This window comes from Paramisgurnus dabryanus, chromosome 5 (assembly GCF_030506205.2).
Source record: "Paramisgurnus dabryanus chromosome 5, PD_genome_1.1, whole genome shotgun sequence".
Lineage (NCBI taxonomy): Eukaryota > Metazoa > Chordata > Actinopteri > Cypriniformes > Cobitidae > Paramisgurnus > Paramisgurnus dabryanus.
This window is the reverse complement of record NC_133341.1, coordinates 17,480,032-17,552,120: the sequence shown is the minus strand read 5'-3', so window position 1 is coordinate 17,552,120 and position 72,089 is coordinate 17,480,032. Positions and strand designations below refer to the sequence as shown.

Genomic DNA, 72,089 nt, shown 5'->3' with positions numbered 1-72,089 from the left:
TGAGCCGGATGAATCAGATGGATCGGATGAATCAGATGGATCGGATGAATCAGATGGGTCGGATGAATCAAGCAGATCAAATGAGTCCAGGGGTTCGGGTTCAGGGCCTTGAGAAACACAGGGGACAAACGAGCAGCAGGCAGACCAGACGCACCACAGGGCTATGGCAAATTCAGAAATAACAGAGTCCATGAGACATACCTCTGTGGTCGTCGGTTCAGGCAGGGTGGCCATCTGGACGTCAGGTGCTGGGTGGGTAGTAGCCCTCATGAGTGCAGGTGTGGTGGTGACGATGGCTCTCTGTAATTCAGGTGCAGGGATAACAGTAGCTCTCTCCAAAACAGGTGCAAGTGCAGAGACAGGCAGGATGGCGGCCATTTTGGGAACAGGCAGGATGGCAGCCATTTTAGGGACAGGCAGGATGGCAGCCATTTTAGGGACAGGCAGGATGGCGGCCATCTTGGGAACAGGCAGGGTGGCAGCCATTTTAGAAGCAGGCATGGTGGCGGCCATTTTGTGAACAGGCATGACTTGTACAGGTGTGGGTAGAACAGGCATGACATTAACAGGTTTGGGCAGAAAGGGCAAAACATGGCTAGGTGTGTGGTGAATATTCCCTGGTTCATCATCCACCACACCCACAGTGAAGGGGGAACCACACAACAGCAACGCAAAGTCAATATATGTCTCCAGAGACCAGGCAGACATATCACGTGGCATACATAAGCGCAACCATTCATCCAATGCATTGTAGAAAATTGGTTTTAAAGCGTCCTCATCATAATGTACTTGATTACTTAAATCCAAAAAGTCACTTACATATTCCTCAATGGGCCGGTGGTTCTGACGGAGTGCAAGTAGTGCAAAAACAGGTTTCATGTTGCTGGCGGGAAGTTACTGACCTTCGCTGGATTCCGGGTTATGGCTGATTATTCTGTAACGGATTGCTTTAATGAAAGCGAAGAGAAGGGGAATCCATATGCAAAAGGTGTTTATTGTAAAATCCCAATAAGGGCCAGCAAACAAATCCAAAGGTAAATCCAAATCAAAATCCAAAGACAGGCACAATATCAGGGCTGGCGGCAATCAGGCATTAAATCCAAAACACAGGCAGAAGTCAAAGACACAGGCAGATCCAGGTAACAGATAAACAGATTAAACAAAACAGATTAAACAGAACAGAATACAGGCAGGATAAACAGACAGGATATGGCGATGTAATAATCAGCCGGGAACAGGTGAACAGGAAGTGACTTATATACAAAACAGACAGGAAGTGTCAACTGAAACATGGCATGATGAATATCAAAATAAAAGTCAGAACAGAGCAGAGTATCAAAATAAAAGTCCAAAATACAAAAATACACAGAATACAACCAGAACACATAACAAAACCATTACATGACTCTTTTAAAGTGTTAGCATTTGACACTATACATAGTTAAAAATCTAACTATAAATTTACACTAATCAGTGTTAAATATTTTTTATTTGTTAAAAATTAACTCCCTCGGTGTAATTTGTTAACTCCAATGTAGTGATATATTTTTTTAATACTATGGTGTTAATATGGTAAATAAAAAGACAGAAACATATTACGGTACTTTTGGGACAAAAAACTTTATTTTTAAACAGTTTTTTTAATGTAACAATACAGCAGTATAATTTATCATTATCATTTCTTTTTTTTAAATGTCATCTGATCAACATTTATTTATGACAGAAAAATTGTCCTCAGTGTATCATGCATTTAAGTGTTCATTAAATTAACATATTAACATCCGAGACAACTAAAAAGCACATTCCCAATGTATAACAAAAGTACAGATATTTATAAACACAGTTTATGGGATGCTTAAGTTCATACAAACAAGTTTGACTTCATTTCAATCCAAAATCCATGTTGGTTTTCACATAATAACAGCAGAATATGATGAACCAGTAGCTGAAAGGAGGTGATATGATCCTCGGTCAGATCTTCAGACTGGATATTGAACTTTTCTGTTAATAAAAAAAAAGGGAAAAATTCATTATTAAAAAACAATATCTAAGTATAACACCGCAGAAACTAATATTTACAAAATACATTACAGAATTTACACACAGAACACCTTACAAAATACTTTGAAAATGGTTATACATTTATATTTTGCACAAAATACTCACTTTGTTATAAAATTGCTCTTCGTCTGAAGAAATTTTCATGTAGGCCTATTTCGGTGCTCCTCCAAAGTCCCCAAAGCAAATCTCCTGCACAAATTAACGGATTTAAAAATATATATTTTAAACTAAAACAGCATATAAAGCAAAAAAAAAACACAAAAACTCCCAAAAACATTATACGAGTATGAATTGCTCCATCTGAGGCTAAGACCTAAACTCAACTGCTGCATTCATATAATGAAAATAACACATGACTCTTAATGTTAAACTTGATACTAACAGCAATATAAAACATAACACCCAGGGCCGGAGTGGGGCCACTTTTCAGCCCGAGAGTTTCAGGCCCAAGACCGGCCCACTTTTTCCATAGTGTTATTCCAAATTAGCACTTTTTTCAAATTGGATAAATAAAGCAACAGTTCAGCTCTTACTATAGTTTTTATTAATATCATGGTTCAACAAATAAGGTAAAAGTTAAATAATATTTCACTTAAGATAAGAATGTAACAAAAATATTCCTCTACACTCTAAAAAAGGCTGGGTTACTTTTTACCCATAATGGGTAAATATTGGACAGAACACATGCTGGGTTAAAAATTACCCCATGCTGGGTTAAAAATAACCCAATGTTAGGTTGTTATGCAACCATGGATTATAATAACCCAACAGGTGGGTTAAAACAACCCAGCATTGGGTCAATTTTAACCCAGCAGCGTGTTCTGTCCAATATATAAAATATATAAATAACCCAGCTCTTTTTATAGTGTATTCGACAAGGAAAGGTTGATAAATTATTAGCATTGCTTATGCTATGAGGCCGATGATTAATGCAAATAGAAATATAAAAGTCCTAATTAAAAAAGAAAACAATTTGACAAAAATATTGAATACAATATTGGTTAAATAGCATAACAAGTGATTTATAAGCTTTTTTAGGCTGGTCATTTTTGACTGGGAAAACAAAAGGTGTTATAGGGTTCTGAACATAACCTGAGGGTTAAATAACTTTAATTCATATTGTTTCATCATGGCCTCCTCATTTTCAGCGGGGGACTGCTCAGAAGCTGCTTGCATAATATTTGCAAAGTCTATGAATCGCCATGTATACACAAAAGGGTAATATTTTAACAAAAACATTTTTTGGCTTGTAAATAGTTTGACAACGCTATTAGCCGAATAATTACGTTGCTAATGCTAATCATTACTAGGCTTATTTCTCTTTAAGTTACCTGTTGTCACATTTGTTTGTCCTCTTGAAAATAAATCTGTAAGTTTGGCACATTTGGCAGCATCCTCCTCCAATGGATTTTTTCTTCAACCTGTTTTTTACGCCCTCTTCCTCTCAGACGCGTAATGTTACGGTAGGGCCGGCCCAGCCTACCGGAGAAAAGTTTTCTTGGACGTGCTATGGACCGAACCAACTCTATGGGAGGGGAGGGGAAAACTCCTTCACATGGTACAACCCATGCAGAGGCATCCAATTTGAAAAAAGTGCTAATTTGGAATAACACTATGGAAAAAGTGGGCCGGTCTTGGGCCTGAAACTCTCGGGCTGAAAAGTGGCCCCACTCCGGCCCTGGGTGTTATGTTTTATATTGCTGTTAGTATCAAGTTTAACATTAAGAGTCATGTGTTATTTTCATTATATGAATGCAGCAGTTGAGTTTAGGTCTTAGCCTCAGATGGAGCAATTCATACTCGTATAATGTTGCAGTGTCAATGCGAAACGTGTGAAGTCTCATTTAAGAGAATATAGACTCACTAACGTGACAAAAAAAAAAAACTCGACCGGCCCAAAAGTGAAGCGGCCCACCGGGAATTCTCCCGGTTCTCCCGATTACCCACCCCGGGCCTGATAACACCTCACAACTCTCAAATGTAATTGATCAAAATTGTATTTATTGAACATTTACTTACCATTTACAGTGAAAGAGATGACCTTCTGCTTGAACTGCATCATCCAAAAACACGGTTCAGTGTGTGCCGTAAAGAGGGGGAGGTCTTCTCTATTTAACACTCTAGGAGTTACCAAACATCACTAACAAAACACTGTAGGAGTTGATTTTTAAAACAAGTGGTAACACTCTGTTTTGACACCAACTCTTTATTTTTATAGAGTTAAATAAAATAGTTTTAACTCAATCCAGTGTTAAATTAACTCCAAATTCTTTATATTTCCATTAACACCGTAATTTTAACTCTGCTAAATTTGCTGTGTATATACATTTTGGGAAATTAATTAAAGGGGACACTTCACAAGACTTTTTAAAGATGTAAAATAAATCTTTGGTGTCCCCATAGTACGGGTGTAGGCAAGTTCGGTCCTACAGAGCCGCAGTCCTGCAGAGTTTAGTTCCAACCCTAATCAAACACACCTGAAAAAGCTAATCAATGTCTTTAGGAATTAGAAATCAGGTTAGATTATCAGTGCTTAGGCTAAAATATGCAGGACTGCGGCTCTCTAGGACCGAACTTGCCTACCCCTGCCATAGTACGTACACTCTAAAAAACGTACACCTTTAAGTTAACTCCTCTTAGCCACTCCTGTTACATTTCTTGCTGACATCAGAGGTATTCAGGCCAATCACAACGTACAGATAGCTGGCCAATCATGGACCCAGTGCTTTTCAAATCCATGTGTTTCAGGAAGAGAGTGAAATCGGGAGCTACAAAAATGTACAGTATGTGGAAAATAATGTGTTTTTTAACCATAAACCATGCAAACACATTATATTATACCAAATACACAAAATAACTTGTTTTTTAGCAATGAAATAGGTGCTCTTTAAAACAACCCGTCATTGGGTCAATTTTAACCCAGTGGTGTGTTCTGTCGAATATTTACACATTATAGGTCAAAAATAACCCAGCCATTTTTAGATTGTATGAACGTTTTAGCTCAAAATACCATAAAGATGATCTATTATAATATGTTAAAATTGCCACTTTGTAGTTTTTTTGGGTGTGTCCTTTAAAATGCAAATGAGCTGATTTCTGCACTAAATGGCAGTGCCGTGAATGGATAGTGCAGATTAAGGGGTGGTATTATTCCCTTTTGGCATCACAAGGGGAGACAGATTTCAATAAGCTATTTTTCATGCTTGCAGAGAATGGTTTACCAAAACTAACATGTTTTCCAGGTCGATAGAAGCACTAAAGACCCAGTTATAGCACTTAAACACAAAAAGTCAGATTTTCATGATATGTTCCCTTTTAAAAAATCTTGGATGAAAACAACAAGATGGGCAGTTTGTATGTCAGAAAGAAATGTTCAAGAAATGTTCCTTAGCTGTCATGGGGCATTACCCTTCAAAATGTCATGTATATATTTGGTACCAATATGTACTGTAGCTCTGAGGTACTCATTTAAACTCTTTAGGTGCAAAGGTATACTTTTTTAAGTGTACCGCCTGAGTGACAACAAAGTACCATTTCTGACCATTTTTTTAAAGTGTAGTTTACTACACTCAAAAATGCTGTGTTATTTTTAATGCAGTTTTGGGTCAAAAAGGAACAAACTCAGCCATTGGGTTAAATTAACTGAGTTGATTATTATAAAAATATTAGATTTGACCCAACAATGGTTTAGAACAACCTAATATTTTGGGTTAAATTACATCCCAAATTGCTGGGTTTGTTTCTTTGTGACCCTAAGCTGGTTTGAAAATACCTCAGCATTTTGTACACTGTATCTCCTTCAATATAATCTTTAGAAACTCGCCCACTGGATGGTATATTATTTGTGGAATTATTTTCATATGTATACTAAATATTTTATAGGTTTAAGGTTATGGGATCGTTGCAATATTGCTGGTGTTCTCCATCCTTCAGTTCATCATTTCCATCTGCATCTCGACTTTTGCTGACAAAATCACAAATAATACAAACCCTGTTGTCATGAATAATTCAAGAACAATGTTAAGATCTTTGCTTGCGCTGATCAATTAAATGTTTGTGTTCAATTGGAGAAGTCATATACATCTGAGATGGTATGGGTGTGAGTAAATTATGAGAGAATTTTCATTTTCCAGTGAACATTTTTTTAATGTTACCTCAAAGTATCTGTGATATAGACAAAATTCAGTCATATACAAAATGCACATCAATAGTAATACAGCAAAGTTGTAATGTTCATACTATACCTGTCATGATCCTGCCAATCTTTCATAGTAGTTCATGGTTGTTCATGGTCATGGTGCAGGATCGTGGCGGTACCCATGTTTTGTGTGGCAGCACATGGCCTTTTGTTTGGGTAGTGTGCTGCTGTGTCTCGATCATATCCCCGCCTCCTAGTCTCCTCGTTAATAATTAATTATTGGTTAACTCCCCTCACCTGTCCTTCCCTCGTGGTCTTGTTTAGTTTTCTTATTTAAGGCCCCAGTGTGTTCTGTCCTGTGCTGGATCGTTTTGTATGTTTTGTACTGTTGCTGTTTGTAGCAATCCAGTCTGCTTAGTCAAAGTTTCTAGTCAAGTCTGTTAGTCTGTGTCATTGTCTTAGTCAAGTTAGTCTAGTCTGTAGTGTCATTGGTTCCTGTGATGTTGTTTTCCTCCACGTGGGCCTTTGTTTTCTGTTCAATAAACCCTGTTTGAGTTCACCGTTACCTTGCACTTGTGTCCCGTTCTCTGTAAATCATGATAATACCTTAATATTATTGAAAACCTAATTAAACGTCATATATGATTTTTTATAAGGAGGTAAAGGTTTTGTTCGGTAGTTATTGACCAAAGTCCAATGTTTTGTATTTTCTTTTTTTGACCACAGTTTTAAATGAACTGGAGTTATACAATGTTTATTTTGTATAGACAACAATTTAATGACTGACATTTTTAATGTTATTATTTTATTTACAAATAATGTTGTATTAAACCTAATACTACATAATAAACACAAAAAAGTATTTTTGTAATGGTTTTTCATCTCTCAGTTGTCTTTCATTTCAAGAATACATTACTTTTTGTATTTCAGAATGCATATTGGTATTAAAAAGTTATGCTTCTTTTAAATATTGTTTGTTCACCAAAACAAGTTTGTCAAGATTTCCTCCCTACGGCATAATTTGAACAATTTTATAACAAGTTTTTAATAAGACTGTATTTGTTATCTTTGTTAACCTAAGACTGTATTAGGTTAATGCTAACAAGAATGCATCTACAGCATTGATTATTTTTATTTTGTTAATTTAACCCTTTACTAATATACTTTCAAAATCAAATGTTTTAACTTAAGCTGTAACATTAGTTAATGCACAAAACAGTAATATGAACTTTGTATTACCATAACATTAACAAAGATGAATAAATGCTAAAAACTATATTGCTACTGTATTGTTAGTTCTAGCTATGCATTTAATGTTAACAAACACAATTGTCTCAACAGATCCACATGTTTTTGAACAAAAAAATATTTGCCTTGTTGCTGTCAGATAGTACAAAAATAATTTAAATACGCTTCACATGGATGGATTAAAGGTCTGATTCAAGCAAATGCCCTTTGTGTCAGGCCTTCCTCTCACTCTATAGTTCTATCATATCCATCTAACAGTAATAGGCAGGCATGGTACTGGTGGGCATGCCCCCAAAGGAAGTTATGTGCCCCCCCCCATTGTGATTTTGACAAATACAAAATTATCACCATACAAAGGCACATTGAATACCGGTTTTATTGATGAGTTTTGTGTTTTCTATAGAGTTGAGAAATGCTTAACTGTGGGTAAAATGCTGTACTTTGCACGCTCAATCACAGTGGAGGAAGGGCGGGACAGATACCATACCAACCAATCAGCACATCGTAATTGTACAAACTCATGTCTGTGTCCAATGATTGAAAATTACTGTAATACAAAGTTTTATATTCTGTCTACGAGTGTCCATTTCTGTACCAGACATGAGACATCCCTGGACTAACCTAATTATTTGTTGCATAAACAAATTTTATAACTTTTAATAACAGGAAACTGCATGTGGCACACCCGCTTCACTGGCAACTAAATCAAGGAGAGGGCAAATCAGCATGTTCATTGTTTGTGCGTGTGTGTGGTTTGTGCTACCCACAAAAGCACAACAACAGCCATTAAATAGAAAAAAGGCAACCACAGATATGTTTAATTGTATGTCACCTACTTGAGCGATCAGAAACAGGCATTCTGCTGTTGTCAAAATACCCTGTCACATATAATATATAAATAGCCCTTTTATAGCATTTGATTCTTATTTATAAAATGTATTCCTAATTATATTTATTGCTAAGGCAAATTAGAATTAGCATTTGCTCTCTGTGATAAAGCCTTTACAAAAGCTCTAGGTTTATCTGCAGTTGAACAGTTATATATAAAGCAAACAGCAACTTTGCCTTATTGCCTTATTAATGAAAGTGTGAAAATATTTATTTATGTACAAACTGAAAGAAAAAGACGCAAGAGACAAGGTAAATCAACATAAATGTAACACATTTAATAATATATGTTTTTCTAAACAAGTAATGATCATATAAACTTAAAGACTTTACAGTATACAGTGGACCATTTGTTCGGGAGAGCCATGTTTTTTATTTAAGTAATGGAACAAATCTCTCTTGAGGTCTACAAAAACAGCAATGCAAAAAGTTTTCTGGTTTCATATATTCTTGCATATAGCCTGTGCAAAATGCATAAGCATATAGACTATCATCACTCTTGATGGTCATAATTAGTCCCACTTTGTGGCCAATCTGTCATCTGTATGTAGAGCACTTTGAATGAGAGGAAACACATCAACAGAAACTTCCTGTAAAGTACATTTGCAATTGCCAAGCTCCTTCTTAGTGGTTCTTCGCATCATAAAGATACACTATAACAACAAACAGGCAACATAAATCTCATTTAATTTCAGGTAAAATGTTTTATGCATCAATTAACATTTTGTTTTGTCAAGTTTAATGCTTTATTTAAAAGAAATATTAAAAAGGAAAATACATTTCCCAGTAATTACTGTTTTCAAACATGTTTTAGGCTAATAAGCTAATTATATCAGCTCTTTATGAGTTGTTGTGTACTGCTGAATTTAAAATATTAATTTATTTTTAAATGTGAACAATGATGTTTTCATGGTTGCAGAACTGCAGCACAAGTACTCGCTTAAAATGTTTCTTCTGTTGATTCATGTCTGCTCTGACTCTGTCTTGTTGAAGATTTACAGGAAGATTTGATGAGACTTTTTTCTTATTGTATCATTACAGGTGAAATCCTAAACCTTTGCTAAAATGTCCAGCCAGGTGATCACAGCTGACAATGCTAAAATTGTCATCCAAATAAATCCACAGGTGGCTGAAGGACAAGATAAGAGTAAAACTTATGACAATACACCCCTCAAAAGGTTTCTTAAAGTACAACCAAAGTCATTGGGGGTAATGTATTTTTTTAGCGAAAGCTGTTGAACGCTACGTCTTGAACAATTAGTGGAACTATAAATATGTACAGATGTGTCCACATATAAACTTTAATTTTAAATATACAGTTTGATAATATATTACCATATCAGCTACCAGTATGTGATGTTTATTATAATAAAAAAAAACTAAAGACATATATCTGCTCTCTATAGATTGTGCAGATTATGATTGGAGTGGTAACCTTCTTGGTTGGTATTGTGCTCACCACTGAATTCCGCTATTCTATAATACCTGTCAGTGGTGGTATAACCTACTGGGGATCACTCATTGTAAGTTCAATCCTGTTAATTTGCATTATTGCTTCTGTCTTTAATACTCTCATTATAAGTAGCATTATTAATGTTTAGTATTTCTTCTTGTTCATTCTCAGTACATCATTGCTGGTTCTCTATCTGTTGCTGCGGAAAATAAACCCAATCCCTGTCTGGTGTGTAGTTAAAACATTTTAACTTTACTTTTGTGAGCTCTTGCTGATGTATTTACACATTATTGTTCAACTCTTTGTTTGTCTAACTGGAAGTGGACATGTTTAAATCAACACCAGAAAAGGCAACCACAAAATTTTCCATGGTTTTTGCAACATGTGCAGCCAATGAGTTTAACACTTATCACTTCTTAATGCAAGGAGATATGTATCCTTTTTAAAGGGCCATTTCACCAGTAGAAACATTAATCTTTATTGAAAGTGGGTCAGATTTGTAGTCGAAATGTAACATAAATTTAGAATTTTGTGCCTTTTTGCCAGAGAAAAGACAGAACGTGACTTTAGGGCGCATTTGTATGGAAAACTACAACTCCCACAATGCACCACAATGCACAGATCTGCAAGCCACTCCCATTAATCGGAACGCCGCTCAGATATTGTGTACATAAATGCCACATCAGTATAACAAAGAAAATAGAAACACTCACTTTGTAGTCAGATGTCCGTTTATCCCTGCAGGTTTTGGTTGTAGCTTCCAGTTTTGGATCCTAAAATATGTATCCAGAACGACGATGTCCATATACGGTACGAAGCATGAGTAAGAGCACGCTTCATTCAGTTTCTGATTTATTTTTGAAAGTGCTTGGCCAAACTCTTCTTCCCTAAGAAGAAAATGCCGCATCCTGCACACAAACGCGTCCACTGCACAATATGTATACTCCACAGACACACGCTGGCTTAGCGCTTGTGCTCATAAGCTGAAAAATGTCTGTGAAATAAACATGCCCAAACAAGCGCAAAGTACCTCTCTTTCCCGGGACCATTCACCAAACAAACGTCCATATCCTGATCTGATGCAGAAATGTTATACAGAAAGCACACAGCGAGAGTACAGCCACTACTAGTCCGTCCAAGCTCGAGCCAGTCTGGGTTTCTCTACAGCTGGCCCTCCCAATCAGAAATAAAAAAATACTACTCTGTATAGTTTGACATGGATACTACTTTATGTGGTGTATTTTATCTATAGCATGTTATGTTAAAAACAGTAAAATTATAAGTAAGCCTGATAACTATTTAAAAACTATTATAAAGCAGTTGAATGTTGCATTACATTATGGTTCTAATGAGAAAAATATTCCCGAGCAGCATTCAGCCATGATCACTTTGAGAACTTTTCTTGCAAGGAAGTGGAAAACGTATTTTGAATAACACCACCACGTTATAAATATGTGCTGCGCGCTTTCCTCTCAATAACATAAACACACAACAAATATGACAGCTGGGTAAAAAATAGAAAGATAGCATCTGATCACAGTGATGTTGTTTAGCTCTCTAACTCAGCACTATAAGTCACGCCACGTTTATTGCTACACTTTATGCAATATAGCCTATTGCTTTTAAGCAACAAATAGCCTATCATAACAACCTATAAGCCTACTGTGTAATTGAGACATTAATTTAAGAAATGCATTAAAAGCAGAAAGACATAGGCTATGGAAATATATAGTGGGTTCACTTCAAACCACACCACAGACGTTCTTGGTTTGCTTCTTATTTATTAAATCGAGGCAATTGTTTGATTAAACATTGATTAATATTAAGATACAATTTATACAAAACGGAATTCACTTTAAAGAAAGTCTTTCTACAAAACAAACCTATGCAGGGCTGAGGGCTTGCAAAATCGCTAGCCTGACGTCCCGGGGCTATGGCGAATTCCTGTCGGGCTACAAAAATGTATCTGCGCCCTGCCAGTCGGGCGGAGGAAAAAATATTGTAATGTGTTTGCATTCTCTCAGATTTAGTTAGGTAATTATATTGTATGTAATTCGGCGTCATCTTGTTAGTCATTACTATCCTCACTGACAAGTGAAACTGCCAGGAAATGAAGTGAAAGCATAATTAAACCCATTATTCCTTTCGTGTTCATGCCTGATATGCCCGCTCCTCGGCTCCGCTCTTCTTGCTCTTGACTTGTGCTCATCAAAAATTGAATTAAAAGTTTATTTATTTGTCATCTCGTTTAACCTCAGAGTCTAACATTATTCTAGCAATTCCCTTTTTCTTTCTTTATTTAGTAAGTTAAATTAAATATGTGAGAACGAAAATATATTTTTAGTGATTTGCATGAAGAGAATATGATATTAGAAGCTTCATTTTAAGCATTTAGTAGCCTAATTTATTTAAACACTATAATAGGCTATTTAAAAAAGTATTAGGTTTTTTGTGTTCATTTATATTTCTTGTCACTGTGTGCAGGTTCTTTTTTTGTAGGCTATGACAGCCCAATAACTTTTTTTTTTTTTACCAAAAAGGCATAATTAATGTCACGTTGCATTACAATTTAAAGTATCAATAATGTCAAAAATGTGACGTGCAGTTCGGGTGTGTGTGTATGCTGTTTCAATTAGTGTTCTCACCAATATGCTTGTGATTCCTGAAGTTTTGACAAATTTTATAGACTTGTTATAGTTTCTTATTCAAAAGTGACACCCATAGATTCTGGCCCACCCGGACTTAATCCATGCCCACCCATATGTCACGTTCTGCATCCGCCACTGCTTGGCCCTGTCCCAAATGGCACACTCCGGACTTGTGGACCTCCTCAGAGTCCAAACTTTGATGACATCATGTAGTGCAGACCTTAGGGACCCTTGACGAGACTCCAAGAGGGCGCACCAGAGTCGTATTTTGGAACAGACTTGAGCATCACCCGGAAATAGGAAGAGAAGTTGCCCATCAGTGTGAACTCCTCCCTTCCGTCATCCGATTGGTCTGATTGCTCTTTTGAAAGGACTTCTGGGTTGGCAGAGTGCGCGAAGCCTGCATCAAGGTTTCAAAGGGGGTGCTGATGAGCACACTTCTGAGGATAAAAGTGACAAATGGGACACCCTACAGACTCGCACACTAAGTGAGCACACGCAATTTAAGGCCACAAGACCGAAAGTCCACATAAAGTGTGCCATTTGGGACAGGGCCTTTGTAGTCTTACACCCTCGAAAAAGATCTTTCAGTGACGCAAAATGGCGATTTTTACATCATTGAAAGAAGGAAGTGCTACAATGAAATCTTTATCTCTCCTGTCTCAGGGGAAACTGAGGAAATGATGCACGACCATTCAAAAACATGACTGGGGTTCTATTGATACAAAGCTTAATGCAAATTGGTGAAGTGTCCCTTTAAATCAAGATCTGGCTCATTTTGCAGAGTTAAAAATCTTTACAGCAGTGTACAGCTTAAATTTTCTTGTAAGTCCCTTAAATGCATTTCTCTCTTTAGGTGAAAGCCTCACATGGAATGAATGTCACCAGTGCTGTAACGGCAGGGATAGCCATTATTTTGATGTCCCTACTCCTTTTTTTTATGAGCTATGGTTACGGTTTTAGACTTGAGGTAACCATATTGCTGTTAATGTTTTGCTGCAACACTGTAAATAGAAAAGTTTAGTAAACTTAAACAAATAAAGAAACTAGGTGCAAAGCTTGAGTTTATTCAACTTTAGTGGTTGAAGATGCTCTGACTCAGTCGTCTAGCCATCACAATTTGGCCCTTATCAAAGTCGCTCACATCCTTACGCTTGCCCATTTTTCCAAGTGTTTGTCCTCAATGTTGATGTGTTAGAAGCAGGAAAAATGGTCAACCGGGAGGCTGGGGGGGGGGGGGGTGGTCAAACAAACTTAAAATCAAACTTTTACTGTAGTAATACAGGAGTGTAAATAGCCATTTATCAGATGATGAATATCATTACTTCGCTAAAATGCTGAAAATGTTAAAGTTGAAGTCAACTATTAAAGCATGAAATTACTACCCAGTCTCACGTATATGCGTATAAATAGCACAAAGTGTAAAAATCTTGCAAAACATACGCCAAATTCCACTGTGGCGTGCATATGATACGCCAGTCCTTCCCATTCACTTAAACGGTGCATCTTTTTTTTTCGTTTTATTTATTGGTTTCTTAATTTTTTTCTGTTTTTTAAACCATTTTCGCTTGGGTTTAGGGTTAGATTTTAGATTCCCTTAATGAGGTTATTTAATATACATGTTTCCCCATGTTTTTGTCCATATTTAAGCCATGGTCGCTTGGAGTTGGGGTTAGAGTTGGGGTTTGGGTTAGGATGTCATTTTATATAAAAAAGTAGTTCTTCTAACCCTAAACCCAAGTAAAAATGGTAAAAAATAGCAAAAAAATTGAGAAAACAATAAATAAAACGACAAGAAAAGATGTACTGTTTAAGTGAATGGGAAGGACTGGCGTATCATATGCACGCCAAAGTGGAATTTGGTGTATGTATTGCACGCTTTTTACACTTTGTGCTATTTATATGCAAATCCGTGAGACTGGGCTGGAAATAAATGTACTATGAATCTGTAAATTTGTGTATAATGTGGGTTTATTAGTATTAAATTAATCAAGGTAACCATTCACACTCACACACATGCAAGCACGCACATTCTGGTTTCCATGTTTTTTGGGGACATTCCATAGACATAATGCATTTTATTCTGTACAAACTGTATATTCTATTCCCCTTACCTGCCCCATTCCCTAACCCCAACCATCACAGGAAACGGTCTGATACCTTAGATTTTCAAGAAACATCATTCTGTTTGATTTATTAGCTTGTTTCCTCATGGGGACATCAAAATGTCCCCACAAGGTCACAAAAATACTGGTATTCCTATCTTTGTGGGGACAATTGGTCCCCCCAACGTGATAATTACCCGGCCGCACGCACACACACACACACTCACACACACACACACAGTTAAGTTACTTAATCACAGACCAGAACTTTTTGCGAACGAAGTTGACCAAGCCACGGAAAATACCGGATTATCTGAGCATCATGTTCACGCAAAGCCAGCTCAAATGCGCTCTATCACACAGCAAACAACGCAATTATGAGACTCTGAGAACGATCAAATCACATTAGGTCAAAGACATAAAAAACAATATTGATTCACTTACAACATAAGTGGGAAGGTTTGGGGCACACAGTCCTGCGCCCTAGCGCGGATCCAAAACCAGCCAATTAGAGCTTAGCCTCAGGTCACAAGTTTTACCCTTTTTACTGCCCTACATACACACTCATTTAGGGTGCGCCCCAGACACACAAACATGACACACACACAACAAACTGATTTTTGATTTTTTTTTTGAACAAATTATAACATGACTAACAGTGAAATAGTACAACTAAATGATTTTATTTTGTATTAATTTGCACTATATATTCAACTTTTTGGTAGCACGTTAAAGTAGTTTTCTTCTCTGGCCAGCTTTGGGGGTGGCGCCCCAGCGCCCCCTATTGACCCGCCGAACTGCTGAGGAGCCTTGAGCAAGGATACATAAATGTATCCTAAATGAAAGCGTTTTATCGTTTAAACCTGACAAATATATAGATTTTCACCCGCTTTACATTGTCATGTCTTTAAACACGCATAAATGTTGGTATTACAAGATTTTCTTGCTTAAACACATTTCTTGAAACTATTCCTTATATTTTCAAAGCAGTAAACAAAAATCCATAACGTTTCACCCAATTCTCCAAACATCCTGTTTTCAGGTCTCAATGAAGCTCTACACTTAAAACCATTCACTCTCACTAAAACAAAAACAACTTTTCGCTCAGACATCACATGCAAGCTTTCAAAAACGCACACACTACAACATAGTATTACACACTGGTGCAATAAAATCAAAACAATATATCCAAAACTTGAAACATTGCAGTGGCAAAAGAAGCCAAAAATGTACTTTGTACACTATTTATTTGAACAAGTATACAGACATCATTTACTCCATGCCAATAGTACTACATATACTCTAGCACAAGCAAAACATGAATAGGGTGCTTGAGTGTCATGGTTGCGTTGTTATTTATGTGCGTCATACAAATTAGCTACCTTGTAAAATATGTATACATTCTTACATTAGATATGTATACATTAACACATGGTTAAAATAGCCACGTGAGAGAAGTTAAAACACTTACAGTTTTTCTGAATTGCTAAAACACATTTTTTGAAACCATCACTCATTTTCTCAAAACCTTAAACACAAATCCCAATTTTAAACAAAATTCACAGAACCCCTGACTCTTCTAGCAAAATCAAACAATTCCTTCAAAACCATTTCACTTGTACTCAAAATCAAACTAAGCTTTCAAATCATACACACATAAGTCTATAATATAAAACACTACAAGCATCCATTAGACACTACCTTAAAAAATGGAAAACACAACATCCAGGAGATCTGTTTACAGAAAAATACATGTTTATTGTACATAACAACACACTTGACAAATACTGTTAAAAATCTCTATTACTGTAATCACACAAGTTTAGTTCAGTGAATATAGCGAATACTTTACTGTAAGTACTGCAAGTAATAGTAAGTTTTCAATATTACTGTAAGCAGCACTTGTATTTTGTAAAAAGTCAGCAATCCAAGTGCAAATTTTGCCAATTGCATCGTCTCTGGTGTCCTTTTCTTCCTCAAACTCTTCATCTTTCTCTCAGACTGTTTCCAATCCACACAATTGGTAAAAAATACCATTAGATAAAAGTGTGTAGAATTTTGAGTTGTTGTGTTTACTCGATGATAACGGTGTTTTAGTTGTGTTCAACTTTTGCCTGCCTATGTTTAGCATTTATAAAACAAGTGCATTGCAGTGTGAAATGTGTGTTTTAGTGAGAAGTTTGTGTTTAGAATTTTGCAAAAAGAGTGCATAATTTGACAAATGGGTTTAGGCCACTATGAATTTGGTTCAGAGATTGGGGTTTAGTGTTTTAGCAAATCAGAAAAACTGTAAATATCACTTATTACCCATCTTTTGAAATATGTACAAGTTCCAATGAGATTTTGTTGAGCTATACTGTGTTTGCAAAAAATTGAATCTACCTTAGGACAGCAGAGGTCCTGTTCCTGGAGATACACTTCTGCATACATTAGTTCCAACTCTGCTTCAACACACCTGCCTCTAATTCTAAGTAGCTATGAAAAGCTTTATTAGCAGCTTCAGGTGTTTTTTAATATGGTTGGAGCTAAACTCTGCACTGCATTAGATCCAGGAACAGGGTTGGTGACCACTATATCAATATATTTGTCAGTGAAACAATAGGCTTGTTTCCATACACCAGGGCTTTTCATTTCTGGCACTGAATGGCCATTTCTGCTGAGTTTAGTTCCAACCCTAATTTAACACACCTTCCTATCATTTTCAAATAATTCTTTGATAAGCTTCTTCAGGTGTGTTGGTTTAGGGTTGGAGCTTAATGCTTCAGGACAGCGGCCCCTCAGGACTGGAAATGAATAGATATGTCATACACCCATGTTTACTGTATATGCACATTTTGGGATAATTCATAAAAAACCAGGATGAAAACGGCAAGATTCGCCGTTTGTAGTTTACTAGTCTCCTTAAATATAATGTTTAAAAACTCACCCACTGGATGGGATGTTAGGAACAATTTTCTTATGTTATACTGGATATTTTGTAGGTTTTAGCTCATGGGATCGTCGCAGTTATGCTGGTTTTCTCCATCCTTCAGTTCATCATCTCAATCTGCATCTGCAAAACCTGTTCCTGTGATGCAAACCCACTCGTGATCAGTAATACAATAGACCTGGTACATAATTTATTTGTGGTGATGATATGACTACAGTATAAGAAGGGTTTGATCATAACAAGCAAAAGTTTAATAAAATTGGACATTTCTCTTTTCAGATGGTTTTAGAGAAAGAAGCGTCCCCACTTAACATGCCACAACCACCAAGGAGAAATTAGCAGAATGCAAAGAAAATACTTAAGGTATTAAGATGGAGGACAGAGGCCTTTTGTAATAAAAAAAATTATGTGGTTTTTATTAATAAAATGAAAGTGCTAATACTGATTTTGTGGACTAATTATCGTAACACGTCTTGTCACTCCACAGAGACCATATGACACATTTTGTCATAGGGATTCCGTGGTCCAAAAGTTGTCTATGACTTTTGTGTGTTTCTGTCAGGACATACTACAGTAAATGTGTGGATTAAAGGTGCACAATACAAAAGGTAGTTTAAATACACTTTCTTAAAATACTAAGGAACATACAGGAAAACAGAAGAAAATAACTCGCACATGTCACAGGTCGGGGCGGACCCGAGATAGCTAAAGGGTCACGCCCCTTCCTAGTTCCCACCTCGAGGAGGTTCCCAAAGTCACCCCAATGACCAAACCAACACAATATTAAAATTTAACAACTTTTATTAAATATTAAAAGGTAAAGGGGGAGTGGGGAAGGGGCAATTTAAAATGTCTCTCTTTCTCTCTTCCTTCTGGTTTCATAACTGGATTCCACGAGACGCAGGGGGGGTAAGTTAGCATTCATAGAAGTGCGTGACTCACAGACTGGGGCTTTCTGGTATCTCCACAGGTTCACTGAGGATGGGGTAAGTGGTCATCACATAGCATATATTATTCACAACTTGGGGCTTGAGATCGTTTGGCATAGGGTTGCTAAAAGCAGAGGTAAGTTTGCATTCATAGAAGTGCGTAACTCACAGACTGGGCTTTCTGGTTTCTCCACAGATTCACTGAGGACAGAGGTAAAGGATCATCACATAGCATACAGTACTCACAACTTGGGGTTTAAGACCGTTCTGCACAGGGTTGCTAAGAGCAGAGGTAAGTTTGCATTCATAGAAGTGCGTAACTCACAGACTGGGCTTTCTGGTTTCTCCACAGGTTCACTGAGGACGAAGGTAAGTGGTCATTTAATAACACACATTACTCACAACTTAGGGCTCTGGATCGTTCCACACAGGATTTCTAGGAGCAGAGGTCAGTTAGCATTCATAGAAGTGCGTGACTCACAGACTGGGGCTTTCTGGTTTCTCCACAGGTTCACTGATATTACAGGTAAGTAAATCCTCTCCACTGCGCTTGTCAGTTCGACGTGTTGTCATTTCCACACGGAGCCTCTGGGATGAAACAGTCTCTATCTCCGAGAGAAAGCACAGCAATACACTGCAAGCTTCAGTGAAAATACACAAATTGAAAATCGGGGCTCACCCACAGCATCACACACACACACACTCGTTGTGAGGTAAGGACATAGGCAGCTAATCCCAGGTTCCTCCTGCGGCTCGTCGGCCGAAATTTTCCAACACAAGGGAAAGGTGGAAACGATTACTTCTGGATTCGTTCTTCATATACAGTAGACGTCCATCAGCTCACCCACGCTTATTCCTCCGGTGGGGCCGGAACTATAAATAGGCACTCCAAACACGCACAATAATTTCACCTCTGCAACGGATGTACAATATCCAGCTGTTCTCACATGCCAACTCGTCTCATGTTGCTTTCTTCACCCAGTTATCCTCACATAAATTCCTCCTCACGGTAAACATTCACCTCTTCCTGTTTCCTTCTTCCCCAAGGGAAATAGATCATCGCTCCCCAGCCTAAAACACAGCCAACCGTACACCAACACCGGCACCACAGAGAAGCACTCCAGTGCAGTGTTCCTTTAATTCTCACGCTCCGTCCTTTTCGCCTCCCTTGGCTGCCGCACTCTTTCCTTCCGCTATAAGCGCTTTGTGGATCGACGGCGCCCTCCGGCTCCTCCAAGGACGGAGCGTGTGATCGAGTCTGCCCTAGGCAAAAAGGAACTCGTGCCTGCAACACCCCTTCGGGCTTCTTCGGGCCTCTTTTTATGTGCGTTGTCTCTATTCCCTCCTCCAATCATGAATTCCCAGCTTGATTCGTCACACCTGTTGCTCGTTTGTCCATAATCTGAGAGCTAGGAAGACCAGGAAATAACATTGTGTTTATACACAGAGGTCTGGCAGGAAACCATCTTCAAGTGGAACCAATCTCCTCTGCTTTTGGTTCCGCTCCATTATAGTCACCCTGTGACACACACATCTAACCCAAAAAGCAACCATAAATGAAACAAGGACAGACAAAGAATTAAGAGTGTATATACAAGAGGCTTAACAAGACACACGTGAACATAATGGGTTGCTAAAGAAAAAGGTTAGGACAAATAATGATAATTGTCAACTCAAATAAACAAGAAACACAAGGAAACAGTTAAACAGAACACGAAACAATGGGCCCTATTTTAACGATCTGAAACGCAAGTGCGAAGCGCAACGCGCAAGTGAGTTTGTGGGCGGATCTTGGGCGCTGTTGCTATTTTCCCGGCGTGAAAAATAACTCATGCGCCGGGCGCAAATCAATAAGGGGTTGGTCTGAAGTAGGTTCATTATTCATAGGTGTGGTTTGGGCGTAACGTCAAATAAACCAATCAGAACGCTATCCAACATTCCCTTTAAACGCAAGGGCGCAAGTTCCATGGCGGGTTGCTATTATTATAACGGATTTACCAGGCACACGCCAGGAGCGGTTCACAGCCGAGGAGACCGACGTTCTTGTAAATCCCAAGTTTGCCAGCATAAATCGGGCACGCCGTGTAACGGGAGGTGGATCTGCCTACACATGACCTGACGCCAGCAGAGGACATCGCTGCATCCACCCTCACCCCTGAAAGGGTTTGGGGGCTTTGAAATCGGACCCAAGAAACGCAAGCAAGGTCCAACCCCAAAGTACTCTTACAAATCAAGTTCATATACATTAAGGTTTCTTATGAAAACATTTTAACTATTATTTACATAAAATAAACGTAATACAGCCACACAACAAAGTTATGAAAATATTTTTCTCGTTATTTGCATGAGAATAAATAAAAACTATCACCACAATGCTCACCACTATGATTCCCCTTATCTCGTGTATTAATATTTTTAAGTGTAGCAATTTATGATTTGCAAAAATAACTGTTGCATCTGTGTAGATTAGATGCAAAGTGTATGCGCGTTGTGCACGCTATACATTATGGTCAAGCATGCGCCCTTAAAATAGCATAATGAACCACGCGCAACGCGCCACTGACTTTAGACTAGTTTTTTTTGGTTAGTAGCGCAATTGTTTTTTGAAACTGCAAAATAGCATAAGAGATGGTTTGCGCCGCAACACGCCTCCTTTTTGCGCTGAACCGCCCAGGGAGCGCAAGTTCATTCCCTAGTTTGCTGACGTGCATCTGTGGAGGGAAAAACCCCGCTGTGCGCCGGCGCAAAATACGAATGATACATGCGTCACTGACAAAGTCAATTGCGCTGGGTGCAAGATAGAGCCCTAAATGTGAGTTTTAACAGGAGACATCCATGAACCAATGAGATTCTAATAAAAACTTTAACTCTTTCCCTGCCACTGTTTTTAAAAAGAAGTTGCCAGCCAGCATTTTTCGTGCCTTTCAGAAAATGTTATTCTTAAAATATAAACATACAATATATCAAATCAAAAGAACAGACCCTCTGCTCTCCCCCCAAAAAAAATCATAATACATTTATTAGTTCTCTTTTTATCAACTCTCAAATATGGGTAGGTTTCTTCAAAAACACCAAATTTTGAGCAAAAAGCTGAGATAATTCCACTTTTGTGAAGAACTTTTGATGGAGATCAGATTCAGAGCGATCCTCAAAACATACACGGACATACATCTGTTTGTCTAAGTGAGTGAGAGAGAGCATTGAATTTTTTTTGCGCTCTCTTACACATTGACTTACGTGCAAACTCACGTGAGAAGTACACTATCTACAGTATGTGCAACCATGAGGCTAAAGGCCACAACTGGCAGTGTCTGTCACAAGTATCTTGATACACCGGACAGCTTTCACACACCAGCTAGCCTATGTTTCATGTTTCATATGTCAACGGAAGTGTAATGTAAATGTGTGTGTGTTTCAATGTATTTCGCCTTATTTGGCCTCCCATACTTTAATAATGGATGTTTGTGCTTTTTGGAGCTTTGCCATGTTGGCTCCAATAAAAGAAGATAACATGATGGCATTTTATTATAAAATAATTTATTTGTGTTCATTTCAAGAAGTCATATACATCTGAGGTGGCATAGGATTTAGCAAATTATGAGAAAATTTTCATTTTTCAGTAAATCATATCTTTAATGTTACATCAGACTATCTGTGAGAATAAATGACAATGTATTTGAGAATATTAACAGTAAATGTAGATGTTATGATTATTTTCAATATAGTTTTTTCATCAAAACAATAGTGTATCCAGATTTTCTTCCTATGTCATTTTCCGCTTTGAACAACAGCATGGTTAGATTATAGCTTTTGTAAATTTTTGTAAGCACATTATCATATTGTGTTACATAAAATGTTTTAAACACTTTATAATAAGGTAATATACCTAAAATCAAAAGTTGTATCTGTGTACATTAGTTAATGCACAGTAAAGTAACATGAATTGTATTACAATTAACTAACATTAACAAACATAAATAAATGCTGAATACTACATTGCTACTGTACTTGTTAGTTAATGTTCACTTATACTTTTTAACTTAACAAACACAATTTTATTTTGAGGCAATGTTTTATGAATGCATACTGACTGAATTCGAATCATATAACATGATTTGATTATTATTGCATATTGACAGGGAAAGACCTAATGCAATAACATTTAGCAATTTAGCAAACAATTGATTATTTAAAATTGTAAGTTATTTCATCTATTGTCTTTTTTATTCCAATTGTTGCTGACATATTTTAACAATTAAATTGCAAGAACCATTTCTTTTCTACAGGTATTATATTAGCCCATATCAGCAAAAAGCACCTGCTCACACTGCTTGTTTCATTTTGACAGAAATCCCCCATTTCTCTTCGCTCCCAACAATGCTAATTTAATTTGCCCTTTTTTATTTGTTTCCTCTGATACATTAGTTTGCTCTATAACTGTTTCCTGATCCACAAATCCACTGAGCAATTCTAGCATCATGGATACCGTATTACATTTTTTATCAGAAAAAAAATTTCAGCAATTCTGAAAGTTGCACTTAATTACCTATGGCAAACAATCTATATGTTTTTTTTTTTTTTAAAAGGAAACATTTATATTTTATACATTATTAACATTTTAACTTTCATGGAAAAGTTGAGGTCAGGCTGGAGGCTGACCTATGATCTAACATTACAAAACCTATCGTTTCACCTCAATTACATTAAATAGCTGTATGGATTGTTTTTTGATTAATTAAAAAAATGTGTCCTCCAAAATCACATCTTCATTCAGGCTAATATGAAGACACCCATTTAAGGGTGAAGAAAACAGAATAATTTGCTCTTAGCCAATGGGTGTGGCACATCATCTACAGGTGGATGATCCTCGGGCAGGCTGCTGAAGGTGCATGATATAGAGATTAAAACATGATAGATTATGTATGGACTGGGGGATATTAGGAATTTACCATCAGATACCCAAATTTTCGTTAACCAAACATGATGCACTGTCGCCACCGGTGAGAGAGCAGAAATCTTCAGGGGACAACAGAGCAATTTAAGCATGATGTCAGGAAAAAAGAGCTACTGCACGTTTTGAAGTGCATTCCTGGCCACAGTCAAAGATTTTGACTTTGTCTGTTCACCTAGGGAGAGAGTCCTGTCAAGGTGGTTAAGTGGTTAGTAAGGAGGGTCCAATGAGGGTGATTTGTGTAAACCTGCAGACACAAAAGTTAAGCAAATTTTGGTGGTTAATGGGGTTGTTTTAGTGTGCAAACACTGAAACGCAGAATGAAATGATAAACTGAAAGCACAGTAGGGGGAATGAGAGCAAGGCTCTGAGTGACTTGTGTAGTGCAGAGTGCTGAATCATCAGAAGGAGCTCTTAATGCACAATAATTTCAGAGACAAATCCCTATCTCTCTCTCTCTCTCTCTCTCTCTCTCTCTCTCTCTCTCTCTCTCTCTCTCTCTCTCTCTCTCTCTCCTTCTCTCTCTCTGTGTGTGTGTGTGTGTGCGCGTGTGCATGCACTTATCTCCATCCCACAGTTCCCCTGCTGGGAAAATTAAGTGGAGAGAGAGAAAGGGGAATGGAAGACAGAGCTGCTGTACTAAAAATAACTGCAATGCAGACACTCAGCATGGGACAGAGAAAACACAGCTTTGCGCTTTTGAAAAAATTCACGTACACATGACAGCGCTGTTGAACAGATCAGCGTTTTTCACCAATCTGCAAAGATGACTAAATTCGCTGTATTACGTGTGCCAGGCCAGTAGATGGGGATGTTAACTTGTAAAGAAGCACAACAAGCCTGTGCACAAGCATTTTCTTACAGAATGATAAATACAAAGAGTCAAGACAGCGATAGCATCAAGCAATTTGTTTAGATGGACAATGGGATACATTTATTACAACCGAATTACTACAAAATACCAAGTAACTCTAGACTATAAAATGACATAATTTTGTGAACTTTGCTGGAGAAGTGTTAATAAACTCAGCGTCTTGAGTAGCACAAACACAATCCTGTAGACCACCATTGTTGTTAAGGTTATACTTGTGCATGCCTATAGACTGAATTCACATATATGATTTTACTGTTATCACAGATTCGCATTTACGTAGTTTACACAAAGACAACAAGGAGTCGTTTGCAAAAACTTCCACTCTAAAACCCATCCTTAAATGTTAGCATTTTCAGTACCCCACCGTTTACTATTGAAATCGTTGTCATGTAATTGGCCCCTTAGAGAGTCTTTATTATATTCTGGTTCCTACTGTATATGGTCGGCATCCATTTCTATTGAAGAAATATCTTTCATAAATGGTATCGTTCATCTCCAAAGCACTGGGGTGGACTGCCGTTTAAATCCTTAAAGTGCCCATATTATGAGAAACTGGGTTTTCTGGGTTTTGGGGTGTTATTTTGTGTCTCTTGTGCTTCCAGACACATACAAACTTTGAAAAAATCCATCCATGCTGTTTTGAGTGAGATAGAGGTTTCTGAATGTCCTCTGCCTTGAGTCTCAGATTTCGCGGTTTCAAAGTCAGCTCCGTAGTAACATCACATGCCTTGTCGTCACATTCCATTTGAATTTTACCCCCCAACACCCCACTACCCAGGTCTCCACCCACCAGGTAGCTACAGAGCAGTCACTTTGCTGATGTCCTCCACTGTTGTTATCGTGTCTCACGGAAATAAAATAAAAGTATACATATACAGTGTTATGGCATTCATATACAGTCCTCAGATTGTATATTATATTCTATTACAAGATGTTCTTGCAAAATCTGATGTAATCAACAGACTATATATCTATATTTCACGGATTATACGCATTTGTGGACAAAAATGGTAATTGGATGTATTCTATTAGACAGTTTTCATGGGTTATTCACACAACTGAAACAGACGGGATTCGATTTGCAATCATTATATCAACACAAAGGTAAAGAAGTCCCATTTATATTCTGCATGTTGTCATCCGGACTTCTGTCACAAAATACTACATTTATAATGCTAGAGCATCTGTATCTCAAAACAGAGACCATACAGTGATGCTAAACCCATAGACCTTTTAAATGATGTATAGTAATGTTAATATTATTAATGTTTGTTTGACGGTAGGCTATATAGATATTGTTTGCAGCGTTATAAAATATTTAACTGCTTTATTTTACATGAATTCTACATAAACTAACTGACTAAGTAATAGTGTTTTGCCAAACTAAAAGTGTTTTGCCAAACTAACCAAGACTGGGCCTTACCGACCAGGCCTTTCCGACGAGCCTACCCCCTAGTTTCCCAAGATACGGTGGACCTCCCGCTAGCTTCTAGCAATTAGCATTTTGTCCACAAGCAGTATACACCCCCGCCGGGTCTAAATTTCTGTAATTTGCAAAAATAATGCGTTTGAAAATGTTTTATAAACGGGAATATGTAAGTATGTTTAGGGCAAAACGAGTGTATTGTTTTGAGTGCCACATCACAATTTACACTCGAAGCCAATCATTATGTGTAATGAGTTTCTTCTCCTGGAATGTACTTATTAGTGATTTTGTTTGATTTTTCTGTTGGCATAATAATACATAAACCGTTATAATATATAATAATATACAGTATATGATTTGTACTGCTCCCGCAATACCATTGTGTGTGCGCACATGACATTAGTAGTGGGGCGTGGCCAATGGAGCAACAGCTCATTAATATGTAATGACCAAAGCAGCACAATCTGAAAGGCACTGAAACAGAGGCTACTAGAGATGGGTAGGAATCTTTTCCTACAAGCTATTTCGAGCAAACAACTTCTGAAACATGTTTTGTGGAACTCATACACCTATTTAACTTGTGGAAAAGCAGCCATAATATGGGCACTTTAAAAATAAGTAGCCTACTGCCAATAATAACAGTTATGCTTGCTTTAACAACTACTAATATATCATACAGTCCAACATTTACTGTAACGTCAAATTTAAAAGCTCCTGTCTTTTAATCGTGACCTAGTATTTGCCACAAGTTTAAGATTTTCTGGATTTTCTTTTTTACTTTCTCTTTCCCCACCAATTAGCATACGATGACATCAGCAATCCTGTCTGGCCTTCGACCAAATGCTGTCAGATCTCCTCCTCCACATCTCTCCAGAGAGCCTAATGGAAGCTTAAAGGAGCTCCCGGTGTCACTTCTTTCTGTGGGTGTCCTGTCTCAGTATTTAATTCCCTGTGGATTTTAATAATACAATCCTGTCCTTGGTACTGCAACACTGTAACACTTGCATTTTGAGAATTCCTGTTCTTGAACAGGCAAAGTTTTTTATTTGTTTGAAATAGCACAGTAACCATTCTAAATCTCTAACAATAAGGCACAATATGTATTTTTTGCCACTAGAAACAAAACAATAAGGCATAGCTTAATGATGCTAAAGGTCAAGAAATGTTAAGATTTTTTGTTTTAGATTTCATTTTCATTATTTGTTGCTTTAATAAACCAAGCTGCAGCTGTTTAACTTGAGTTGAATTTTTAGTTACACTATAACAAACAAACAGAACTCATTCTATGAAAAAGTTATATTATATACCAATTGAGATGAGAGGAATGCGTGGTAATTAAAAAGAAGTGCCATTGCTATGTTCCTGTAACTCACTGGTTGAGAACTGCATTAGCAGTGCAATCCCAGGAAACACACACACTGATACAATGTATAGCTTGTAATGCACTTGTAATGCCAGTCGTTTTTTGATAAAAGCATCTGCCAAATGCATTGCTTGTAAGTTTTACACTGTGGTTATCTGCATGTTAGAGGGAGCATGCTCATTTGTGCATACTTTTAGTCATTTCCCAGATCTGTAACTTTGTGTGTATAAACAAATCTGCAAGTCTGTGTGACAGAAATGAGAGGTGTTCAGCAAGCTATATAAACTGCTCTAATTAAGTGCAAGCATTAATGTTTTCTGTGTGTGAGCTAACCACAGGGACACCAATAATTGCCAAATAAATTACTTTTCAGATGCAAATAAGCACACATACACACTTAACAAACAATAAGATTATAGACGCACACACACCTACATTGTTTCCAAAGCATCTCAAAATAATGGCAGAAGTGCAATAAAGGGAATAACTATGGGATCATTTGGAGTGAGCTGCTCAAGAACTGTATAGTGTTTTGCCTCAGCACACACACACACACGCACAAACACCCCCCCCCCAGCACGCACAAACACGCACGCACGCACAAACACACACACACACACACACACACACACACACACACACACACACACACACACACACACACACACACACACACACACACACACACACATTCTGGTTTCCATGTTTTGTGGGGACATTCCATAGACGTAATGCATTTTATACCATACAAACTGTATATTCTATTCCCCTTACCTGCCACATTCCCTAACCCCAACAATCAGAAAAACCTTTCTTGTACCTTAGATTTTCAATAAACATCATCTTGTTTGATTTATAAGCTTGTTTCCTCATGGGGACATCAAAATGTCCCCACAAGGTCACAAAAACACTGGTATTCCTATCTTTGTGGGGGCAATTGGTCCCCACAACGTGATAATTACCAGGTACACACACACACACACACACACACACACACACACACACACACACACACACACACACACACACACACACACACACACACACACACACACACACACACACACACACACACACACACACACACACACGGTTTATAGGGACTTTCCATAGACGCAATGCATTTTATACTGTCCAAACTGTTATATTCTATTCCCCTAACCTACACCAATCCCTAACCCCAATGTCACAAAAACCTGTTGCCAGTCTTTAATTTATGAAAAACTACTATTTAGTATGGTTTTTTTAGCGTTTCAGTTTATGGGGACACTTCCTGTGTATGCCGTCTGTGCATGGAGAGAGACAGACAAAGTGTGGCTAAAGAGTGGAGTCCAAAAGGAGGCGGGATTACGCAAGCTATTTTTTGAAAAATCAAATTTCAGCCAAATGTGGCACAGAACAAAAATATCCTCACAAAGTTAAATACTGCTCAAACTTTTACCTCTTTACTAACACAACAAAAGGTTTGAGACTAAAATGTTATAAAACACAGACACACACAGACGCTCTTTTTTTGAACCCTATATCTGTGTGCAGTGGTGGCCGGTGATTTCTTTTTTCAAGGGTGCTCAATGCGAAGTTCGTCACAACATGTCTGTAGCCCGTCATGTGTGTGGTTTGTAATTTCAAAATATGTGTTCTGCGTGTCGAGGGATCCTATGTGCATCACGTTTCTTGTCAAAATAAGTGCTTGATGCAGATGCGTCTAAATGGTTTATGATAAAAGAGACGCTCGCTTTTGCCAGATACTCACATAATCTCATGCGTAATCAGAGTTTACTGTTAAGGGAGTGTCTAGTGTGTATTTTGTGAACATGAGCGTCTCTTATCATAAATGGTTTTTACGCGTATGCAACAGGCACTTATTTTGATAAAACACAAGCAACACACACGACACTCCAAATGCATATTTTGAAAACACAAGCAACACACACGACACTCCAAACACATATTTTGAATTTGTGCACCTCAAATGAGCAGTCACGAGCCGCCACTGTCTGTGTGACTCATTACGTTCCCTAGCTCGTGAATCTACAGTATCTGTGAATCCCAACCAGAAGTGATTATCCCGTTGAAGATCAGCGCTCTTGGATTCAAACTTAAGTGCAATGATGTCACATCGTGTGGATGAGTAACATACGCTTGGACTAAGCTATGAAAACAATACTTTTCTCTGAAGCGATCTCTCTCCTTCCATTAAGAGAAGGCGAAACCACCATGGAACTGCAAATAAGCGCTGGAGCTGGTACATATGGACACTTGATTATTTATTGTTATGAAGCAACAAGGAGAAAGTTATTTTAAAATGTTGAATTTATCAACTTTTTCAACATAGCTACCACATCCGTGTACTATAGTGGAGTGGATAGCAGACATTAGCAGATGGCCAAATATAAAGTGGCCAGATACCTATATATGTATATTAGTATATTATATTAGTGCAACCAAACACAACAACCAGAAATTTTGATGCTTTGAACTTTCTAAGTTGCTAACACTTTAGAATCACTGGGGAACAACACCACTTCCGTTGCCAAAACATGCTGCAGGCTATTTGATCATGTGGGCTGTAAAAGGGTCTATAAATATAGTTTTATTAACTTTTACCTCGCGCCAAAACAATAACAACAGAAAAGACACTAAATATGAATAAGAAAACAAGTAATAGTTTCATTACACCAAATACTGTGTGTCTGGATTTCTGCGTCTGAATCTTTCTAAGCAAATGTATAAAAAAGGCACTATCTTTACTAATCAACTGCAGATTTGGATATTATACGAATATATTCTCGACCGAACAAATCTTAAAACTACACTACACCAAGAAACAGTAATATTACAGTTTTTTTCGATTGCTAAACGCCAGTGGGCACAACTGGAGTCACATGTGCAAAACTCTAACTACAGTCTGCACAGCAGCAGTTCATGTGGACCAAACTCTAGATCATTTTTCATTGCTAGAACACAGTTTCAAAACTTTACACACTTATTCCATGACTTTAATCACAACCTGCACAACACTGTGGATTTACAGCACTTTGTTCAAATGCTAACACACTGCTGTCAAAACTGTGAATCACACATTCAAAACACAATTGATTTCAGCATTGTGCCTTTCAAACACTGCTGATTGCAATTTCATATAAATATAAATTCCAATTTCATATATATATTTCATTTATATATAATATTACCTTTCATGTACTTTAAGTTTCTACCTTTTTTCTCATTACTGTAATTCCGTAAATTACTACAGACAACTGAAGCAAACTGCTAATTTTCATTTACCCTAAAAAATTATGATGTTCTAAAAAAAATATTGTGATAAATCAATAAATAAATCATTCTTTAAAGAAAACATTACTTGGTGTGACATCACTGAAATTGTTAAAACTGTAAAGATATAAAGTTTGTATTTTGTGTATTGGTGTTTGATGTTAGTGTTTTTCCTCTCAGTGTGTTGTGAGTGACAGTGTGTGTTATCTCAGTGAGGGTTGTGTTTAGTGTTTGGCTGCACGGAGCTGTTTTGAGCCATATGTTAAGAGTTGTGCTCAGGTGACTTTTGGTAGTGCAGACTGTAGTTAGAGTTTTGCACATGTAGCTCCAGTTGTGCCCACTGTCGTTTAGCAATCGAAAAAAACTGTAAGAAACGGCTATTCTGTCTATTGAGTTGAGTTGAGTATGATATAGAGCAGTATCACACTCCTACTCGAGCGATATTGTTTAAATATCTATTTCTATATATAAATATATAAATATTTTTTTCTGGATCTTTTTCTGTATTTATGGGTTTTGTTTTGGTCCAGCTTGGCTCTGCTCTGTTCAGCACACCAACACACTGTGGACTCTATTCTGTCCAGATGCTGCGGCTCAGATTTCAGATCAAACCAAAATGTAATTATAAAGTCAGGATGTGTAAACATATATGCACATGAGTGCACTTATACATGGACATGTATGTATACAAATTATTGTGGGCCAATGACCACATGCATATATAAAATGCATATCCAAGAATTGAGAGCAAAGTGTATGTTCATTTCTTTCTCAGATCATCCCATGGACCGGATAAGACAAACTGCGAAAGTGTTGTTTTATTTAACCATTTAAAGGGATACACCCTACGCGGGGGATGGGGGTGGGGGGTACGGTTGGGGTATGGTTGCACGGCAAAAGGTTTGAGAACCACTTCTTTAAAGCATCTTCTTGAGAATCATGAATTTTATAAACTGTTTAATTGACCTTGCTTTAACATAAAGGGGTAATTGCACTTATTTCATGTGGATTTCGGGTTGTGTTTCACTCTGTGTGGTGCCGTTGACTCTGATCTTAAGCCGGCTCAGGTCACCAGCATGGCTGTGTGTTGCAAATTAACTTTATTTTTAGCTTCATGTTTTGTGTACCAGATTCAGAAGAAAGACTGTACTCTATAAAAAGAAGTGTTTTCATTTTTACACATTGTTTGTGTTATGCTATTTAACACATTACAATAGGAATATGTCAGTTTGTGGTAAAATAAAACAAAATGTGTTGGTCCAATAATATTGTCTCTAAAAATAGACACCAGAAACAACAGTAACTGCATAACATTCATAAATTATTCTTACTAATTCTTCTAAATACGGAATGTCCCAAATATCCAAAAAGTGAAGTTTTTGTGTATTAATCCACGTTAGCCACTAGGTGGCTCTCAACATCCATTTACAGTCGCAGAAAAGATTAAAAGACTGCTACAAGTTTTACATCTTTCATTAGTATTGGCATGTTCTTAGTCCATTACATATTCTTCACTCATTAGGATTGTTTTTGTTAAAATCCAACAGACACTGGACAGGAATGACCACCACATTACATATAGAAATGGTAAAAGGCAAAACTGGAGTGATCTCGTATTTCCACAACTGTATATCTACATTATAACTTTAAGCATCTACATATATATCCTGACTGTAAATGAACTTTTATAATCAGCTTAAATGTATATAATGTTATGTAGGCTATGTGATGATGTATGATTTAATATATGAACTAGACATGAATTTGCTAGTGTTCTGCTTACTCCATTATCTTTGTCCGCATCTCAGCTTTTGTTTGTAAAGTCACCTTTCACACAAAACCTTCAGCTGTCAATGACTTACTAAACCTTACCAAACCAGACTTACTAAACCACTGCTTTTTAACGCCCAAAGAACGGTTTGCAGTGGCGCAAGCTGTTATCTGGCCCTGTTTTGCACAATAGGGGCACCAGAGGGGTGGCCAACTTTAAGTTCGGGATGGCACTATACGTATACGCCCCTGCAGGTAATTAACTTTTGTGTTTGTTTTTGTTAATATGACATGGAATAAATATTTAATATTTTATTATCTTTGACTGCATTAACAGGAAAGTTTTTATTAAATTAAATATGATTGGTCTAAAAATATATCAGTTTAAAGTCTGCTCTAAATGCACTTCAACAAACATTTAGAAAATCAACTGTGTGGGCTACAATATTTCTACATTCCAAAATCCATTTAAAGGGATAGTTCACCCATGTTTGAATAAACAAATGATTGATAAGTGCAACCTGCCTGGCAAAATAAATTGTAAATGTTTTTTCATTTTAAAACTTGTCAAGTCCTTTAATTAAGCTTTATAAATATACTATAGGGGGTGTAGATTAGAAATAATGCAATTATTGAAAACAAAGATAGAGAAATGGCCACCGTTGCAGGTTGGATGGATTATATGGGAAGCCAATTCTGCCATGTTCATAAATAAATAAATACATAAATAAATATACAAGGAAATGTAAAAAAACAAAAATACAGAAATAAATAAATAAATATATATATACATGGAAATGTAAAAAAACAAAAATAAATGAGTATTTATACCTGTATTTCTTTATTTATGTATAATTGTATTTTTTCACACTATTGTTTATTTATTTATTCATTTATTTATACATTTATTTATTTTTACTTTTATTTATTTTCACATTTATTTATGTATAAATGTATTTACACGTATTTATTTATACATTTATATATTTCTATATATATTTATTTCCACATTTATTTATTTATACATTTATTTATTTATTCTTTTCTTCGTCTGTATGCTAATGAGGGGGGCGTGTTTTACCTCAGACTTAGCAATCGATCTCTGAGTGCCAGTGCTGAAGCTTTGAGGCCACAGTGACACCTGGTGGTGTGACAAAGCGAACGAAGTTGCACATGGAGTGAATGACTTGGAGATGTGCAGTATCCAAAACCTTATTTCAAGTTTTAAATCATTTTGTGTCACCATAACTGTGTATATATAGGGTCACTATACATAGCATATGCACTACATGGCCGTAAATCGCCATCCGATCGTGATTTCTAAAATGTCTTGGCACACATCAATATCAAAATGCACGTTATCAACAGATCTGATGACAGACCCTTGGAAGTGGACACTTTAATATGGAAACGCGTGAAATTATGCACTATTAATAACATTAAATGTAAATGCCCTGGATGGGTGCTGATCAGAGTTTGAGGCTCGCCCACCAGCAGCACAGAACACGGAGAGAAACCAGCACACGCAAGAATATTGATCAATGCCTCGTTTGAAACGCGGCTGCAAACACTTTACATTGGCGTTTGCTAATTTTGCAATGCACAACATGTGACAATTTGAATTCTTAATGCGCCTCTTAATCACAAGTCATCAAGTGGAATCAGCTGAGCGGGATTAAATCTAACAAAGGGTGATCGTGCAAACACAGCGAGACACGCATAACGCCATGCAGGTGATCCAAATCATGGCGAGGTGACGCGTGACTGAGCTGCTAAGAAAAGCAGACGATAGACTGAAAATGAAGTAATGATTATAAGATCCCATGGTACTGTTGCTGTGCAGAAGCATCATGTCCTTTCAAACCCTCGTCAGATTTTGAGTTTACTGATTTTTTTTTAATGAAACGTCCAAAAGACAACATTGACAGCAACAGAAACAAACCTTTCTATTGCGGTTATATTTCTCCATATAAATAGATTTTTAAACTTTATTTAGTGGTTTCCCGGACAGGGATTAGCTTAATCCAGGACTAGGCCTTAGTTTAATTAGGAAATATAACTAGTTTTAACAAGCATGCCTTACTAAAATCATTACTTGTGTGCATTTTGAGGCTAAACAAAGTGCACTGATGTATTGTAAGACATGTCAGTGCAAGTTGTTTTCAGTTTTGACAGCTCTTACATTTATTTTAGTCTAGGACTTGTCTAATCCCTGTCCGGGAAACGTCTTGGTTACGGATGTAACCCTCGTTCCCTGAAGGAGGGAACGGAGACGTCACGTCGTGACCGACGAATTGGGAACTCGCTTAGAGAGACCAATCTGCTTCGAATACTACTAAAACGCCAATGAACTTGGCATTGAGATATTTGCATAATGCTGGCGCCGCCCCGCCAGGTGCGTATATAAGCAGCAGGTGCAAATAGGGAAATTAGCTTCTTTTTCGCTGAGAAAGCCGGAAGTGTGACCGGCCGTAACAGCAGGTGGCAGCACCTGTGGCGACGGGACGTGACGTCTCCGTTCCCTCCTTCAGGGAACGAGGGTTACATCCGTAACCGAGACGTTCCCTTTCAGTCGGTCACTACGACGTCACGTCGTGACCGACGAATTGGGAATCCCTACCAAAACGCCACTAGGGGCTGACCTCTTCCAGTGTCTGCGTAAAAGCCCTCCGGTTCCACTTAAGGAGGAGGAGGTAGGTTTTAAGGCAGAAGGCCGGGCACTAGATGTTCCTTTAACCCCACAGAAGTGCCAGCGACTGGGAAGCGCCCTACCTGAGCGGGATAGGAACGCTGCGGAAGCCACCGCCCCTCTTAAGGGCTAATGGTGGGCGAAAGTCATCCGTAGTTGATGAATAAAGACAGCCTTGGCTGTGTAAGCAAAGCAGTGCTCTGCTGAGGGAAACGTGGGCTAGTAGGATTAACCCCACGGAAAATACTCACAAAGGAACCCGGTGGGACGCAATGTGGAGCCCGAGCCAGACACGTAGGTTCGCGAGGATACAGCTAGTGAAAGGCTGACAGCCAATGCTCCGCAACAAAGGCTGCCAAGGCAGCGGAGGAAGAACAATTCAAACCATTACGCATTTTTGTTCTGAAGGGCTTCCATACTGACACAGTTATGAAGCATCAGTTGGAGGCTGCAAGCCGACCTGCGAGACTGCTCTCCGTGCTCCCCCTGGTGAGGAAAGAACACGAGAGGATACAGGCTCGATACGAACACTGTAGAATCTAATGAACGTATTAGGTGTCGCCCAACCAGCAGCTCTACAGATGTCTGTTAGCGAGGAACCACGAGCTAAAGCCCAAGATGAGGCAACACTCCGTGTGGAGTGTGCTCTCAAATTAAGGGGCAAGGAATACCCTGAAGATTATAAGCCAGGGCGATAGTATCAACTATCCAATGAGACATCCTCTGCTTAGTGACAGCTTTCCCTTTCTGCTGGCCACCATAACAAACAAAGAGCTGGTCTGAGGTCCTGAGGCTTTGCGTGCGATCCACGTAGAGTCGCAGTGTGCGTACGGGGCACAACAAAGCCATGGTTGGGTCTGCGTCCTCCGGGGGCAGCACTTGCAAGCTCACCACTTGATCTCTGAAAGGAGTGGTGGGAACTTTGGGCACGTAGCCTGGTCTGGGCCTCAACGTTACACTCGAGGCAGCAGGACCAAACTGAAGGCACGAATCGTCAACAGAGAATGCATGTAAATCCCCTACTCTCTTCACTGAGGCCAATGCTAGCAGGGTCAGAGCTTTCATGATAAAAGCTTCAGACTCGCGGCTGCAAAAGCTCGAACGGGGGGGCCTGAAGGGCTTTCAGCACCATGGACAGGTCCCAAGGAGGAATAGAAGGAGGGCACGAGGGGTTTAGCCTACGAGCGCCTCTTAAAAATCTAATAACCAAATCATGCTGGCCAGCTGATCTGCCGTTGATAAGTGAGTGAGTGACGAGCAGAAATAGCGGCGATATCAACTTAAATGGCGAAGGGACAGCCTACCATCTAACCTATGTAGAAGATATAAAGCACAATGTTAATGGGCATTCTCTGGGGTCCTCGCGTTGCAAAGAGCACCGGGTGACGAAAAAGGTTTCATTAAGCGCGTAAGCCCGTCTTGTGGACGGTGCTCGAACCGCGTCGATGGTGTTAGATACCGTTTGCGATAAATCACCTAAACCTTGCGCGCGCTCACGACCATACATGGAGATCCCACAGGTCGGGGCGCGAGTGCCAATGTGCCCCTTCCTGAAGAAAGAAAGTCCTTCCTCAGGGGAATCCGCCAGGGAGGGCTGTCGCGAGGAGCATTAACTATGAAAACCAATTCCCAGTCGTCCAGTACGGACGATTATTAAAAAGGCTCTCCTCGTCCTGCCTGACTTCGCACAGAGTCTGCGCGATAAAGCTCACTGAAAGGAATGCGTATTTACGCATCCCCCGCGGCCAGCTGTGTGCCAACGTATCCACGCCGAGGCTGCCCTCGGTTAGTAAACAAAGTAGGCGACAGTGGGTATCGTCCGGCGACGCAAACAGATCCATCTACGCACGACCGAACTTCATCCAAATTAGCTGGACCGTCTGGGGGTGGAGTCGCCATTCGCCGGGGGCGCAGCTCGGGAAGCGCGTCCGCCGCTGTATTGAGCATACCCGGGATGTAAATGGCACGAAGGGACCTCAGATGCTTCTGACTCCAAAGGAGGAGATGACGAGCGAGATGCGACAGGTGACAAGAGCACAAAACCGCCTTAACGGTAAATAACGCAACAGTCGCAATGTTATCGGTGTCGGCTAATACATCCTTCCCTCGCATCTCCATAGCGGAGCGTACAAGTCCCAGATATACAGCGCACCGCTCGCGGCAGTTGGGGTGCTATGCACACCCCTGAGACTGCAAGCCCGTCATACGTGGCTGATCATCCCGTGCTGAGGGCATTGCACTACAGAATGCCAGGAGACCCCTCAGGGGCACATCTTCTATCGGAAATGCCGGGTCTACCACGGGGAAAAATTGAATTGACACGCAGGTGTAATGTTTACACGGTGTATGCCGGTGTGCCACGCTCTCCTCGAGACTCGATCGTAAGCCAACGCTGAAGCGGTCTCATATGAAGCAGCTCGGGCGGTGTCACAGCCGCAGCATGCTGTCATATGTCCAGGAGCTTCTGAAATTGTTTCAGAGGGACCGCGTACTTCCCTCAAATTAAACCGAGGCAAGTCAGAACTGACTGGTTGCGCGCTCTTGTAAAACACGCCAATTAGTCGATCGAGTCTTATTTCCATACTGAGAAAAAGGATCCTCTGCACCTGGCAAAGTTGCTCTTTCCCAGTCGACCTGAAGACAAAACGAGCGAGATGCCGAAGCATTAATTCTCTGTGTTCGCGCACGTCTGCCAAGAACGGGCTATTATAAGTCGACGTACATAAAAGCAGAATGCGAACAACGCTCTCTCTCTCTGATATTTTAATGCCGTGACTACATGGAGACACGGAGAGAGAGAGACAGCTCGAACGGTGTACTAGTATTAATATGCCCACCCCAGGACGCAGAGCGAAAAAACGGTCTAAAGCGAGGGGAGATGGACACATAAAGTACACGTCTTACAGGTCTAAGGCTGCAAACCGATCTGAATATTGAAATACTAGCCTCGGCGTTATCATCCAAAAAGGACACCTTCGTAGAGCCGGTGCGTAAATCAAATCGATCGTAGCCCGCCGCGTATTTTGAGTACTATGAGATAAAGGCTGGAAAAACCCTATCATCATCATCTCGGTAAGAGGGACCGGCTCGAACATCCTTCGCCAACAGGATATCGACTTTTGCACGCAGTACATGTGCATCGGACGCTTTCACCACAGTGAAACGAAAGCCCGAATTTGGGGTGTGCCGGATTCGTAACCGAGGCGGATCGTGCGTAAAACCCAACAAAACGGGCTGGGAACTGAAGCCAAGCACCCAGGTACCGTACGAGGAGAAATAACGACACTACCGAAGTACCCGCGGTGGGGCAGCGAAGCGAGACAGGTGGGACTGCCGGTGCGTCTGCTGTGACAGCATAAACATCTACAGTATGTGTGTGTGACACTGACCTGAGCCCGCTGAGGGTAACGGTCGTCTGGTCTCTTCTACGGAGAGCGCAGACTCCGATGAGGGTGCTGGTGGTCCAGTCTCCTCAGCGGAGCGCTCGGACTCCTCAGGTCACCCGCTGGCGATAGAGGAGAGGTAGGGGAGCTGGTGTGAACCCGCTCACGGCTCTCTCGATCCTCCGGAGACCTAGAGAGGGAAGAGGAATGCACTCTTATGTGTGGTTAAGTGGGTACCGGCCGAACAGCCGGTGGAACATATGCAAACCAAGGATTTTCCACCCGACCCTCTATCGGGGAAAGGAGCTCCATCTCCTGAAGAGTGATCCTCTGCCAATCCGGGTCGCCCTTCACTGGCCACTTAAACTCCCGAATTTCACGGGAAGCGGCTAAGCGGGCGGGGCGAGCTGCTGACGACCGGTTCCCCTGCGCTGCCGAGATGGGGTCCGAGGAGGGGAACGGAGGTGGTCGCCGCAGGACGCCGACGGCGAGAGGCAGACTGAGGAGCCGGCGTGGTGGACCAAGGGCAGCTCTCTTCCGCCGGGGCATGACCTAGGAGATCGCCTCAGTCTGCGCAGCGGAGCTGTACGACTCCCCTGGCTCGCCGAAGAGGCCGGTCTGTGAGACAGGAGCATTCAAGTTGTTCTCGTCTGCGTCCGTCATGTCAGCCAGACACAGCCAAAGGTGGCAATCTTGAACCACTGAGGTGGACATCGCACGACTGAAGGTCGCGGCCTCCCTCGTAAATCCTTGGTGAGCCTGCAGCAACGTTATTACGTGCAGGGCCGAAGCCGCCTCTCCGGCATGCCTGATGGGCAGCGTCCGTAACCGGACGACTGTCTACAAACACGGGAGGGAAGGGTTGGGTGGGCCCTCCAGGAACGCATCCCGCTCCACTGAAGGGGTCCCCGCCCTTAGCGGCTCCGTTGGTGAGGGAGGTGAGGGGTGAAAGCTGAACGGCCGGACGGCCGCAAATCACGTCAGCTCTTCGTGCCGTCGGGGAAGAAAGGCACAGGAGGAGAGGACCGAGAGGCCCGAGCAGCTCCGAAGTACCAATCATGTGGGCGGGACAGTTCGGGCGGAGAGGGGTTAACCTTTCCAACTCTACCGTCTCCGCCGCTCGAGCGGCCACGGCCGCCATCTCCGGAACGACTCTGCCTCGGAGGAAAAATGGACACCCCTCTGATGCTGCAGAAGTGACGGGACCAGAAGGAGGTCCAATGGATTCGGCAGACATCGTAGAACACGACTCTGCAGTCTCCACCGGAGCCTCAACCGGCTGAGGATGAGAAGGCCGGTAGGTGGAGGACGCATCCTCCGTCCTACTCAGCGTAGTGAAGCGAAGGGCGCCCTGCGAGCGCTTGACAGCCGCACCATGGCGGCGTCAGCACTGCAAAGGCGCGGACAGCGTTCCCATAGAAACGACAGTCGTCTCCGCAATCCAAGAGGGTTATGCTCTCACAGAGAGAACAGAAACTCTCCACGGACGCAGCCCCGGAGTGCTCGATGCCTGAGCACGAAGACAGCGCTCGTGACCGTCACTGGAACCCTTATACTTCTCGCATCCAAGATCGCACGGGCGAAAAGCTATCCTGAAAAGGACGCTGATCTCCGCATATACGAGAGAGTGGCTGCCTTTAACAAGGCACAAAGCTCTCTCGTATCACTCTTTTGGGGAAATTCAATCAGATGCTTAGTTAATGAGCGCACAGGAAGGCAACGCACACACTAAACTCAAAACAATAAACAGGTGTAGAGCCGTGGAATAAGCTAAGCGTCCGCTGTGATACTGCTAGTTCAACCAACTTCAGCAATCAAATCCCAACAGAGTAAAGTAGCTTCTCAGTAGCAGATACTGCCGGCTTTCGAAGCGATAAAAAGCTAATTTCCCTATTTGCACCTGCTGCTTATATACGCACATGGCGGGGCGGCGCCAGCATTATGCAAATATCTCAATGCCATGTTCATTGGCGTTTTAGTAGTATTCGAAGCAGATTGGTCTCTCTAAGCGAGTTCCCAATTCGTCGGTCACGACGTGACGTCGTAGTGACCGACTGAAAGGGAACCGCCCCTATATGCATCACCATATATAGCTTATGTCAAGACATAGCCTACAGAAAGCTGTCTCGTGGCATATAATATAATGCAAAGCCTATTTTTACAAGGCTACTGCATAGGAAATTGCCCTTCAACCCTGCTGAAAAAATCAATAAAACCATTACAGAAATTCCTAATGGTTTCCAATAAAAACAAAATCATGTTTAAAAGTCATTTTATTCATCTGAATCTGCAAATATGAATTTTGTTGTTGGTGTAGTTGTCTTCTTATGGCCACCACCACCCATCCATTCTGGCTCATGATGTACTTAAAATATGATGACAGCATCTAAAGAGGTAAAAAAAAACAAGTTATTACATTTTTAAAAAATGCTGCATTTTGGCCCATGTAAACAATTTTTTTTTTAATACACATCAGGGCAAGATCCGTGTTCTTTAATGGTCTGACTTGAAACATTGCATAGCCATCTGATGAAGGAAGAAAGCTGTTGTGTTCAATCAAGATCATCTACAGAGCATTCAGAAATTATTCAGACCCCTTTCACTTTTTATTTTTATGTTGTTGCGTGATACTGTAATTGTTTAGACATTAATAAGAATTCAGTAAAAACTGAATTTTAGAAACTTTTGCTAATGTATGAAAAATGAAAACTGAAATATCATATTTATATTATACATATTCAGACCCTTTGCAACAACATCTGCAATTTAGCTCAGTTGCCTCCATTTTTTCTTGATGGTTGCTGAGATGTTTCTACACATTAAAGGGTCCTGATGAACACGAAGATTTTTTGAGGAATGTCTGTAACCAAACTGACCAGAAGCACCATTGACTTACATAGTAGGATAAAAGAATACTATGGAAGTGAATGGTGCTTCTGATCGATTTGGTTACAAATGAATCCAATACTGAATGCTTAAGTGATATCGACCTTATATTTTCAACACCCCCAAATGAGATGCTTAACAAAACAAAAAATATTGACTGGTTGCTTTATGTGTAGATCTAACAGTCTCTTGTGCAGTCCCTTAACAATGAAAGCTTAGATGGATGCCAGAAGTAGCGTAGCCTTCAAGGCAGCTTCTGCAGTGAAGCAGTTCGAGCTCACCATTGGTCAGATGAGTAGCACAGATATGGTGAGATAGGAATGAGAATGTTTCGAGCATTTAAGTGACGTGTTTTCACGTATTGGTTATTCAATTGTTTTTCCTATTTTCTTACCATTGTCGCTTGGGATTGGGGTTAGAACAACTTTCTGTTTCATAAAATGACATCCTCACCCTAACCCAACTCTAACCCCAAGCAAGAACAGTTTAAATTTCTGACAAATAAACGTATAAACCAACTGTTCCTCACGCGAAAACAGTTTAAAAATCTGACGAAAACCACAAATCTAACCCCAATCCCAAGCGACGATGGTTTGAAAAAAGGAAAATATATTGAATAACCAATACGTGAAACTGGCACGAAAAAGAAAGTTGTGCCACGGACATGTGAAAACACGGAAACACATCACTTAAATGCTCGAAACATTTCGAGCTGATTTCAAAAACAGTCTCATTTCTATCTCACCATATCTGCGCTACTCATCTGACCAACGGTGAGCTCGAACTGCTTCACTGCAGAAGCTGCCTTGAAGGCTACGCTACTTCTGGCATCCATCTAAGCTTTCATTGTTAAGGGACTGCACAAGAGACTGTTAGATCTACACATAAAGCAACCAGTCAATATTTTTTGTTTTGTTAAGCATCTCATTTGGGGGTGTTGAAAATATAAGGTCGATATCACTTAAGCATTCAGTATTGGATTCATTTGTAACCAAATCGATCAGAAGCACCATTCACTTCCATAGTATTCTTTTATCCTACTATGTAAGTCAATGGTGCTTCTGGTCAGTTTGGTTACAGACATTCCTCAAAAAATCTTCGTGTTCATCAGGACCCTTTAATGTGTAGAAACATCTCAGCAACCATCAAGAAAAAATGGAGGCAACTGAGCTAAATTGCAGATGTTGTTGCAAAGGGTCTGAATATGTATAATATAAATATGATATTTCAGTTTTCATTTTTCATACATTAGCAAAAGTTTCTAAAATTCAGTTTTTACTGAATTCTTATTAATGTCTAAACAATTACAGTATCACGCAACAACATAAAAATAAAAAGTGAAAGGGGTCTGAATAATTTCTGAATGCTCTGTAGATGATCTTGATTGAACACAACAGCTTTCTTCCTTCATCAGATGGCTATGCAATGTTTCAAGTCAGACCATTAAAGAACACGGATCTTGCCCTGATGTGTATTAAAAAAAAAATTGTTTACATGGGCCAAAATGCAGCATTTTTTAAAAATGTAATAACTTGTTTTTTTTTACCTCTTTAGATGCTGTCATCATATTTTAAGTACATCATGAGCCAGAATGGATGGATGGTGGTGGCCATAAGAAGACAACTACACCAACAACAAAATTCATATTTGCAGATTCAGATGAATAAAATGACTTTTAAACATGATTTTGTTTTTATTGGAAACCATTAGGAATTTCTGTAATGGTTTTATTGTTTTTTTCAGCAGGGTTGAAGGGCAATTTCCTATGCAGTAGCCTTGTAAAAATAGGCTTTGCATTATATTATATGCCACGAGACAGCTTTCTGTAGGCTATGTCTTGACATAAGCTATATATGGTGATGCATATAGGGGCGGTTTCCCGGACAGGGATTAGACAAGTCCTAGACTAAAATAAATGTAAGAGCTGTCAAAACTGAAAACAACTTGCACTGACATGTCTTACAATACATCAGTGCACTTTGTTTAGCCTCAAAATGCACACAAGTAATGATTTTAGTAAGGCATGCTTGTTAAAACTAGTTATATTTCCTAATTAAACTAAGGCCTAGTCCTGGATTAAGCTAATCCCTGTCCGGGAAACCACTAAATAAAGTTTAAAAATCTATTTATATGGAGAAATATAACCGCAATAGAAAGGTTTGTTTCTGTTGCTGTCAATGTTGTCTTTTGGACGTTTCATTAAATAAAAAAAATCAGTAAACTCAAAATCTGACGAGGGTTTGAAAGGACATGATGCTTCTGCACAGCAACAGTACCATGGGATCTTATAATCATTACTTCATTTTCAGTCTATCGTCTGCTTTTCTTAGCAGCTCAGTCACCCGTCACCTCGCCATGATTTGGATCACCTGCATGGCGTTATGCGTGTCTCGCTGTGTTTGCACGATCACCCTTTGTTAGATTTAATCCCGCTCAGCTGATTCCACTTGATGACTTGTGATTAAGAGGCGCATTAAGCATTCAAATTGTCACATGTTGTGCATTGCAAAATTAGCAAACGCCAATGTAAAGTGTTTGCAGCCGCGTTTCAAACGAGGCATTGATCAATATTCTTGCGTGTGCTGGTTTCTCTCCATGTTCTGTGCTGCTGGTGGGCGAGCCTCAAACTCTGATCAGCCCCCATCCAGGGCATTTACATTAAATGTTATTAATAGTGCATAATTTCAAGCGTTTCCATATTAAAGTGTCCACTTCCAAGGGTCTGTCATCAGATCTGTTGATAACGTGCATTTTGATATTGATGTGTGCCAAGACATTTTAGAAATCATGACCGGATGGCGATTTACGGCCATGTAGTGCATGCTATGTATATTGACCCTATATATACACAGTTATGGTGACACAAAATGATTTAAAACTTGAAATAAGGTTTTGGATATTGCACATCTCCAAGTCATTCACTCCATGTGCAACTTCCAGTGGCGAAGCTACGGGTGGGCCTGGCCGGGCCTGGGCCCGCCCACTTTGAGTTGTGGCCCACCCAATCAGAAGGCCATTTTCCAGAGAAATGTGTAAATAATTTAACAAAAATAAATACTAGTACTACGAATATACGTCTTATCACACTATAATTTCATATATGTAATACAATTATAAATATAATTAAAATATAAAATTTAAGTGCAAGTTAGTTTCGCAGTTTTCTTTTACCCTATTGGTGCACACGCTTGTCAACATGAAAAGTTGAATATGATTCGTCAGTCATTGTTAGTTCCGCCTACGCGCGATTGAACTGAATTTGAAAACAGCGAGTCGCAAATATCAAGTTTAACAACCTTTCCACGATGACATCTGCTTATGCCTGTTTACTTTTGGAGACGGAGACTATTACATCACTCATGGAAATGTTGGATTACTGAGGACATCTTTTCAAACGTCAACAAAATGAAACAAGCACGTATTACGTTGATAATGACTTCATGCTGTGTTGAAAGACTGTTCATCACCACATATTGTATAAAAAACCTATAACGTTACACTCATCGATGATAAATGCTCGTCTGAGAAATGTATTTCTGCTTTTCTTTGCGCGAAGGGACATTATGATCATATTGGACTTTGTTATTATGAACCAGAAGCCCCGTCTCAGACTACAGGACATGTAATGGTGAGTTTAGACATTTTCTTAATGTTTATAGTGGTGTCATTATAATTTACAGTTTATAGTCAGGAGTATTACTCCAATCAACTATTTAGGGGGCTGTATGATTTAATGTTGTTGGAATATTTACACTTAAATGACAACACATGCAATTTTGTATTGCGCCATGTTGTTTGATGGCCATTGTCTCATTAAATAACAATCTTTCGAACGAGTTCTTTAGTAAAATCACTACCTGTTGAATCTGTCGTAGCCTATGACGCTTTCACGTCATGCATTTTGCTGAGGAGGAATGACATATTGTTCGGATCTACGTTCACGCAACGTAAATAACGTAAAAACTAATTCCGTTACTAATTCAGTTTAGGTTGAGTTCTGTGTTTTCAAGTGGATTAATAATTTGGTGGGGCACTGCTCATAGACTGTATAAAAAAGGCACAGCCCCACCTGCCCATATACTGCAGACAAGCTGGTTGGTTATTTAAGTTGTTTAATAATTTCCCCTTGAAACATTGTGCTGCATGCATGGCATTAAGGTAACTTGGCTTAGGTAGCGTGCACCAAAGCTTTTAAACCTGGCTGAAAACGCCTGGAAGACGCCAAATGCCAGCTGTTTTTTCAGCCAAGCGCTTTGGTTGCTGTGATACTTGAGCTGTGAGCCGGTTGGTTGTTGTGATATTAGTCCCGCCCTTTCACCCACTGTGATTGCATGGCTGTGTGAGAACTTACATTGACAAGCTAAGCTTTTCATCCAGAGTTGAATATTTTTAGACCACAGCGCGGAAAAAATGGACAGCTGCTGGCTGTTTTGAAAAAAGCCGCACTTACATTGGGGAAAAAAATATACGCCAGCCATGGGCGTAAACACTCCCAATTTATGTACATTCTATGCTTTGCCCACCCTGTTTTATAAAGGCCCACCCACTTGAACATTTCTGGCTTCGCCACTGGCAACTTCGTTCGCTTTGTCACATCACCAGGTGTCACTGTGGCCTCAAAGCTTCAGCACTGGCACTCAGAGATCGATTGCTAAGTCTGAGGTAAAACACGCCCCCCTCATTAGCATACAGACGAAGAAAAGAATAAATAAATAAATGTATAAATAAATAAATGTGGAAATAAATATATATAGAAATATATAAATGTATAAATAAATACGTGTAGACATAAATACATTTATACATAAATAAATGTGAAAATAAATAAAAGTAAAAATAAATAAATGTATAAATAAATGAATAAATAAATAAATGAATAAATAAATAAATAATAGTGTGAAAAAATACAACTATACATAAATAAAGAAATACAGGTATAAATACTCATTTATTTTTGTTTTTTTACATTTCCATGTATATATAGTTATTTATTTATTTCTGTATTTTTGTTTTTTTTACATTTCCTTGTATATTTATTTATGTATTTATTTATTTATGAATATGGCAGAATTGGCTTCCCATACTCTCCCTGTAGAGCACGCCAAATATGTTTACTAATTTAATCTATCCAACTTATTTGTAAGTGTGAACTCGTGAAACTTAATAAATGGAAATATTCAACACAAGAACCCTTTACCCACGCCATTGGTGTTCCGTTATTGGCTGGGTGGCTCTTTACGTCACTAAAAAGATGTACCACACTAAAAAAAACACTTTCCCTACTTGCAACGGACACATTTCCTGTTTTTTAACACCTTTTAATACATAGACTAAGTGTTTTCCATAACAACAGCTACTGATGCTGCATCACTCGTCAATTTGTTTTCTACCTTTTAGTTTCCACCAATTAGTGATTAGCAATTAGGTTCGCTTTATTTGATGCAAAGTGTAAGTTGTTTTGTGTATAAATGCATCATGAATCTCCCATATTCTCCCATAATGGCAATTCAATGTGATAAATATACATGTGTGTGTGTGTGTCTACGTGCGGTAAATGTTGTGCTACCCACAAATTAAGTGGAAAGAAAATATGTGTTAACTCCATAATGCTGTTGTTTTAACAGTACTACAGGCTACACCAAACCAAACTCCTGTTTTGTTTTCACCTTGTATTCTTATTATAAAGTGTCTAAATATTTTTAGAGACACTGTAAAAGCAGAAACAAAACAGTGTTTAGAGTATATTACATAAGGATCTCTTGTCAAAAAAAAAACAGTTCTGTGTGCGATATACATCCCACCATTAAGCTAGGTCTACAATCTGATGCTGATGAATGCAGACTATGAGGTTAGTTCACGTTGGATGTGTATGCAATTTAAAAAATTGCAGCATGAGATTAAAACAATTTGGTTATCCAATTCAATTCAACCTACTATTTTAAGTTTTGACGTGTGATAAGTTGACATAACTTAAAAAACAAGTTTAAATTGTTTAACTTAATTTGTTAAGTTAAAGTAACATGAAAAGCATTGAGTCAAAAAGGACAACCCCAGCCCCATGGGTTGTAATTTAACCTATGCTGGGTTGTTTTAACCCATTGTTTAACCATCTAGGTTAATTTTACCCAACAGCTGGGCTCGTCCCTTTCTGACCCAATGGCAGGTTGAAAATAAATAACCCAGCACTTTTTAGAGTGTAGCATATACATATCGTACAATATAAACATATTGAACAGTGAGTGATTGGAGACTTGCTATTGGCTGTTGTATTTGAATAAATAATGAGGTGAGTCTTAGAAAGGATTGAGTGCTGCCATGTTGATTCAAACCGAGGCTGTGCAGGAGGAACCTTTTCACAGTGCTGCCCACAAAAGCATAGCAAGAGATGTCAAATGTACCACGGATAGGTTTTATGGTAAACTGACATATACAGTACCTGAGTGATCTGAAACAGACATTCCACTGTAGTTCTTTAACAAAACATTACAAACTCTTCACATTGTAAGCTCACCGAACACAGAGCTTTTAACATAATTCATTATATGGAGTAGTATATTAAATAATCCCTATAGCCTGTGATTCTTATTCAAAGAGGCTCTAGCATACAGCTGGACAATTATTAGTTAGCCATAACTTAGGTTAGATCAGTTTTGGCTTTGGCTAACTGTGTAAATAAAATTGAATAAAATCATTCCATCTTTAAAGTGCCATTATTTTACTGTTAAAAAAAGAAAACATATGCTTTTGCATAACAAAGAACATCAGTGTAATTATAAATCATGTTAAAAATTTATAAATCAAGAAAGATACAAACATAAAAACAGTTTAAACAGATGTAGTAGACTCTACAAAATGCTATAAGACTAGACACCCAACAGATTGTATATCGTTGAGAAAGAAAAGCAAAAAAATTTCACACTCTCGTTTTTCCTTCAGCCTTGTGGCTTTGAATAAGATGAAACACATCAACAGAAACTTCCTGTATATTACATTTGTCAAGCTCCTTCTCAGTGGTTTTTCACTTGAGTCCATAAACTACACACGCAAAGACACATTGTAACAGCAAAGAGGCAACAACAACAAATCTCATTTCAGGTAAAATATTTAAAGCTTCAGTTACATTAAAACGGCATTTGTGTTTATATGTCAAGTTTGAGGCATTAATTTAAAAAATCTTCTTAATTATTATATTTTAAACCAATTACTGTTTTAAATATCTATTAATAAGCATATTAATATTTATTTATTTAATACATTTATTTAATATTTTAAATCTGTTCAGTTCACATTTATAAACAAACTAATATTTTTAATATTAAAAATATTAGTTTGTTTATAAATGTTAACTGAACAGATTGAAAATATTTTTATGGTTCTACCCGAACTGCAGTATAAGCACATACTGTAAAATGGTTAAAATTGCATAAATGCTTTTTGTTCATTATCATTATCTGCTTTGTCTTGTTGAAAATTGACATGAAGATTTCATTAGATTTTTTCTCTGTTTCTTTACAGGTAACATCCAAAACCTTTGCTAGAATGTCCAGCCAGGTGATCTCAGTTGACAACGCTACAGTCGTCATCCAAGTAAATCCACAGATAGGCCAAGAAAGTGCTGCAGGACAAGATAAGAGAAGAACTTATTACAATACACCCCTTCAAAGATTTCTTGTAGGACAACCAAAGGCACTGGGGGTAATGTACTTTTCTTAGTAAGATGATAAAGACAGTTATAAATTATGTGCACATAATGTTTTATCTCAACATATTAAAACTTTAGTTTTATGTACAGTATATACCATATGTCAGCTGTGGGATGTTTATAATAAAAACACTCATATCTACTCTTTATAGACCGTGCAGATTATGATTGGAGTGGTGACCCTGCTGACTGGTATTGTGCTCGGCATTAATGTCCCACACTTCCTTTTAACTGTCATCAGTGGCATAAACTTCTGGGGATCCATCATTGTACGTTTAATTTCAATGTTTCGCTTTATTGCTTACTTGTTACTTTAATTTTCATTATTATCGTTTAATATTTTCTCTTGGTTTTTTTTCAGTACATTATTACTGGATCTCTGTCTGTTGCTGCAGAAAACAAACTTCAATCCTGTGTGGTTTGTACTAAACATTTCAACTCAGTTTTTTTTTTTTTTTGTGATGTTTATGATTTATTCACCAACACATCCTCATCCCATGGCGTCAATATTTGACGCCACTTGACCATGCGTCAATATGTTACGCGGAGGGTATACCCTTCGCGTCATTTTTTGACGAACTGGGCAGGGGCGGATCTACCGGGGTGGCACGGGGTGGCAGTTGCCACCCTAAATAAAAGCATTGCCACCCCATATGCCACCCCAGCGCGGGTATCCTAATATATATAATATATACCCGAGAAGGCTCTTTTAACCAGAAAGGCAATGTAGTTTTTCTCTGTGTGTGTTTGGGGTGGGAGACACATATCTGACGATGATTGGTGTGTGTGTGTCTTAGACGGGGTGGGACAACCACATAGCTGATGGTGATTGGCTTAATTTCCATCGTTAGCCAACCAGAGGCAGCAGAGTTCATACACAAGCATGCAGTCAGTCCGAGCAGAAAGTCTTTTACAGTGTAAAAAAGCCCGCACAGTTTGCCAACTTGGTGACTTGGTCGCTAGATTAAGAAACTTTTTAGACCCCTTTAGCGACTTTATTAAAAAAGCGACTAGGACAAATCTAGCGATCTTTTCTGGCGTGGTTGGAGACTTTTGGAAACTGCCGTGAAAGGATGCATCGCCCCATCCAAGGCACTCACATGCAGCCCGGCTCTCGCGCTGCAGTCCATCCGTGATCCGAGTCGCACAAACCCGCAACAACAGAGCGATGGCGAATACAACGAGCTCAAAACAAAGGTAGCGGACGCAAACACAAAGTATAAAAAGCACAAACGTTACTTTTCCATCGTTGAGGTGAAAGGCAAGAATGATTATGGACGTGCAACTTATGCCCATGAAGAAAGAGTCTCTTCACGTCTGTAGCGAGGAATTCTGATCTAATAAAGCACCTCACATCATCACATGCTGCCAAAACAAATTCTCTTTAGTGTCTTAAAGTGGTTAAGTTGAGCATCACATCAGCAAATCAGAGTACTAAATACGGTCATATTTATAGATAAATGTTGCATCAGGATAAAAATACAAAAATTAAACTGATGTTAAATATTGCACGAGGTAGTTGCTTGGTAGTTAAAACAACTGAACTGCAGGTTTGTGTAAGCAGTAAATATATTTTAATCAGTTCTTTCTAGAGTTAGCCCGTCATGTCTTATTAGCTACTGCAGCCATCAAAATATTCCATACGTGCATATGAAATCGCTCGTTATGATATAGTCTGATGTTTTTATTTGTCTTCGTTAAGGAGACAAAACTATTCAGTGTTGTGTATGTTTAGAAAGCTTGAAAGACAACTTAATGCGGCATTTTCCAGGATATTATGAAAAGAAAGGCTGATATCCATTCTTTTTACCAAAAATAATAGAAAAATCAAATACTATGGGAGTGGAAGGTACAAATAAAACAGAAAAATATGTTGTGGAAGGGAGAGGAGTAGATGAAGTCATGAAGGAAAGAAACATATGGATGGCAAAGAGCTAAAAAGAAGTGAAAAGACAGAAATCCATCATCAAGTGAGTGAAAGGATTAAAGAAGAGGGTTATGAGAGAAAGAGATGTTTGCCTTTCAAATATGTTTTACATGAATATAAACTAGGCAATCCTATTTTATTTATATAACTGTCTTTATACCATTATGTTCAACCAGTCAGTGTTTTTAGATATTGATAAGCTGTATGTATTAACTTAGTATTAAGACAAAGGGTGCTACAGAGATGCTAAAGGTAGCTGCTTGGGTACTTACTTATAGGAACATTTGTTGCTGCGTTTATTAATGTTATAAAAATTTGAGGTCCAGTGTTCACCGAATATAGTATAAACAGTATATAATTTCTTGAATCCACGACAACCATGCAAGGACGCTTACTTCATTGCCACCCCTTGTAGTTCTCATGCCACCCCCTTGCCACCCCATAAAAATTTTTCTAGATCCGCCCCTGGAACTGGGGACTTCAATACTATTAGGTACGCGAAATTAAACAGTTGTCGCCTGACATTGGGGTTAGGGATAGGTTTGGGTAGGGATGTCATTATGTAAATCTAACCCTAAACCGACGCGAAAATGGTAAGAAAATGGTAAGAAAATAGGAAAGAGAATGCAACGGACTCAATAGTATTGAAGTCCCCAGTTCGTCAAAAAATGACGCGAAGGGGGGGGGGGTGCTACAACTATTAGGTTATAGCAAGATTTTTACAAAATAAAAAACATTTTTTTATAATAATGAATGTTTAATTTGCTTTTAAGTTCTTTCAAGAAAATGCACTTTTCTCTGTAGGTAAAAGGGTCACTTGGAATGAATGTGGTCAGTACCATAACCGCAGGTGTAGCTATTATTCTGATGTCCATGCAACTTCATTTTTTGCAATATTGTCGAGATTACAGACATTATGATTCGGATTCATGTTTCAACATTCAGGTAATAACTTTTACTACCTTAAGATATTTTTTGTTTTTGTTTTTATTCTTAGTTTTATTGCAAGTAAATCAGAGCTCTCAGAACTGGGGTCAGTTTACTGGACAGGGTTTAGATTAAACCAGGACTAAGGCCATAGTTATATTAGGACATTTAAGTACAGTAGTTTTTACAAACATACCTTACAAAAAATATTAATGCATTTTGAGAAAACAAAACAATGGTACTGATGATACATAATATATAGTGCAAGCAGTTTTCTGTTAAGATAGATCAAAAAATCTTTTTATTGGTCTAGACTAAAGCCCTGTTTGGGAAATGATATTTTAAGGAATGTTTGAAACCAAACCGAGCATGACCCCCATTCACTTCCATAGTTTTCTTTTTCCTACTATGGAAGTCAATGGGGCTCATGGTTGGTTTGGTTGCAAACATTCCTCATCAGAACAAAAAAATGTATACAGGTTTGTAACAACATGAGAGTGAGTAAATAAAGACAGATTTTTTTTTTTTTTTGGTGAAATATCCCTTTAATATTTTTTACTGTAGGTTTTAGGTGGTGGGATCCTTGCAATGTTGCTGTTGTTCTCCATCCTTCAGTTCATCCTCTCCATCACCATCTCAGGTTTTGCCTGCAAAGCCACCTGTGATACAAACTATTCAGTGGCCACCTTTCATTAAACCAGGTAAATAATTGATTAGTCTTGATGTAATAGCTACAGAGTAACCCCAGGGTCTCAAGCTCTAACAACCAATAATTTTATGAACTTGAACATTTCTCTTTGCAGAGGGTTTCAGAGAAAGAAACATTAATACCAAGAAGAAATTGAAAGAGAGGAAAGAAATCACTTAAGATTACATTGTGGTAAAAAAGGTCAGAGGCCTTTTCTAAAGATGATAATAGTTAACAAAGTTAAAATTGCTAATGTTGAATTTTAGTGGACTAATAAATATAATTACCCATGGAGTTCCAAAACTTAATTTCTAGAATTCATTTCACATCATGTATTATCATGTTTTTGTGTTCTTGTTGTTCACTCATTCTTGAGAGTCGGGACAAAACATTTCCTACATAGAAAAGTATATTTACGTAAAAAAAAAAAATGAATTGTATGATAAATAAAAGACATCAATTCAAATATAATGGTACTTTGTAAATCATTGTTAATAATTTTATATATCTTTCAGTTGTAATTGAATATGTCAAACATTTATTTATGTTGATCTGTAGTTAGAAAGTATATGAGGAGTTAAGATACAAAACCCTAAATGCATCTCACATGTTTTCTTGTAAATTAGCATATTTTATGTTTAGTTTCAGTCAATTCACTTTAATGCCATTGAAAAGGTTAATAGTCAGTAATTGAAGTGCCTTATTTTCACAATGTCACTTTTGTCTTTAGCTGCAAAATCCTCCAAAACGTCCACTTCCATGTCTTTGGACAAGCCAATTGCAAAATCACTAAAGATGCAACCTTGAAACATTGCAAATGATGAAAGTCAGTGCAAAAATAAAGAAACTGAACCACACATTAGGTTGTGCTGTGGTCCATGTGACTGCTAAATACAGGTTGTAATCTGGCATATATTAGGAACATACATGATTTCCAAGATATTTTATGGTTTTATTCAAACACAAGTCTACATTTGTGTCTGATTTACATTTGTAACCTTGTATAATTTGCATAAAGAAATAGAAACCATTACAGAAATGTTTTTATTAAACATGGATTCCATAACATTAGAACATTAGAAATTGGCTGTTTGTTTGTTTGTTCTTAGCGCAATTCCAGCATCCATATATTCCAGCATCCTGGATATTCCTAGTCTAAGCAGAGAAGTTCTGGCAAAGCACTTTAATGTGGACCTATAGCAACTTATTATTGAATTGAAGGCCGTAGCCAGGATTTTTCTTTCTTCTGAAAGAAAGATGCTCTGCCTTTCTTCGAGTACTGGTTTCTGCATTCATATAATGCTGGGTCATTGGCTGCAAAGCTTGAGCCTTTGGACACAGTGAGAGACTAGATCAGACTTGCCACATATATTTGTAGAGACTCTTTCTTCATGGGCATTACATAATGTGTAAGTTGCACGTTACATAAAATTCCTGCCTTTCACCTCAACAATGGAAAAGTAGTGCTTATTATACTTTGTGTCTGCGACCGCTACCTTTGAGCTCGTAGTACTTGCCATCACTCTGTTGTTGAGGGTGTGTGTGACTCGGACTGACTGCAGCGCGAGGACCGGGCTGCCTGGAGTGGCTAGCAGCAGCACCCGCTGCTCGTTGAGAAGAGAGAAAAATGCATGCTTTCACCTCAGTCTCCAAAAGTCTCCAGGCACACCAGAAAAGATTGCTAGATTTGTCCCATTTGTTTTTTTAAATGAAGTCGCTAAAGGGGTCTAGAAAGTTGGTAAATCCAGCGACAATGTTAGCAACACTGCTCTGACTTTTTTTACACTGTTTAAACTGCTCGGACTGAAAATCTAGTTTGACCTGTACCAAGTGATACTAAAGAACACCTGGTCAAACTAGATTTTGGGAGTTTTCTCAAGGGGTGTATAAAAGGTGGCCTGGCTAAATGTTCTGGGAGCCATTCTGTACCCAGAAGCTTCCACAATCTGTGTGTATTCAAACCTTATGGAGGCATTCTGTAACCAGGAGCTCCCACACTTTGTGTGTGTATTAAAACATCATGGAAGAAATATTCCTAGACCACTTTGTATGTCTTTAATTGCCAGGTATGCTTTGTATTTTGTGAAATGTTCATTTTTCTATGCTGATCTTTTAGTGAATGTTTTGATAATTTTTTGATGGATTTGAATTACCAAATTATTGATTTAAGTGTAACCTGCCTGGCAAAATAAATTGTTAATCTTTATTGATTTCAAAACTTGTCATATCTTTTATTATATTTTCAGGGTTTAAGATAAATATACTGGAGGGGGCATAGATTAGGAGAATTGCCTCTATTGAAATATTACTGGAGTAATTACCTCCCCGTTTAAGGTTGGATGGAGAATTGCCTCAACCTAAACATAGATGGATCCTCTTATTTTCAATGTGTTTTGGAGAAACCTCTAACTGTAACTTAAGTTAGAAGGAGAATGCCTCTATGCCCAGCTGTATGGAACTGCCTTAGCACCTTCAGAATTACGCTTTATTCCCTATGTGAATATAATTCATTCTAAATAAATATAATAATAATTTTATAAATTATGATCAGCATCAGAATAGTATTTGTAACAAATAAATTGGAGTCAGATTATAATTTAACCACAGAGGTCAAAGAAACAAATTAAATAAATGGAATTATTCTTCTAGAAGCGCTACGGACGGAAAGAACACGTGATCCCTTCACCACGCCATTGGATTCCGACGTTGGGCCAATTGGGTGGCGTCTTACAGAACCTATGTATTCTTTATCTTTCCTTTTAAACTTTATACATACTACTGTAACAAGTTTTTTTCATACGAAATATTTATTGTTTTGATATAACATCACATCCTACATTTTTCTGTACACTCATAACTGACTTCAAGAATTTGACAACATCAGGAAAAATATTCAGATCATCCACCACCTGTCCTTTTGTTTGATACAGAAAGTCATTAAATTCTTCCGCAGTATACAAATCTCCAGGTGATTGACTCAACTCGAAACTTCTGAATAACTACTGAATAAGTTACTATCACATCTTGATTCATCAACACGTACATCATCATCATTCTCAATAAACTGTAAACCGCTTCCACTTGCCTTTTCAACTTCCGTATCATTACCATCATATAACGCCCTGACCAGCACCTTCCGAAACAAGCACTTTCGGAAAAAAAGAGTCACTTACCTCTGATATTAACATTGACTTCTTGTCTGTCCTTCTGAAAGCTGTTTGTTCCAACCCTATCTCACGGCGAATTCGTAATAATTCAAACGATTTAACCAAGTGGCTAAATCGTATGAAATCATACGAGCTGGCTCGTACGAAATCGTACGATTAGTTCATCGCATTTAACACAGCCCTGTGTTGCAGGGATTTCGTGCTAATTAATACGAATAGATTAAATCGTACTATACCATACGATTTTGTTCATCGCATTCAAGAAGCGTGACCCGTAGCCAGAAAAAACCTCTGGGTGTGCATCTGAAAATCTGCGTGTGTCACAGGCAAGATAAGCAGAAACGCTGGGGAATTCAGGTGCTGTAAATCCGGTGGACAGGACTCATCTCGTTATAGATCAAGATAATTTACAAAGATCTTTAAACGAAGGATTGGAATATCAGATAGTTGACATGGTAAGCAAGTTAGTTAATATTTTAATTTAAAAAAAGGAAAAACAAAATAAAACGAATAGAATACATTATTGTTTGTTGCGGTGTGTCACGTGACAATCATGACCCGTCGCCATGGACACAAGGGGTCAGATAAAATATTTTTAACTTTCGCGTGAAAGGGTTGATTTTAAATATATATATATATATATATATATATATATATATATATATATATATATATATATATATTCTAAGTAAACAACAACAGCTCAAGTTTAGTACAAAAAAATATTGAAACTATAAATAAATATTCTGCATCAATTTTAGGTGTGCTACTGTGGGTGGCTCCGGCACACCCGTGGCTACGCCCCTGCCGTGACCCAAATCTCGTTCGCACATCATCGCGATATGTATCATCTGTTTACTTACAAACGTTGCCACGCGGTGAGTATACTAAAAGTGTCTGTTTGTTCAATATTAAATTCATTATATGTTCTTTATTAATCCAGATCGGCTTCTAAATGTTATCTGAATTGTATTGGTCATCTATATTACATTCTTTCTTTTTGTTCAAAATAAGTTAAACACAACACATCATCAAGCAGTGGGTGATTGATTAGCGCGTGATTAAAAGCTAGTCACGTTATGTTAGTCACCAGTAACATAACGTGACAGATCCTCGATCATTTTATTATATTCATATTTTTGGAATTAACTACCAATGTACTACTACTGTGGTATTGTGTGTTTATAGAACAAAAATCGTACCATGTTTTTACCGCAGTTATTCTACTTCTAATCTACTGTGGTATTTTGTAGTGCAGTAACAGCAAACCTTATGCTTTTACCACAGTAGTTCAGTCATTTTATACGTAGTAAAAAACAGTAACACCAACAACATGCTTTTAATACATTTGATGTACAAATCTGAAATCTTTAGACATTCAGATCTTTCTTTTTTGGTCAGTTTTATTATATTGCCGTTTTATTTATTTATTTATCTTATTATATAGTATTATGATAGTGGGCGGATCTTGGGGTTTGTTGTAAATAGTTATACACATACAATGTTTAGTAAATAAAGAATTTAAAAAATATATCCCACTCACTCACTCTCCAACTCCCTCACTCACACACTGACACACACATGGCACCTGGATCCAGAACACGCCAGTGTAGTGCTTGCTACAAAGAAATTGGCGGTGCCTTTAAAACCTGCAAATACTGTGGAGTAAAGATTATACAAAAGAAAAACTTGAAAGCCCCAAAAGTAAATTTTGATGATCAGTGGGCAGCCAAATAAAAAAAACATGCCAATTCTAACAAAATTATGAACTGTGTGGACTTGCTTGTAAGTTTCATTTATAAAATATATTTTTATTTATTTATTATAATTATTACAACTACAATTCAGTTCAGTAAACAAAAAACTAATATTTATTTAAGTAGATAGTGGATAAGAGCATAGTTTTTCATTTGACTGTGTACTCTTGTTTAAAACATTTTGTTCTCTCTTCTCAGCTTCATAAGATGTAATTACTGGACTTCTCTCCAATGCTCTATTACAACGCAGAGAGGCCAGCAACGCTCCACAAAAGTTTTTGTTAAAAAGGTCAACGTTCAGAGGCATCACTCAGTACCAGTCATGCAGAGACTTTATGAGGCTGTTGTAAGAGGTATTTATTTGTACACATGCATTTACCAATTGAAAAGCTCTTTGTATTATAATGGTCTTTTTTCACAGACTGTGATGATGCATTTCCACAGTTATTAACATGGTAAATCTAACAAAAGTTTATGTTTATATATATGAATGATAATTCTCCTGTTTGATTCTAGCTATTCATAAAATGCCTAAAATAGCATGACCCTAACATAAGCCATATTTTATTAAAATTTTTAGTCACCAAATATAATTGTGAAACTTTTCAGCAATTTTATAATATTCACTTATACAAGAAAACATGAAAAATGTTTAGAATTATTCTGAGTGCTTTTATTGAGTATTTTGGTATTGAATGTCATGCTGGAGATTGTATAATTATTTTTCACGTTTCCTCAGTATAAAGTGATTTATCATTCACATTTTTGTGTTGAAATAGGTTAGCCTATCCCTTGTATGTCACTGATGCACTAGTTCAAAGATGTGAGGACAAGAACATACACCTGCGAGTAGTCTTAGACATTGCCTGTGTTGTTGCCTTACATTTGCAGGTAAGTACCCTTTTTTCTGTGTAAAACTGAATTATTGTTTTTAAGAAAAGACCTTTAACTTATTTATGTCATACTATGTTTAATCAGAAATCAGGGGAGGGCATACCACACAACATCTCCTTAGACTTACCAGCATTTCATGTTTATGGGCACAAATTGCCCTGCCAGGTAATTCATTGACTTTATACGGATATCAGGACATATAACACACATCATTCACTCCCTGTTTGGCCTCAAATTTTCTTGTCTATGCACTGCAAAGCTGAAATTAGCCAGAAATGCCTAAAAATAATTTTTAATCTAACATTTTTCTAACCTGACATTTGTCTAAACTTGTTTCAGAGATGCAATGTGTAAGACAATCCAGTGGAAACCGTTTATCTCAAATCTGTCTGGGTCAAACTAATCACTATAAGCAGAGGATTGTTATAACCAAATTGGTTTCCTTTGTTTCTTTTTATGCAGATTAACTAATTTGTATAATAATTACATTAATATAAAGTAATAAAAAGAACAGCTTTGCTATTTTTACAAATTAAAAGATAAAATAACATAAGATCACTATAAGCAGTAGGATCATGCTTCGTGTCAGTGTACAGTATGTGATATTTTATCACTTTGCTTTAATCATAGATCAAGTACAGTACCAGATGGCTTGATGGGTTTGGGCTCACAGACGGGGAAGGAATGGAAAGGCTGTGGTCTTTCCTCCAAAGATTTGCCAGAGTCACAAAGGAGATGACTCCATCTCATCGCCTTGACCTACTGACTGATGTCCGCCTTGACGGAGGAAATCAACTGACCTAGGTGTGTCTACTGCTGTATAACCTTTCAAAATTCTGTGCTGGTGGTTCACTGTTTATACATTTCATATTTTCTGGAGTGAAGCCGATCACACACAAAATGGTAAGCATACTATAAGTAGATTAAACTGTCTTTTCATCTTTTCAGAGGTGCAGCTCCTGCAAAGAGTAGACAAAGCAGAGAAAATATTGATTCTCGCTCCTCAAGAAGATATTTCATCTGTCATCAGATAGGTACCAGGTAAACAATGCACATAAGAAGCAGGTAACAATTAGTTGTAGATGGGAGAATATTACATTCCATTTATAAGTGCAATTTGCACAAGAGTATTTAGGATTGATGTGTGTCTTGTTTTCTGTTATTGTTGTTGTATAGTGTTGATTTCTGAAGGAGACATGGAGAGATGGAAAAAAGCTAGCCCAACAGAAACCAATAAGTAAGGAACTGAAGTTAAAGTCTTAAATACTGTAAGAATGTCATGAATACTATTAACAAAGAAATAGAAGTAAGATGAAATAAATTACTTTATTATAAGTAACATGAAATGAATGACTTTATTAGCATGGTAGTGATGTCGTCTTTTCTTCAGACACTGTCTGTAGATGGAAAAGGGACTACATCATCAGACTGGTTCAGTTCTACAAGTTCAAGTAAGAGTTTAATGTTTTTATGTAAGACTATGGTAATTACAGATGTCTTTAAAGGAAAACACCACCGTTTTTCAATATTTTACTATGTCCTTAGATCAACTTAGATGAATTAATACATACCTATCTTTATTCAATGAATGCACTTTTAGTCTTTGTTAAGCACTTCGTGAATGTGTTGGCATTTAGCCAAGCCCCATTCATTCCTATGGCTCCAAACAAAAGTTTTATTTTGTGCCGCTATACTTACTCGTCTAAATACCTGGAAGTGTTTGGTGGCTTCTTAATTCATCCCTGGAGCCATATGAATGAATGGGGCTAGGCTAAACGCTAATACATTCACAAGGCACTGTACAAAGATTAAAAGTGCACGCATTGAAAAAAGATAGGTATGTATTAATTTGTATAAGTTGAGGTAAGAACATAGTTAAACAGGGCTATTCAAATCTTACACTGGAGTGCTGGAGCACTACAGAGTTTATGTACCATTAACCACCTGTGATTTTCTAGTGATCATGAAGACCTTGATTAGCTTGCTCAGGTGTGTTTGATCAGGGTTGGAGCTTAACTATGCAGTGCTCTGGCCCTCCAGGGTAAGATCTGAATAGCCCTGTAGTAAATTATTGAAAAACAGTGGTGTTTTCCTTTAAGTGCCTTGCTGATGTGCTTCAACGTGTGATTATAGTAATGGCATAGTTTTGAAGGAAACTGTCACTAGTGGTTATAAATTAAAGTATTGCAGCATTATTGCAAATCTTCATGTGGTGTAATTAGTCATCTATTACCACCAAGGCCTTACTTGTAACATATGTTTGTTCAGGTGTACCACGGTAATGCTTTCTGCTTGCTAGCAACTGAACTTTTGTGCTGTACTTTTTGTAATGTGTAGATATTAGAATTGAGGACTCTGCTGAACATTGAGAAAAAATACCGTATTGGGAGAAGATGGCAAGAGTCTGATTCAAACTTCCAGTCTACCCTTAAAGATGTGGACCGTGAGCTCAGAGTCCAGCTGCAAGGCTAGAACTGAATCAAAGGAGAGAGAGCAGTCATCCTCCACCTGAGAAGAATATATCCAGGTATAGTGCTATAAGTGGATAAGTAGATACAATATGACATTAGGTTTGAACTTAAAAAGGACTATAATACAAACTAATACATTTATTTTTCTGCATGCTTGTTTCCTAGCTTTGCTTCAGATGGGCAGGACATTGCCATTAGACTCTCCAAGCAGGTAGCGACAATTGATTTTCAGGAATCATGTGATCCCTCTTGGCATGTCTACTTCAGCTTTGATGACACTGTAAGTATAATTACTTTACCCTAGTAACCACACAGCAGTCACTCTAGTAACCATCTGACAAACTAACTACCTGCAAATCATATTAGAAACCACCTGGTAACATAACATAGCATTTTGTTTTCTTTTGTCTTCTAGATTGAAGAAGATGATGTTTCGAGGAGTCTAAAAAAGTGAGGGATTGATGCCTTACATATGAAGACTTATGCAAAAGCTGCTCTCATTCAACGCTTCCAACAGCTGGAAAGAAAACTACATCAAGCCATTGTGATGTTTCACCCACATGTATCAGACTTTGTTCCTGCAGACAACCCCCACTTGTGTCAGGCCCTCCCCATGCCAAGCATACAGACACTGGTATACAATGATAAGAGTGATAATGATGACAATGTGGATAAATATGTTAACTAGCACTACAGATTTTTTTTAATTTCTAGTCTGATATTGTATTCTGTAAAAAGAATGATGTAAAATGTATAGTATATGTTGCAGCATATCATAGAAACCTTGGTGGTGTAATATAATGTTCGCCTTACTTGTGCAAACATGTTTTACTAGATCTGATTTATTTTTAAACGTAGTTACTGTTTTTAAGCACACATAATCACACTAGTCTGTGTGAGGAGAACATTGTGTGTTTACCATTGTGATGTTACTTATTTACTGTAATGTACAAATGTGGTCAATGTGTGTAAGGTGTTTTGTTTTTGTGTGCTAAGTTGAAATGACAAAGTATTGAATCTTGAATCCTTTGAAACAAATACTGTTAAAGTTTGTAAAAAATAAAATGTTTTCCAGAATGAGTTATAGTCATGATTTCAGCTATTGTCACAGCACACTTTAGAGGTGAATGAATAGTGATGAACTTAGTAAATGACTTATACAATGATTTTACAGTCATAATCCACAAGACAGACTGCCACATACAGTAGGTTCTTACATAACCATTATAGTGGCTTGAAATTCTCCCGAACTAAGTTGATGTGGATTAATACTTTTTTCTTCCCATTATATGTAGTATTATATAGTTCGTTGCTATGGTGGTTGCTATGAGGCTGCTATCACTGAAACCACGTAGCTTGCATGACGTGTTTTCTTTTTAAATGACATTCAAAATTAAATGACATACAAAACAAAAACTTGATAACTCAACAATAAAATCATTTTGAACAATTTCTATTCCGATCTGAGAAATTAGTTTTTTGGTAGCAGAAGGTTACAGAAGTGCATTGTGTTGAAGGCGGGGTTTGCGTGTTCTGCTGTTTCGGCGCTGTGGCTAGAGGATATACAGCAACAGCAAACTCTCGCGGATGAGCGCTGTTATTATCCTAATCCTATCCCCAAAACCTAACCCTAAACCAAACATTTCACGCGATTTAAGACAAGTTGTATCACATCTAGACAGATTCGCTGTTTACATCCGAATTCTACCCCAAACTTAACCCTAAATCGCGTAGCTGTATCCCATCTAGCAAAAAACACTGTTTCTGCTAAAATATCTTTAAAAAACAACTTTTTTACATTTTCTTAACGTAGATCATCTAGATGCAGCCTAATTAATAGTTTGCCTGAACTAGGTGTTTATATATTCAGTAGATATATGTTTTTACAGCCCTACTTTGCAAACCAGAAAAACTACAATTTTAGTGCTGATTTGTATCAAGCTGCATTGCACACATGTAGGGAATTGTAGTTTTTTAAAAACATTTGTGTTTTTCTTATAATTGGAGGTTGTAAATAGTGAGTTGAGAGTACAGTAAGGTGTTTAGGGGGATTGTTAACACACTTATGCAATCAGATTTTAAATATTTAATTGTTAAATAGGTCTAAATAAATTTTAACCATATTTGATAGAGTCCCAAGTTGTTGACTATATTGACATTATAACTGAGGTCAAGAGCTCTCATTAAGAGTTTGTCCTATGTCTATAGCCCCTTTTGTTGCCTAATTATAAGCCTTCAAAAATGCACCAAGGTGATGTTTTAAAGATCCGTATTTCAAAGCAGGTGCCATGTAGATTCTTTATACTGACAAATGTTATTCTGCAGGTCAAGACCTTTCTAACATTCTATTTGGCTTATAGCTCTAAAACAAACTTTTCATGTTCTCATTTCAAGTACACAAGCCATCTCAGGTGTAGTTTCAGAGAGCACTTTGAAGGCTCAATAAGGTTAGGGTTAGATAAAATAAAGCTGTTTGTTTATTTCTGGCTTTGTAAACAGACCCCACATCTTGATGAATACCTGGTGTTGGCCACACACACAAACTGTGCATTTCTGTTTGGGCTTATATGCATAGACTATCTATTTATGTTAATGCTGCTATGATAATTAAAAACATACCATTAATAAATAAGACCATAGTCTGATGGGTAGTTGTCTCCGATTGTAGGCTAGTATGATTATTAGGCCTATTGGTTGTCAAAACCCAAATTAGCAAACATTATACACAATGTTTGCTACATAATGTACATGTATGCTCTCTTGCATCTTTTGTAGCCTATTTATTTTTGTTTAAATGTTTTCTTTTGAGCTCAACTAAAAATTGTAAACAGGCCTATTTAGTTTATCCATTAGAGTACCATTCCCCTCCTTCCAAACCTGTCACTTTGAGAAACTGAATGCTTCAGCTATGTGTACAGTATAGGAAGCCTATGTATTGCTTCATGTTCCTTCTTTCTCAGCAGAAAGACAGGCATGAGCAGTATGCAAACTATACCATGAATGTATGTGGATCAGGTGTGTCAGTCCAGTCATAAAAATTCTGCCCACATAAAAGTACTAAAGTAATTTATAGTAAATACCCATACTATAGTAAAGTGTAGTAGGCCTATGCAGTATATATTATTTAAAACTTTGTTAATGAATGCTACAGCATACTGCAGAGTAATAAATACACTTTAAAAACAGATGTGTTAAAACAACACAATCAGTTTTATTATTGGAACACCACATTTTGTTACTTGTGTTGTCACTTTAATTTAAAACACAAAATCACACATAATGTGAAATTACTTAATCATTCCAAAAAATTCCTTACAACTGAGCATAGCCAGTTTTTTAACTCATGATGGGTTTCTGGTCTCAATTTTTTGTATTACTTTCAATTCATATATAAATATATATTTCTGTCATGATGGTTCATTCATAATATTAAATGTGGTAATAGAGATTTGCTTCAACTTCATCTGTATGATGGAGGAAAATCACTTTGATAAAGCAGATACACATAACATCATCATCCTCATCATTATATTTAAAGTTGTTTAAATTGTACTGTTCAGTTGTATATTAAAGTATCCACGAGTATCACTACTGCTCTGACATAAACCAACTTTTCGATATCCAATTTGCCAAATACCCCTCAGTGACAGCAAGACTGCGAAAAAGTTGTTAAAGTTATGTAAAGTATTTAATCATAACATGAAATCGAACTTTGACTCACTGTATTGAAAAGTATGGTGAGGTCCTTGCCAACACCCAACCATACCGAACCATTGATAAAAGATGAAACAATAGGCTACTTATCATTTACAACCTGTGGCCTAAATTCAGTACAATAGATATGAATTGGTCCCCACATGTCCCAGGTAAAGGGACCACACTTATGGTGCCAACAAATGACAACAATAAATAAAAATTAGAGTGAATGAACAATCTGTTTTATTATAACTGTAATCATTACAATAAATTAGCATGAAAAACATTAAATGGCACCTAATACATTAAAAAAAAAATGCATGTGTGTGTGTGTTTGTAGGGATTGGGTCATGAACAAAGTAAAAACAGCTCAAAGTTAAAACATAAAACATCTTGTGTAACTAGCATGTTTCCTATCACTGATGCAGCGCTACATGCTGTTTGCATGGTGTCTTGACATGCAGTGTGTGACCATGATTGGCACACTGTGCACTGTTACGATTAACGCCACTTCTTTGAAGCTTTCTTCTTCCTGTCATCGAAAGGACGCGGCAGACACAGCACAAATGGCCTCCATCTATCAAAACAAATATATTTAAGTCAAGCCAGTTAGTTGAATTAATACTCATGAGCATATTTTAAGTAACATTTCAAAGGCAGTTTATTCATTTGTAACTATTGTCAAATTAAAATGTGGGTATTGCTGACGCTCAATCATAAGATACAAGCAGGTCAACAAAGAAGAATTCCTGAGGCAAATTTCAGAAAGCATAAACAAGGAAAACTCTGGGTTTTCCATTTCAGAAATGTATGTAAATCAAACATGATTCAGAAGAATCATCAATTCAAAAAAATCTCACCACCACTTTAGCATAACTAACTGTAATGCCATACCTCATACAGTCGTAGGTTGGCCTGTTCTAGCCATTCATAGGCTTGTACACGGGAACATCATTTTAAAAGCAATTGTTGGTGTGTTCACCTTCTATCTCTGTTTGTAATTTAAGACAATGTCCTGGACAACACCCTTTAAGATGTTTTTATACATTAGGTCCCAAATGTATGTACAGAACTCTGTTTATGTATTCTGCACGTTCTGCCTGGAAACTGCCCGTTGAAAGACTTACAAAGTGAATCTAGTTTAATGCTGTTAGATCCTAAATGAAAAAATTGGAGGCTGATTTGTCACAATGTGTCACTGTGTAGTGGATTGTTTCCCTTTTAAAATGTTTTGGTCTATGGTTCTGTTCCAATATCTGTTCTTGTTAAAGTATTGTAATCTGTTGAAACTACCTGTTTTTATACATGTTGCTGCCTCCAAACCAGGTCTACTTGCCCTGGTCTACTATAAGGAAGAGCTTATTATTCACAATGGGACATAAAAATCACCACAGTTTGAAAAGATACCTTAATCTGCAGTCATCACGATAGCTACAGTAGTGGCTGTTTCTGAGGACTTTTCTTCCAGCTCTGTACCTAAAGAACATAAAACATAATAACAACTTTCTTAATACAACATTTGAATCTAAATTACAAATTCATAATGCAATGTGTCAACATTTATACTGTCAATAGTTAATTAGTAAATTGTAGGTTAAATACAGATACAGTACCATTCATTGTTTGCATCTAAATATCAACATCCAATTCAAAGTGTAAAATTATCAGAATACCAACCATATAGACCATTTTGCAAGATGTAAACAACACTGGTCCAGAAACACTTCCTGTTTCAGTTTGTAACTGTTTTCTTTATTTCACACATAAAGAAAACATCTTAAAAATGTTTCTTTAACTTTTTGATTAAGTTTTATATGTCCTGTTGGTTGTATTTTATCCCAACGTTTATGTTGTGTTAAAAAACTGATACAGGAAGTGCTTCTGGACCAGTGTTGTTTACATCTTGCAAAATGGTCTATAAAAGATGTTAAATGTCCCCTTATGCTTCTTAAGTTTAATGTTATATATTTATTTAAAGATAAAATAAAAACATCTCAGCGTACCTTCTGCGTCCATCGCCTCTGACATTCCTTCTGCTTTGTCAGTGGAGTTGCATTGTGCTGCATCTAATTATGTATAGGGAAAAAAGAAACACTTAGAAGCATAACAATAACTGGTCTTTCTGCATCACACAGCAGTATTAATGAAGAAATATAATTTTATAGATAAAATTCAACTGTTGCCAAGGGCCATCACAATCACTAGTCAAATTCAACTAAACAGCTATAGGATATTCTGGAGAGGTGCCTTTTTAGAAAATGTGTCCACTGTAATGAGGAAACTGCAACTAAGAAATAGTGTTACATCCCTTACAAACTGCCATACACACATACAGAATCTATAACCTGAATCTGTTTCAATTGAATTACATTTAACTTTTAAAGTGCCAATTCATAACAAAGTTACACAGCACTTTTCAAACAGAGTAGGTCTAGACCATACTGTACTCTTTATATTATTAGGCTACAAACTCTCAGAAAAAAGGTACATGAAGATACAAAAGTTGACATTGGGGCAGTACCTTTTCAAAAAGTACACTTTTGTACCTAAAAGGTATACATTGGTACCGCCAAGCTACATGCTGGTACCTCATAGGTACATATCTGTACCTAACTGGTACATTTTAGGACCTTTTCAAAAGGTAGTGTACCAGTGACAAAAAGGTACAACGTTTATACCTTTTTTCTGAGAGTGCAATGGCAACTTCCTTTTAATATGCAGCAACCTCGAGCAGAACCATGGTTCAGAATGGGCAGCCATTTGCCTCGACTGGTTGGGGTGAGGAGACATGGAGAAATACAGTGGCCAGCACTCTAAAAATGGCTGGGCTCAAAAATGTTGGGTAAATATTGGACAGAAGACACTACTGGGTTAATATTGACCCAATGCTGGGTTGTTTTAACCCAACTGCTGGGTTATTATACCCCATGGTTACATAACAACAATCCAGCATTTGTTCTTTTCAATATTTACTCATTATGGGTCAAAACTTAACCCACCCAGTGCTGCACTATACAAAGACTCACATGTAGGCCCGTATTATTGTTTAGTTAACTTATTTTTCCCACTTTGCATAGAGCCAAATGATCTGCCGAAACACAGGTGGAGAAACAAAACCACTGTTAATCTCACTTACTGATTTCAAATGAAATCTCCTCAGCCGCTTGCAAAATGGCCTCCAACTGGTTCCTTCCATAATAGGATGGCTTTTTGAAAGTAAGGCTGTTGGGCAGTCCTGCAACTTTAACTGTCATGCCTTGATTTACCAGGGGAGCCTTCCAGTACCTCCAGCATCCTCTGAAAGACACGGGCAAACACATGCATGTACATGTTACACATTGTAACACAGTCGGACAATTGTGACTCTCCTATCCTGTTAATAGCCAGTGTATCAGCTGTAAACAGTCATTTTGGTAATGTGTCATAATCTTATGGTTGATGGACACAAATAAGTTATTGATTTGATAATAATGCCATGAAACCATGAAGGTATATTAGGTTATCAAGACTTAAGAAGTGTTTGAACATATGCTTACTATATTTTTGGTTAAACAGATCTTGCACTTTTCTCAGCAGTACACTGACCTCAACTCTGGTTCTCGGTGTTGCGGCTGAGGAGCTGGCTACAGATGTAACAACAGACAACAATCAATTTTATAAAACTATATTATGTATATTGGCACTATTACGGACCTGAGTCCATTTATGTGGATATACGGATATTTTATATAACCAATATTACCTTTGAAATGCAGTGCAAAGTTCACTGTGTCTGTTGAGTCCAGGAAATCGCTCGTTTGGTCATCTTTTTCAGCTGAAAAAAATTGGAAATAAACATGTTAAAACAAAATGCTAAAAGTGATTGAAAGTAAGGACTTGGAAATCTATGAACAGATAAAAATACACATTTATTAAAGCAACTTAAGTTTAAATAAAAAATTAACCAAATTAATAAGAAAACTGAAATATAATTAACTTTACCAGTGGAGGATTGAACATTTGTAGAATTTCTTCAGCCTCTCTGGTAGCTGCTCCAAGTTCAGCATTGTCAGCTTTCATGTCAAGATGCTTTGAAATAGTTGCAGTATCCTGGCATAACTGGTCAAAACCTGAAGATGCCATATTGAAGAAAAGAAAGAATGCAAAGAGAAATAGGCAAAACAAATTGAAAGAGGGACAAACAGAGAGAGGGGGGAGAGTGAGAGAGAGTGAGTGAGTGTGTGTGTATGCGTAGGAGAGTAGGGCTGTGCAAAATAATCGTCTGTGATTCTTATGCGTGTTTCATCAGTAATGCCGGTTCCGTGATTAGAAGTAAATCGCCATCAGCTGCTTTTAGATGGAGCGGCATTTACTACACAGACTCGTTGTTCACAGAGAAGCTAGGCAAAACCGGGTTTAACATCGAGGAAAATCGACTCCGACAATCTATGCAATTTTGCCTAGCTTCTCTGTGAACTACGGGTCTGTGTAATAAATGCCGCTCCATCTGAAAGCAGCTGATGGCGATTTACTTCTAATCACGGAACCGGCTTTACTGATGAAACACGCATGAGAATCGCAAACGATTATTTTGCACAGCCCTATAGAAGAGTGAGTGAGTTGGAGAGTGAGTGAGTTAGTAGGAGAGTGAGTTGGAGAGTGAGTGAGTGAGTAGGAGAGCGAGTAGGAGAGCTTTTGCAAGTGATGGCTCTTAAAAGAGCCGTTGGTTTAAATGTTGTGGAGCGTGTAGATGGAGGAGTATGAGATGTATGTGAAGAAACTGCAAGACAAAAAAAATTGTGAATTACACATTTTGGATATGTTTTTAATTCTTTATTTACTAAACATTGTATGTGTATAACTATTTACAACAAACCCCAAGATCCGCCCACTATCATAAGACTATATAATAAGATAAATAAATAAATAAAACGGCAATATAATAAAACTGACCAAAAAAGAAAGATCTGAATGTCTAAAGATTTCAGATTTGTACATCAAATGTATTAAAAGCATGTTGTTGGTGTTACTGTTTTTTACTATGTATAAAAAGGCTGAACTACTGTGGTAAAAGCATAAGGTTTGCTGTTACTGCACTACAAAATACCACAGTAGATTAGAAGTAGAATAACTGCGGTAAAAACATGGTACGATTTGTGTACTATAAACACACAATACCACAGTAGTAGTACATTGGTAGTTAATTCCAAAAATATGAATATAATAAAATGATCGAGGATCTGTCACGTTATGTTACTGGTGACTAACATAACGTGACTAGCTTTTAATCACGCGCTAATCAATCACCTACTGCTTGATTATGTGTTGAACTTATTTTGAACAAAAAGAAAGAATGTAATATAGATGACCAATTACAATTCAGATAACATTTAGAAGCCGATCTGGATTAATAAAGAACATATAATGAATTTAATATCGAACAAACAGACACTTTTAGTATACTCACCGAGTGGCGACGTTTGTAAACAGATGATACATATCGCGATGATGTGCGAACGAGATTTGGGTCACGGCAGGGGCGTAGCTACGGGTGTGCCGGAGCCACCCACAGTAGCACACCTAAAATTGATGCAGAATATTTATTTATAGTTTCAATATTTTTTTGTACTAAACTTGGGCTGTTGTTGTTTACTTAGAATATATATATATATATATATATATATATATATATATATATATATATATATATATATATTTAAAATCAACCCTTTCACGCGTAAGTTAAAAATATTTTATCTGACCCCTTGTGTCCATGGCGACGGGTCATGATTGTCACGTGACACACCGCAACAAACAAAAATGTATTCTATTCGTTTTATTTCGTTTTTCCTTTTTTTAATTAAAATATTAACTAACTTGCTTACCATGTCAACTATCTGATATTCCAATCCTTCGTTTAAAGATCTTTATAAATTATCTTGATCTATAACGAGATGAGTCCTGTCCACCGGATTTACAGCACCTTAATTCCCCAGCGTTTCTGCTTATCTTGCCTGTGACACACGCAGATTTTCAGATGCACACCCAGAGTTTTTTTCTGGCTACGGGTCACGCTTCTTGAATGCGATGAACAAAATCGTATGGTATAGTACGATTTAATCTATTCGTATTAATTAGCACGAAATCCCTGCAACACAGGGTTGTGTTAAATGCGATGAACTAATCGTACGATTTCGTACGAGCCAGCTCGTATGATTTCATACGATTTAGCCACTTGGTTAAATCGTTTGAATTATTACGAATTCGCCGTGAGATAGGGTTGTTTATCTCTACGTTTCATCCGTTCAGTTAGCGTCAGAGAAAAGTATTAAGTTCGACTGTTTGGCAAGGCTGACTCGTGGTTGTAAACAGACAGGACTTGACACGCCGTATACAGCATACTGTAGTATCGAACTCCTCAACAGAAGTGAAAACAAGAAACCTCATATTTAACTGGATACATGCATCGAATTCATTGCAGCTTTAACTTCGACCAAATATAATTCAGACCTGGGCTCATCTTAATATCAGATGAATGAAAGGGATTGCCGCGCTTATTGTTGTTGTTATTATATTACGGTATATCAGCAAAAGCAGAGAATATCTTCTTTAAAGCGTTTTACACACCCAGCAAGTTGTCCAATACATTTTTTATGGCATATTGTTTCCACCACTGATGCATTACATGCAGTATATATAACGTTAAGTTTCCAAAACACATCAAATCAATGCACGAAAAGAGAATGGGCTCCGCATTTACGTACCTTTGTCTTCTCGTCTCTGTCATCTGATCCTTCATCTCTGGATGTAAAATAGTCCATTATAAGATTGTGTAATAAACTGGCATCACCAGGATTGCTCAGATGTTTATCTTTAAAGTGAGCAGCTAGCTACTAACTCTGTAAAAAAAACTTTGCGTGAAATAGTGTTACACCGCAGCCGGTCCGGGTTAACCTGTTAGCCCTCTTTCCATTTTCCGAACCCCCCCACAAAAACTGTCATAGCCAAACTAAAATAGATACAGTTTATGAAGTCTTTGCACTAAAAGCATAAGTTTGGTCTCATTTGAAAGCAGACACTTGGAAGTTTATTAAGAGGTGAACATTAGTTACTGTTAAAATGAAAAAAGTTGTTATAGAGAGCTTAAATTATACTTTTTTATTAACTCCACCAAACATGTATGAAATATTGTTTTGAAAATCTAAATGAAATTGGCCTTGGAGCAATCTAGAAATGCTCTGCAGATAAAGCCACAGGTCTGACCATGTTCTGTTTTAAATCTGAAGATGATACCTCTAAAACTCTGTATTTTATGAAATGTTTTTTAGACCCATGTCATGTACATTTATTTAGAGAAAACAGCAAAAATGCTAAGCTAATGTTTGTTTATTTATATCTCACAACATCCTTTCAGTTTATTGTCCTATTGCTTCGGGTTTTAAACAGACTCATTAAATAAGCATCCGGATGAGTCATTAACAACTTTTAATCCGGGATATGGCTGTCTAAATGTTTATTTTATTATTATTATTAATAATTGCTCATAATTTCTATTTAGTGTTTTATTTCCTCCTTTTGTCTCAATTCACTTTCTTTTTATTAAAGTCCTTTCTTACAAAAAGAAACTTACCTTAAAGAAGCTTTACCAGTCAAAATTATTCCTAGAAACACATATCTCATATCTCCAGACAGCAGATGTTTACAGAGCAGCTAGTACGTTAGCTTAGCATACCATCAAAACACTACAAATAAAAGCATTTATAATAAAACTCACATTATAACATCAAAAGTCGAGTGCTTAAACAATCATGCGTGATCTGATGTGGCTTTGAATCATAAAATAAGACCGAAAATAAACAATTTT

The 72,089-nt window shown here is 37.8% G+C and overlaps 2 protein-coding genes, 1 long non-coding RNA gene and 1 pseudogene across 5 annotated transcripts; 3 read left to right on the top strand and 1 right to left on the bottom strand.

Annotated features, from left to right (window-relative positions):
* The first annotated feature begins 8,930 nt into the window (after nucleotides 1–8,930).
* On the top strand, nucleotides 8,931–17,958 carry LOC135782942 (membrane-spanning 4-domains subfamily A member 15-like). Its single transcript, XM_065293443.2, has 6 exons — nucleotides 8,931–9,030; nucleotides 9,377–9,544; nucleotides 9,742–9,858; nucleotides 9,960–10,016; nucleotides 17,523–17,651; nucleotides 17,750–17,958. Exons 2-6 carry the CDS (start codon nucleotides 9,401–9,403, stop codon nucleotides 17,807–17,809), a joined length of 507 nt encoding a protein of 168 aa, XP_065149515.2. The 5' UTR covers nucleotides 8,931–9,030; nucleotides 9,377–9,400; the 3' UTR covers nucleotides 17,810–17,958.
* Nucleotides 17,959–32,206: 14,248 nt separating this feature from the next.
* Nucleotides 32,207–54,467, top strand: LOC135748588 (membrane-spanning 4-domains subfamily A member 15-like). Of its 2 annotated transcripts, XM_065266821.1 has the most exons (8): nucleotides 32,207–32,314; nucleotides 47,954–48,112; nucleotides 48,533–48,712; nucleotides 48,872–48,988; nucleotides 49,081–49,137; nucleotides 51,451–51,591; nucleotides 52,138–52,274; nucleotides 52,377–54,467. In XM_065266821.1, exons 3-7 carry the CDS (start codon nucleotides 48,557–48,559, stop codon nucleotides 52,267–52,269), a joined length of 603 nt encoding a protein of 200 aa, XP_065122893.1. In that variant the 5' UTR covers nucleotides 32,207–32,314; nucleotides 47,954–48,112; nucleotides 48,533–48,556; the 3' UTR covers nucleotides 52,270–52,274; nucleotides 52,377–54,467. The 2 variants fall into 2 exon arrangements, with proteins under 2 accessions (XP_065122893.1, XP_065122894.1); XM_065266822.1 differs by lacking the exon at nucleotides 51,451–51,591.
* Nucleotides 54,468–56,209: 1,742 nt separating this feature from the next.
* LOC135748590 (uncharacterized) lies at nucleotides 56,210–61,615 on the top strand. 2 transcript variants are annotated; one of them, XR_010532149.2, is made up of 11 exons: nucleotides 56,210–56,306; nucleotides 57,384–57,538; nucleotides 57,965–58,076; nucleotides 58,164–58,244; nucleotides 58,710–58,883; nucleotides 59,028–59,120; nucleotides 59,256–59,316; nucleotides 59,470–59,530; nucleotides 60,417–60,606; nucleotides 60,716–60,830; nucleotides 60,966–61,615. It is a non-coding gene; the product is annotated as an uncharacterized lncRNA (long non-coding RNA). The 2 variants fall into 2 exon arrangements; XR_010532148.2 differs by having other exon boundaries at nucleotides 59,028–59,316.
* Nucleotides 61,616–64,561: 2,946 nt separating this feature from the next.
* LOC141282214 (uncharacterized) lies at nucleotides 64,562–68,292 on the bottom strand (annotated as a pseudogene).
* Nucleotides 68,293–72,089: the final 3,797 nt, after the last annotated feature.

Coding starts and splice junctions, on each gene's coding strand:
- LOC135782942 (XM_065293443.2), top strand. CDS start 9,401: ATGTCCAGCCAGGTGATCACAGCTGACAATGCTAAAATTGTCATCCAA. Junction 10,017..17,522: donor ATAAACCCAATCCCTGTCTG/GTGTGTAGTTAA, acceptor GATATTTTGTAG/GTTTTAGCTCATGGGATCGT. Junction 17,652..17,749: donor TCAGTAATACAATAGACCTG/GTACATAATTTA, acceptor TTCTCTTTTCAG/ATGGTTTTAGAGAAAGAAGC.
- LOC135748588 (XM_065266821.1), top strand. CDS start 48,557: ATGTCCAGCCAGGTGATCTCAGTTGACAACGCTACAGTCGTCATCCAA. Junction 48,713..48,871: donor GACAACCAAAGGCACTGGGG/GTAATGTACTTT, acceptor TACTCTTTATAG/ACCGTGCAGATTATGATTGG. Junction 48,989..49,080: donor ACTTCTGGGGATCCATCATT/GTACGTTTAATT, acceptor GTTTTTTTTCAG/TACATTATTACTGGATCTCT.